Below are 72,089 nucleotides of genomic sequence, written 5' to 3'. Positions count from 1 at the left end.
CATGGAAATGCGTACACATTATATCAAAATAAAAATTCAATGGTGGGAAATGTCTAAAAAAAATAAAATTTATAAAAGATATACAAAAGAAGATATTAATATTTTAAAAATGCTGTTGAAAAAGACTGCTCAATAAACTGGTAAGTAAAACTCAAAATATTGTTTTCAGGAATCGGAGTACGTTGAATAAATTGAATCAAATGCAATGAAAGTGTGTTGCCAAAAGTAGTTGTTAAATTAGTGCAAACTTGGTAAGTAGCATTATTGATATTTCTTGTTAATAATTACATTTATTTACGTTCCTTTTATCAGTTTAGAGCCGAAATTAATTTTTTTTAATTATATTAATAATAAATTTCATATGTCTATTTGCAGCAAAAGGTTCGCCTTGGTGTAAATTGTGTGTCCAACCACAAGAAAAATAACTAAACATGAGACCGTTGTAGATGATGACGACTTATCGGATGATTTCACAGTGATGGTAAGTGAATACAACACTTATTTGTATACAACATAATAAAAATATAAGCTTAAAACTTGGTGAAAATTTTACTCGGTTTCTACTTTTAAGGAATTTACGAGAAATTAAACATCTTTTTTGAACATTTTTAACAAAATTTGTAAAATGCTTTTTTATTATATTTTTTTAAAACATTAATCAAACTTAACATGTTTTATAACAACAATTAAAAAAATACAAATAATACAAGTACAACAAAATAATTTGTGAGGCATTATTACAAAATTAACTGCAAATTCAATAAAAATATTGCTAACAACAGCTAATTACTGACTACATGTACGAATATTTTTCTGTATTCAAGCAAGACATTTGTTAAAAATATAGCTAGAAATTCGGCCCAGCCTGTATCGTTGAATAATTAAAGAAAATATATATAGACACTAACATAAATTATGTTTAAATAAGAAATGTTTTGTTACAAACCACTAATAATTTGCTGCATGCAAAAATATTTCAGTTGATAAAACGGAAAAAAATGTTAAAACATAGTTGAAAAATATTGTCCAGCCTGTTTTTTACAGAATATTCAACAATATTTCAGCTGAAAACAAAAAAAAATAGTTAATTTTCTGAAAAAAAAATTCTAGCAGTCGACTGCTAGAATTTTTTTTCGGTCATTTAACCAACAAAAATGGCAATTCTAACTATTTTTTTAGTTAATTTTACCTACTGGTGGTCAGCAATTTCGAGTTAACAAAATCAACAATCGATTGTTGAAAAAAAGCTGTGTAAAAAATTAACCCATACTTTTAGTTAAATTAACCAAGAATTTCTTAGATTTGCCCTGGCCGGTCTCTCCGTGTAGCTTTATCTCAACCAAATATTTTTTTGAATTTATTATTCTTGCTACATTTAATTCCCAAGATTGTCTTAAATATTCTACACCAAGATAGATGCAAAATAAATACATGTTCCCTTAAGCCCAGAATATATTTTCAAGATTTTCTCATAATTTATTACCACGTACATTTAAATTTTAACTAAAAATCTGTTATTGAATTGCTGTGAAAATAAAATTTACAATATTAACATTGATTGAAAATTCATATTCAAAAAGTTGGAAATTACGTTTCCAACTTTTTTTCAGAAGGAGGTCAGAAAATTTCACGAATGTTTCATTTTTAAAATTGAAAATCGGCCCATTAGTTACTGAGATTTCAACATTCGAAAATGGAGGGTTGTTTGGGTGAGACTTAGAAATCTTAAATTTTCCTGTTTCTTTTTCTTTAAGCCGCTTTATCTCAGTAACTAGAGGTCCAATATTCAATGTTTTTTAGATGAAATTGTAGACAATTTTCTGAACCTATCGAAAAAAAAATATTTTCAGGAATGGACAATCATGACCACTATTTTTAAAAATCGATAAACTGCAAATAATTCGCTGATATCAAACTTTTGGTGGCTATATCTTGAAAACGAGACCCTATTTTCAAAATTCTGTAAAGTACTTTTTGAAAATTAAGACAAAATAATTTATGCATGAAATTTTTTTTATCCAAAAATCCATATTTTTCCAAAATTTATGTGTCGGCGGGAGAGTTTTTGACTCAAAAGTTGCGGGTTTTTGTCCGCTAAAACATATAAAAAAATCTCAAAAATGAAAAAAAAAAACTTATTTTTTGAAATTGTGTTTTAATGAAAAAAAAATATATTTTTTAATGCGTGTAAAAAAAGCAAACCACTTTAACTTCGAGTGCCTATTTTTTCTGAATAAATACCTACAACTTTGCCGAAGACACGAAATTGATTCAAAAGTTACAGAGTTCTTGAATATTAAGATACCATTTGTGTAAGGACAGCTGCCAAAATTGTATGGAGACTTGTATGGGTGAACCAATGACACAAAATTCAGGGCAGTAAAGGTTCATTAGTTCGTGTTTTGTTTTCATATTTTTTCATTTTGTTCAAAAAACTAATTTAAAAAAGTCAGCTTTGACATTCTGTGAGTTATCTTTAAACAGTAATATTTTCCAACAAACTTGGTTATCCTATTGGAATGATCCCATGTTCTGTGCAAAAAAAAGATGCACCTCTACGTTACACCTGGTATAACACATTCCACTCTATCACACTTGCAGCAGTAGCAGAGGTGCATCACTCCAAACATGGAAGCTCCCCGTTTGGCATTTCGAATCCTCAGTAGAACGATTTTTCTAAGCTGCACATTTTCCTAACAAGCTGGGCAAAAAAAATCTACTCCAACGAATCCGATCAGAATCTACGGCGTTATCCCTTACACACCCGGATCAATGGCAATTTATTCCACCCAAATGGGAAAGATTTGCCGGCGCAAGCTGCTACTGCAACTGCAAACATTCAGGCGCATACGCATGACTTGGTCAATCACCTGGATGAATTTTATGCTCAAGAGGCGTTATGTTTTCTTGCTTGCGCATCGTTTGAACACTTTCCCCTTAACTAGAAATTTTGAATTAGGGGGAGGCGCTTGTCTCCGATCCAACAGGAAAAGATAATCTGCCACCAAATTTATGAGCCCAATTTGGAAAATCAACAGTTGCAGCTTGTGCTTCTGTGCCGTTGCAATATTTGCATATTTTTAGTTTAAACAGTTGGGAAATGAGATCTGAGTTGTCAAATATCATTCGAGAAGCATGTGTCGTCCGGCAAGTGATACACACAAATGCTTTATACAGCTTGTTGTTGAGGAGAGATCAAACAAAAATAAACATAACCTATAAACAGACTTTGTTGCGAGTTTTGTCCCGGGAAAGGATTTGTCCGTCCCGTTTTCGAGAACCGGCTTCTTCCGAAAACAGGCTAGGGGACGCTCAGCAACTTAGGAAAAAAAACACACACACACAACAGATCTAAGCCCCTAGGAGAGATATATTTGCTTGGATAAAATCCTATCGGAATAAACAAGTAAACAAAAAGTGAAAAGTCTATTTATCTGCTAAATGGGACTGGGACAATCGTTGACGCACGCAAACTCACGTAAATGTCCCAACTAGGAATAGAAGAGCGGCAGCATACACATCAGCAACACAGTCCCGGTGGTGCAGTTTTATGTAAATGTTTATGCTAATCAGGCGGGATCTTTTCCCTCCGTTTATGATGAGAGCTTTCGCCAAATAGCAAAGAACCTTATGGGTTTCGAGCGATTTGTGTTTGTGAGTTCAATTGAAAAATCCACCTTACTTTGAACTTCTTCGCATCGACTTATCTTCGTATGAGATGGAAATCTTGAATGATTACACCAAAGTGGCTTTGGGATCAAATGGGACGGGATAACGAGGAGGTAAGACGCTTTGGGTTTTGAATGTTATTTGTTTTCGAGGGAGAAGGGAAAAAGATATTTGTTGATAGTGGTGGATTAGTTTTTTTCGTTTGATGTATTGATTAAAATAATCAAAATTTAGGGTCAGTTTGCAATAGATTCTCTAAGCGCCATTTATGAACAAAGCCGATTTTAAATTGGGTTTCAAACATTCCCAAAACTGATTATCAAAAATGTTTCTAAATTTTCAATATTAATGCTGTCAACTCAAAAACAATAAAACAACAGGGAATGGTAATAGATTTTGTATCAAAAAATGTGTAATATAAGCCAGAAAATGGTTTCATCAGTTTCTGGTTTTTAGGTGAAATTATTCAAAAAAAAAAAATATTTAACCAACCAAATTGCCATCCATCCAAAATTCAACTTTTTTTGTGCATGTTAAAATTTAAATTTTAGCTTTTTAAATTTGTTTTTAAATTTTTATGTGCATCGACCAAATAGTCTATATAAAATGTGTATCACATGGTATACTTAATGAAATACTAAAGAGGACATTTATTTCATCATTCATCACACAAAATTGGAAAAAGTCCTTGCAAAAGATCTAGATAAATATAGAAAATGTTGTTTTGAGAGGAAATTTTCAGATCGAATTTGGTATCAGTGGCAAAATTTAAGATTTTGATCATGTCTTTTCAACCCATCCCGAGCATGGGTAAATAACAAGAGAAATGCGTAATAATACCTTTCTCTGGTATCAATACCAAATTTTGGTATTCCTGGACCCTTAAAAATTTGTCTTAAGGATTATGCAAGAGCAAAATGTGGTATCATACCAATTTAAGGTATTGTTTTGATATTGCAAAATTGCAGAATTTGTCAATGGTAGAACACCACATTTTGGTAATATTTTGGTATTAAAGTGTTTTACCAAATTCCTCTGAAACTATGGGAAAATTTTGACCAATTTTGACAAAATAATTAATTTTGCGCTAAAATGATGTCTCAAAGCGAATGCTTTCATTGAAAACCGGAAATTTCAAACTTGATTTTAAACATTTTTGATATACCCCCTACAGAAATGACTTGACATTGTGGAAAAATTTCTAAGTCAGGATGCCACATTTTGGTATTATTTTGTTATTGAAAGGTTTCATCAATTTTCTCTGAAACTATGGCTTTTTTTTTAATTTTTGACGAGATAATTAATTTTGCGCTAAAATGACTTGAAACCCAAAAATGTTAAAGCTGATTTAATTTTTTTTTTGTGATATACCCACTAATATTTTTTTCAAAAACGTTGAAATTTTTCTAAGTTGGGATAACCAAATACCGTAATCTGGGGTGAATCGGGACTACACTCTGAATAGGGACAGCAGTTTTTAGAGCACTTAAAGCTTTTATATTTGGAAATGGACGTACACATTATGTTGGCCTGAGTCTGTTCTAACCGAAACCAACCAGAAAAATCAAAATATTGTGCTCCAACATGGTTAAAAATGCTGTCCCAATTCGCCCCATGTGTCCCGATTGACCCCAGTTTACGGTACTTTGAAAAACGAGTCAATCAACAGATTATTGAATTTTGGTGAATTTCAATCCAGTTTCATTTTAATAAAACCGTAAACTGGGGTGAATCGAGACACACGGGGCGAATTGGGACAGCATTTTTAACCATGTTGGAGCACAATATTTTGATTTTTCTGGTTGGATTCGGTTAGAACAGACTCAGGCCAACAAAATGTGTACATCCATTTCCAAATTTAAAAGCTTTAAATGCTCTAAAAACTGCTGTCCCTATTCAGACTGTAGTCCCGATTCACCCCAGATTACGGTACTTATTTTTCAATCTTGTTATTTTTCAGAAGCTTCAAGAACTTCAAGTACAGCCGTTCATCAATGACAAATGCATTCGGTGTGGTGAAGAATATCACTAAAAACAACATGGAATCATCAGGTGAGTAGATTTGGTTGTTGCATAAGGATCATTTACGTTTTTTTCACTAACTGCAACTGCTGCACTAAAAATGATATGAAAATAGCAAATTTTGGTATTACTTGTGCAAATACCAGCAACCAAAATGTGCTCTTGGTTGCCCAGTAATAGATGGTAAAATTCCATGAAATCAAACCAATATCATGTTTGTGGAAGACCACAGGAATACCAAAATATGATTTTCCTAGGGCGCGGGAATACCTAAAATTAAAACCATGACAATACCAAGTTTTGGTATTCAAGCAATATTAAAAATCCAGAAGACCTCAACTTGGTATTGAAATGATTTTATTTTGTGGTATTATTTTACCTTTGGAATAACATGGTATGGTATTGTTGTGCCCTTCCACATACAAGCTTTTGGTATGATTTCATGGTATTTTACCACAAAAGCGTTTTCAACTGAAATCGAGTTAATAATAGCTCAATAGGAAGTGAGCAAGCAAGTTTCTATAAAAAGTTTAACAAAATAAGATGGTTTAAATAGTTGAAATCAGCAAATTGGATGGAGTTAAGAGCGAGTGCTTATCCTGCCAAACATACGAGAATTTCCCCTATTTGAAGTTGAAGTTTGAATGTGACGGAAAAAGTTCTGCCTGTGGCTTCCGTATTTCGATAGGTTTTGTCTAAGGAACAATTTTTCATGCAACGAAAAGATCCCAAAAATCGGTTAAAACACGAGATTTACGATTTACTGAAAAAAAAACTGTTTTCATAGAAAATCATAATCTAAAATTACACCGACAATCAAAGTTAGGTGTCCCACCAATAATAATTGTATTGAATCGAAATGTCGCCATTTTGTATTGGTAACATGGTAAAGTTTGAAAAAAATAACTTTATGCCTGAGTTTTTTGCTAATTTCTCTAAAAAACCAGACAAAATTTGCTAGCTAAACCAATACTCTCATAATGAAAGAATTTTTGTCTGAACAATTTAGCATTTGAGTAATTTCTTTTGTCCCTTTTATTTCCATTTTAGAAAAATATTTATAACTTAAATTGCTGCTTCAGCTTCAGCACCGTATGTCAGATGTGTATTTTTCCATACCTTTAGCACTGTTTTATCACAGCATTTGACATACAAAATCATGAATTTTCATTGATTTGACTATGTGACGTAAGCGCCATTTAGAAGAAAAGACTTGAAACTAACCGCATTTTGTAAAATCATCACTTTTTTTTTTTTTTTTTGTTAAAAGTTATTTTCAGCAACATTATAATACCTTCAATTCCATGTCAAGACCACTCATGTATTTAATCGCCTCACTGAATTTTCCAACTTAATTCGAAATCTCAACTATTTTGAGATGTTTTTTGCCTTTCTTACTAAAGAAAGGTATAGGTTTTACTTTAAGGCTGGACGTCATTTTCATCTTCGTAAATATGTCGATTCAGCATGAATTTTTATCGGAAAAATCGTCAAAAAATCACACTGCATCGATTTTCGACGCTCTATCGATTCACCTTGACAGAACTCGTCTATCTCCAACCCTCGAATTTTGAGAAAATAAATTCCGTGGAGTTCGAGTGATGTCCGTGTGTGGTAAAATTTTTGCCAAATTTTGTGTCGCGTAGTCCTCGGCTCCCCTATTTTCGATTTTGATTGTTCCAAGTGCGTTTGAAAGCGGGTGTGCTGAACAAGGGTCATTTTGAGACCGAATTTCGAAATATCCATCTGTTTTCGGATGCGGCCAGACTTTTCAACAAAATACACAGTTTTCAAATGAAAATATGGTCAAAATTTTTCATTTTCATATCTTTTATTTATCTCAAAAATTGCAAAAATTCAAGCTCTACAACCTCCCAAATTTTCATCCAGATCCATAATCTGGTTCTGGAGTTAGAGCCGTTTGATTAACCTACCAAACGAAAAAAAATCCCTAAAAAAAGGTAAAAGCCCACCTGGTGACCTTCGCCAACACTTTTTATTTCCGATTTTATCCGAATTTTTTTTCTACATTTTACAAATTTTACAAAATTCAAAAGATATTTGAATAAACCCAAACTGCTAAAATTGATTTTAAAAGCAGGGGAATGCATTATAAATTGAGTTCAGCTGATTGCACTTGCAATTCCATCGAAATATTTAAGTCTTCTAAAACAAATTTTTTGCCCCCTGATATTTCGAACCGATTTTGAAGGAAGGAGGTGACATTTTTTTTTAATATATGTACCAGCCTAAAATGCGAATAAGTTCCATATGATTTAAACAATGAGATTTTCACCCATGATTTTCGGATGTTTTAGCATGTTAGATGCTTTATATTTATTACATAAATTTTAATATTTGACATTTTTAAATTCTGTAGACTTCGTATTCTGATTTTCCTCACTTTTCATTGACTTTGAGCGCTAATATTTTACCCAGAAACTAATTATAAATGTTCGAACAACCCCTTAACATTTAAGGCAAATTGGAGAGGTCCAAACCTCCTCTCTTTTAATGGGGTATGCCCGGTGCTTGGGCTCTCGCTTAAAGCTATCATGTTATAGGAATCAAGCACTTATGAATTGGTGGTCTTGAGTAAATTGTTCTATTGATTATTTTATAATTTATTATTATTTAATGATTTTTCAAAAAATGAATTGAAGAATTTATCAAAAAAAAAAACATTTACGCTAAGACAAAATATGAAGGTCTACTCACCAAGGTTCTTTTGCTGTAAGGCTAAAATAATGTGTGAACTGACTACGGTTATAAACGCAATCAACCTGTTTTTTTTTTTTGAGAAAAATGATTTTGAATTAAAAAAAAATTCAAACAACTTTCAGATGTTAAAACATTATCAATAAAATTAAAATTGCAAATTTTTAAATTCATAGTATTTCAATCAATTCAACTCAAATATAATTCATGTCGATTTAAAATATGGCCATAAATTGTTTTATTCGAAATATTATTTATACAAAGCAGTTTATTTTGTTTACAAGATTTTGAGGCATCATTATCACACATAATAACGATTGACTCCCAATTGAAGTTAATAAGGACGTAAACAATTATGCGTACAATGGCAGAAAAGGGTGTAAAAATATCAATTGCGTTTTTCTCTTTCCATCGATATTAAGAAAAATCACCAAGGCTTTCCACTAAACCCGGTTAGTGTATTCATAGAAAAACATCTATGCAACTATCAATGCCTTACCGGCGCTCTCCTCGTCTCGTACGCTGGCTGAGTAGATTGCGGAAACGCTTTGATAGGATGAAAAATGAAGGATATTTATTTGTAAGTGTGTGCCATCGAATGCAAAACTTCTAGGAGGTTTTAGGGTGAAGTATGATGTAATCAAGTGTTTTATTTTTTTATTTTTGTTATATTGTTAAATTGTTTTATATTGATTCCGGAAGTTTTTTAAGCAAATTATTTACAACATAGTTTGATTCTGTTAATATCAGATTACTGCAGGATTGTGTCCGTGAGTTTGACAATTTTGGGATAAGAAATCAACAACTTGTTTGCGGTATATTCTTAAGCAATATACTTTAAGTCAAAGTTTGCACCGCTAACCCTACCTAATACACTCCTCGACGCAGCCCAACGAGCAAGCTTCCTTCCACTGCAGCGGTTCCATTTCCTGGCGCCCGACACCGGAAATACACGCTGAAGGGTAAACACTCGATTTGGGTCCCGGGACGAGACCCAAGATATTGTAAGTGGAGCGCGGCAGCAGAACCCGGGTAGTCGTCTGACGAGGACATGCAAACAGCGGAGAAGAAGCTTCAAGGCTTTCGTGGTAATAAGCAGTTCTTCAAGCTCAAATGTGCGGAGGTTCTGAATGTCCATCAAAGTAAGTGGAATGTGTTCTCGAGGAGATTGTATTGCCGGTTGAAAAGGCTTTTGTCTTGTTTTAGTGCTCTGGAACGTCTTAATACAAACTACTAGCAGGACGCTGAAAGCTGGAAACGTTGCAAATTTAATTCTTTTGCCAGGAAATAACCACCTTCAATTTCAGTCCAGGCAATAACCAACCAAGAGTAAACAGAATTGCAATTACTGTTTTTTTTTTCTCATCGTGGTCAAACCAATTACAGCTTTTTTTATCCCCACACTGCTCTAAATAGAAATAAACTTTCAGCCAGGCGAGTAATTAAAAATTAAAAACCATAAATCGAACCGATAAATAATAAATCAAACACACGCAACAATTGCCCGTTTGCACCTCATTAGGCACCTGGCAACAGAAAATAAAACAAAAAAATCTGCACGCCAATTCGAATGAGTTAAAATTTAAGTGGGGTGCTCGATTGGGCAGAAATTGAAAACACTTGAACTGCAACCGCCATTGAGAACTCAAACGGTCGATTGGATGGTAATCGATAGTGTAATAGGCACAATATGATGGTAATGACGGTTTTATTGCAAATTTGCTTCAATTGGACAGAAATATATAATCGGGAGGGGTTTAATCGGAGTGGAAAAAAGACTGAATTTGAAAGCCGAACGATGTTTTTTTATACTGGCAATATTTGAAAATGTTTCATTTTATCCAACAACTCAACTTGAATATCACTTTTTAAAGTGCAAAACATTCCCCTCACAGCATTTAACCCCTTTCAGCACCAGTAACTTTCAATTTTAATCATCAGATTTCAATCTTCACGCATTTTCATCCAATTAATTGCAATCAGTTGGTCGTGCGAAAGATGACTCCGTCGCTCATTAGACAAAACTCAACCATCCCAACCCAACGTCATCGTCCTCGTCATCGGGACGACGCTCTCGACTCCGTCACCTAATTTACTATTCAAATACACCAAACTTCGTCACGCTTTAAAATGTTTGAAATCAATTTCTGGAACGCAAACTGGCGGAAAATCCCCCTTTATTTCTTTAATGAGACCAAGTGTCGGATGTCACGTACGTAAATCAAATTATCCTGGCACGTTTCTCGGAGGACATTAGGACACAACGTTACACGGTATTAACGGGATGTCACGGCCGAGTGAAGTCGAAGCTGGTTTAGTCTGGTACAAATTGAGGCAGAAGGGTTAAACCGGTTTTTGGGGGCAAAACTAACAGCGGATTAAACGGTCATCGTTGATTATCGTTTGGGACTGGTTTTCATGTGAGAGATATTTGAAAAAATATTATTTTTACTTTAAAAAGATGTTATCAATCACATTTAATCTTCAAGAAATCAATCAACCAAACGAATTCAAATCAATTCAAATCGCTCCAAATCATACGTCGACTACAGGTGCCGGGAGTACCCATTCAGACGAGAAAGTGACAGGGTGTTTGAGTGCACTGAAGCAGCTGGTGTGAACTGGCAACCTTGTCACTTAGTGCCGGGTGACGGAGTCTCTGTATTCCATTTCGAAGCATTGGAAATTGGTTGCTGGAGTGCAAATGTTCAAATCGAGTATTCGAGCATCAATTTTGTGCAAACGCACTATTACTGCGAAGTTGGTTCGAGCAAGGTGGGTTGAAAATTGCATCTGCTTGAGAAAATGAAAATTTATTTGCATTTTTTCAAAAAATGTTATAAAATATTTTTTTAAATATTTCAACAGGTTGAGTTTAAACGTTCCAATTTTTTTTTGTGATTTCGTTATGCAAAATTACATTTGTTCAAGATCTTCAAATAATCAAGTCTGGACTGTACTAAAAATTTATGAAAAGAAAAAAAAATACAGTCGATTTCCATTTTAAATTTAAACAAAAAGTATATATGTTACACAAATTTTGCTCAATTGCTTTTTTATGTAAATCCACCCAGGTACAGTTTATTTTTGGCTGAATATTTTTATCAAATTAACTCGTCTTTGTAACTTGTATTGTTGGACCATTTATTTGTGTTTAAGAACAGAGGAAAAATGAAATTTTATGATATAAAAACAACTATTTAGTTATGGGTCATTTGAAATGATTTTTTTGGATATTTAAACTTTTTTTTGGTCATATGCATAAATTTTACCCAAAATTGGGAAGCAAAAAAATAACTCAAGAAAGGCTGTTAGCTGTAAGAAATTCTTTTAATAGAGCATTAATTAATAGCTATTTAAAATCTTCAAATGAGAAAAATAATTGACACTTTAAAAAAATCACTCTTTAAATTGACAATTTTTGGTAAAATAAAAACATAAATAAATAATTCAAAAGATACAAAAAACCACAGTCCGCCAAATTTTGTATCTAACTTTAAAAATATCTTTGTGGCGTTCTAATGTCATGTACGAATGATAATAAGGCAAAGGCAAATTTTATTTCTTTTTTTTGTCCCCTCCTTCAAAATTTATCTAAAAAATAAAGAAGCAAAAAATAATTATTGACAAAATTGTCATTTTAATTAAACAAAACTTGTAAAATTAACTGTAAATTTTTCAAAATAGATTGAATAAAGCATATTTACCTATTTAAAAAAAAATTACGACTTCTTTATCTATTTACACTTATTTTTATTTTTTGAATTACAGATGAAAAAGTCAAAAAATATTTTTTATGAATTCATTGAAATTTTGCAAATTAAGATTCTGGCATAACTATACATATACATCGATTCCACGTCAAACAGGAATTGTCGAAAAAGTGCTCAACATAATAAGACCCATATTTATTTTTTATTTGGCGCCTAGGGTGTTCTACCCAAAATAGGATGGTCCAAAAAATTACGTTTTTCATCGATTTTCGCAAAATCCACATTTTTCAAAAAAAATCATATCTCCGGAACTGAACCAAATTGATAGCACCACAATTCAATAACAAAGTTGGGTATCAATATCTTCGTAGTTTAAATAGGGGAAATATACCCATTTTACTCACTCTAAGCCGTTCGCCCAATTATCATCACTTTTGCCGTTTTCCGCTATTGAATCAAAGTTTTCAGATGTATCAACAATGGGGAAATGATTGCTCACTTATATTTGAGCATTTCTTTACTTTAGAACAGTCAAAAACACCTTATGAAAGCTGTAATTCATGATCAAAGTGCTGATAGGCCGATAATAGAAACAGGCTAAAAAAGGGTAAAATTCCCCTACGCAACCTTCTCTCCCTATTTCGGGTCTTATTATTTTAACCAAAGAAATCCCATGCCATATTTGACCCAAATCAAAGCGCTTTTGATTTGGACATTTCCTGTTTGACGTGAAATCGCTGATAACTGTGAATGTGTGATAACATTTTTTTTTTAATCAGCCTTGAAATAAGAAATTTCTTTACCAGAGCCGAAGGACAAAAACATTAAATATAATTTGAACCAGCTTAAAATGGTTGCTGAAATTTGTGATCAAATCATTCTTAGAGAAATAAGGGAATGTTTTGGAAAATGTTTTAATAAAATGATAAATTTTATCAACGTTCAAACTTTAAAAATCTCGCAAGCCAATATATTTTTTGAACTATTAACTCTAAAAAGTGACAATTTTGAATAATCTGTATGTGGATAAGAATTTAGCAGAAAAAGCAGAAGATATACATTGGAACTTGACATTATCTTATATAAGAAGATGAGAAAAAGTTCACAATAAATTTGAATGACCTCTTTGCAATTGAACTGAAAAATCATTAAAAAGCTTGCAATCAAATTTTAGAAATTATTTGTATGTTGAATTGAAAAAAAAAGCTAAAATTTATTTACTCCACGCTTTTAATATTTGGTCTGGGAATCATAATAAAAAAAAACAGTATAACTTTAGATGTTACTTTGAAAAAATTGCCTTTTAACAAATAGTCAAAGAATAACATTATTCTCCAATCGTTTGATTATTCAAAATTTTTATTACCTAATTCACGTTATGTGGATAATAGCACATTCGCAAAGATCATCAACAAATTTGAAACTATTAAAACTTATCTTGTTTCATTTTAAGCCAACCTCGCGCCAATCGAGATGGACTTAAAAATCATCCATGTTTCTTCACCTTATCACCTCCCATAGAAATCTATCCATCCATCCATCCAGCATCCATTTCCAATCCCCGGATTCCAGGCCACCAGATAATGCAAAACCATCCCAGGCATGGGTCAGACAGAACAGGATTCAGATTGAAAAATATTCGAATGCACAAAATCAATTTAATTCTATTCGAAATGATTTAATAATCGAATTATTCAAATGTATTCAAATTCCGGCCAGTTCCATTTTGAGTTGCATTTTGTGAGGATAGAAAGTACTTTGCAGTAACCGCACAGTGCTGGCCTGCCCCGGTGAATGGGGATGATCCAGGAAAGGAATCCACTTTGGATGGTCCTGGCCGAGCGGGAACAAAACCGGCCAGGAGCCCCGGTGCAGCCGAATGAAGTGGAAACTTTCGGAATGAACACGATAAAACAATTTCTATTCATGGAATACTTCACAGTATCGCTCTCTCGCAGGAAGAAGGTGGAAAATCGACCGACCGATTGCCGAGGCGCTTAGCAGAAAGTGGGAAAGTATCAATGGTTAGGTAGAGTTGTGCAAATATTTTGATTTGATTGTTTTCTAGTAATTCGTACATATTTCACCTAGGATATTTTGATACTATTTTGTATTTATTTAAGTGAAAATAGTTTTTTCGGTCAATTTTTAAAAACATCCCCACCATCCGGGATGATCCCGTTCCCCCGCAAAAGCCCACATTCGGTTGGGATTTGTTCCGGCCAGGCGAGGTACCCCATCTGGAGAGGGACAGGGTGAGAGGTCATTTGGAATTCCTAAATGCGATCAGGGTGAAACATTTAGCAGGTCCGACAAACGGTGCAGAGATTATCGGTGCAGGTGCAGGATCCGGAACCAAAGCTCGCACCTGAGCCGGAATCTCGCCGAGCAGCTCTCGGTAATCGGTTTCGATCAGGGTGAGAAGAGGGCATAGTGCCCATGCCTCGGATCGGGCGCCAGTAATGTTAGTTATTCCAATCAAGTTGGAGTCGTTTGAGAGGCGAAAGTGTGTGTGCAAGTCGAAGCTCATAATCAAATTTGGGGAATGCAATTGTAAACCGGACCGGGATATGGTTTGAGTTGAAAGCTTCCGAAAAGTAAAGATGGGTTTTTGATTGGTTCGACAATCACGTGAGTGAAGTGGTTCAGTGGCAGCAAACAAAGAGAAAAGGAAGTAATTTTGAGTAAAGTTTACCTGATATGATTTTTTGGAGAATGCTTTATCCAACCTCTGTTGCAAGAACTGTAAAATGCAGTTGTGCAACCAAGTCAAGAAAATTTATAAAACGAAATATTTCGCTCTGGGCAATTCTCTGAGTATTTGGTCATTCGATTGTGTATTTTTTAATCCGACTGAAATATTTATGATGCTTTCGATATGCCCAAAGAAGCCATTTTTCATCATTAGTTTGTCCATATAATTTACCATACAAATTTGCCAGCTGTCCATACAAAAATCATGTATGAAAATTCAAAATGCTGTATCTTTTGAAGGAATTTTTCGATCGATTTGGTGATTTTTAATTTAACTTTTTGTCACTAAAACTTGATTTGCAAAAAACCGCTATATGTATTTTTTTTTAATTTTTGGATTTGGGAAATCAAATGCCAACTTTTCAGAAATTTTCAGGTTGTGCAAAAAATCTTTGAATGAATAATGAATTTTTGAAACAATACTGATTTATTTCAAAACTTCGAAATATTGGTCGCAACAATTTTTCAACTTCATTTTTCGATGTTAGTACTTTAGAGCAGTTCTCTACGGAATCGGTCTTTTTCTTTAATTTTAATTTTTGTATTTTTTGATCCGGCTGAAACTTTTTAAGTGCTTTCGGTATGCCCAAAGAAGCCATTTTGCATCATAAGTTCCTTCATATAATTTTCCATACAAAGTTTGCAGCTGTCTATACAAAAATGATATGTGAAAATTGAAAAATCTGCACAGTAAAAAAAAACATGGTAAAATTACATCTAAAAAGGGGTACATCTTTTATGTCAGAAAAAAGCTTTAATTTTACCTCTAATAATGTGTGAATTTACATCTGGCAGACGCTAGGAAAAAATATCTGTAATCCCATAAAATATCAAACCGGCGATAGTTACATCTAGCTTACTAAGTCCGCGCCCCAACCCGCACGGCCAACTCGCCGCTGTGATAACTGAACGATCAAAGCCGATGTAACTCTATGTACCGTATATGCAGTAAATACAGTATACAATGTACGGAGCACATTGAGTTACATCGGCTTTGATCTTCCAGTTTTCACAGCGGCGAGTTGGCCGTGCGGATTGGGGCGCGGACTTAGTAAGTCAGATATATCTATAGCCAGTTTGATATTTTTTTAGGATTACAGATATTTTTTCCTAGCGTCTGCCAGATGTAAATTTACACATTATTAGAGGTAAAATTAAAGCTTTTTTCTGACATAAAAGATGTACCCCTTTTTTGATGCAATTTTACCATGTTTTTTTTTACTGTGGTATCCTTTGAAGGAATTTTTTGATCGATTTGGTATGGATATGGACTACACTGAAAAAAATGATACACGGTCAAATTTTTTGGTGATTTTTAATTTCACTTTTTGTGGCTAAAACTTGATTTGCAAAAAAACACTATTTTTATTTTTTATTTTCCGTTATGTTTTAGAGGGCATCAAATGACAACTTTTCAGAAATTTCCAGAATGGGCAAAAAATCATTAACCGAGTTATGATTTTTGGATTCAATACAGATTTGTATGTATGTATGTATGTATGTATGTATTTGAACCCCCGTCTTGGCAGGACTTGGCCATGACCACAGTATATTTCAACTGAGACGGTTCGGTTAGTAACCACCATATATCTCAAGAACCTTTGAAGCGAAATACCTTTCTATGGCTAACGATTTCTTCTGAAATTGTACAGACAAAGATCGGTAATGCAGATGACTCGGGCCAGGCAATCCACGACTCCCTCGTCCAGTTCATGAGTATATGAGATGGCCCTGGGCTGTTTTGAGACGGTGTTAGTAGTTATATAATGGTTTGATATATTATACCTTGTGACATTATTTCGCCACTACGGATCAATTCAGTTCTAGAGCATTAACTCCATGATGGCCGACTGGTTAGCGTCCCAGACCATCAATCCAAAGGTGTGAGTTCGAATCCCACCTGGTTCTTAAAGGGTTTTTGTTCATATTCAAAATTCAATTCCTGATTCCAAATTTCAAGGGAACCGACCGGGATTTGATCACTGAACCTTCTACTTTCGAGGCAAAAGCCGCAACCATTAAGCCACGGAGCCGGTTTTTTTTTTGAATCAATACAGATTTTTAAAAAAAATCGAAATATTGGTCGCAAAAATTGTTCAACTTCATTTTTCGATGTAAAATCGAATTTGCAAAAAAGTACTTTAGTGAAATTTTGATAGAGTGCACCGTTTTTCAGATAAGCAATTTTCAGATAACTTTTTTTCAAAATAGTCGCAGTTATTCATTTTTTTTTAAATTAGTGCCCATGTTTGACCACCTTTGAAAAAAATATTTTTGAAAGGCTGGGAAAATTCTCTATATTTTGCATTTTTGAACTTTGTTGATACGACCTTAAGGTTTAATATCTTACAGTAATTGCTGCAAAGATTTAAAAACAGGAAAATTGATGTTTTCTAAGTCTCACCCAAACAACCCAACATTCGTGAAATTTTCAAAAACAATATTCTTATTTTTTTTTAAATCAAGACTAACACTTCAAAAGGGCGTAATTTTCAATGTTTGGCCCTTTTCATTTGAAACAAAAAATTTCATTTTAAAATTTCGTGTTTTTTCTAACTTTGTAGGGTTATTTTTTAAGAGATACAATTAAAAAAAATTGATTGGCTTGCTCATAAACATCACGAGTTATCGCGACTTAATTTTCTTTTTTTTTTTAAGTTACTTTTTGCGTTTCTCTTTGTTTCGTCGTCCGTGTCTGTCGCGGGTGACGATGAACGGCCATGATCGACGACGACCAACGTTTCCAAAACTTTTTTTCGTAAAATTGCGATAACTCGTCATGATGATAAGCAAAACCCTTATGTTTATATATCAAAATTTTTTTAATTGTCTGTTCTACAACTTTGTAGAACATTAATACACTCTTAAAAAATAAACCTGCAACGTTAGAAAAAACACGAAATTTTAAAATGAAAAATTTTGTTCTAATTGAAAAAATAACTCTTCTGGGTTAAGTATATTAAATTTCCCTTAAAATGACATGTTCCAACAAAAAAAATACATTCGAGTAACTCTTTGACACCAAATTTCTATCTCATCACCGTTTCAGGCTGCAAATTATTGAAAAATACCTCTTGTTTCGCATGTTCAAAAATGAAAGGGTTCGTACCGCCCATCCGTCACGGATTATTTGATCTGATAAAAAAATACAAAAAAAAATAGAATGACCAAAATCTGAGAGAATTGCTTTACTTACAAATTTACTACAATCCAAGTTTCCAGCCAACAACAACATAACCCCCACGCCTAGATTTGTTTAGATTCAATCCTTCCAGCTTTTTGAAGTCAGCAAACAAACTGAAGTCAAAGCGACTGCTGGCGGCTGCATCCTTCAAGCTGTGGCGTTTTCAGCAAATAATGATTCTTTCCCTGTTGGGAAAACCCACCCCTCAAAGCTAATCGCTCCAAAGACGATTCCGCACTTGACATTTCTTCCTTTAATCAACTCCCCCTCTACAACCAGCTGACGATGTCCCTTCTTGAAATTTTAAAATTTTCTCGTAATCTGGCAATTTAAAGCACGTGTTTACCACCCCGCTTGACGACAAATTTTAATTTAAATCAAATTCTAATTATTTTACTCTCGCTCGTTATTTAATTATTTCCCACCCAAGTTGCGAGACTTTTCCCCCGCGTTGGAAAAACAATCAACGCGGGCGAAAAACCACAATCGGCTTGACTTTGGTGGCCCCCTTCTAACTAAGACTTGAGAAGGACACTTGAAGTGAAAGTAGGTATTTTAAAGCGTTTTATTGCGAACGCCACTTGTCCTTGTGGTCAGCTTAGAAGTTTGACTTCGAGAAGGAGGAAAAAAATAGTGCCACGTGTCCATCAATCAACCCAGCCGTAATTGCAATCAATGAATATCGATGAGACACGTGGTGAAGCCATATTTGATTCAAGCTGTAATTAGATTATTCTGGTGGTTGCGTCCAACGAAGCGTGCGTCCTTAATATTTCTTCCTCGTTTTCCAAGCTCCGACAAAAAGGGAAATAATTGAAATACCTCCCCAGGTTAGAAATTGAGGCCACACATTCCGACGAGCTACCTCGGCTTCTTTGAAGGTATTCCTGTTTCTTTGTGATCTGGAATGACACCATCCCCCACCCCTGAGATAAGATCGGTGTGACGAGATGAGAGTGAAGAATGTGAGTGCAAGAGGCTTTTATTGCACTTTGATATTAATTTTATTGGATTTATGCCTACTCCCCACACTCCCTCTTGAAAGTTCTTAGGGGAAAACCACCAAGTGCTTGTATGCTTGCTTACGAACGTTGCAGGGCATGATTCTTCGGTATTTTAGTTTGAGGGGTGATAAAAAAATGTTCCGCAATCTCACGTGAGCTGGGTGGTTATGAGCGGGAACTATGCGTTTGAAGGTGATATGCATTCGCATTCCGGAAAATCTCGGTCGCAATCTGAAGTAAATCACTTTCCACAAATCTTCATGTTTTATTGGACGGATATAAAATCGCTGAACACTCCAACAACTTAGCCTTCAAAATGGTGGGATGTTAATCTGAGGACAATTTGTGTAAGAACAAAGATTTAATGATTCAAAAAAATAATTAGGGGAAGGTGGGGCAAGACGACCATATGGGGCAAGAGGAACAATCGCTCGTAAGGCCGTAATTTTTACAATTTTGATTATTTCCAGTATGAGGAATTGTTGCTAGCAATGCAATTAGCTGATTCTACTACCACATAACGCGAAACGTCCGATAAACGCCACGGGGCATAAGATTGATTGAAGTTTTTTTCTAAACCTTTGTTTCCTTATAATATTTGGGATAGATACACATAATAAGGCTTAGGGTTTAGTTTAAGGCTATTTTATCAAATTTATTTTTAGTTGATCAGTAGTGTCCCTACCAATGGACTTGCACGTATTATTAAAGTATGATTTATGTTTTGGTTTATTTTTGTAGAGAGCTTTTAATAAATCTGTGTTTTGGTGGGGCAAAATGTACCATATGGATTTTTATGTATGGAACAAACATACGATTGCTGCAAGCAACTATTTTATTGTGAAAAAAAACTACATAAAAAATCTTATAAAAACTGATAATCAATTGTTTAAAAAAATTGTCCTTACTCGATATTATAATATAATGAAAATTTTATCTATTTATTCATCCAAAGCAATCGTTTTTCGTAAAAAACCGGTCGATTTTTCGCAAAATATTATTTTTTAATCTTAAAATGATAAGAAACTCCTATTCTGATGATTATGCTAGTGATATAGTTAAAATTGTTAGTAAATTAGAATGTTTTTTATGCATTGGTCCTCTTGCCCCTACGGGTTGTTGTGTCTTGCCCCACTAGTTGAGTAGAACGTACGAAAAATCAAAAAAATTAAAATCATTTTTTTACATAAAAAAACAGAATTTTTTAAAAACTATTTCTATCAAAGCCTCAGTCAAGGACTGGAATAAGATGATTCTTAAAAATCCGACAGATTTTTAAATGTTTTTAATGGGTTATAACGAGCATTTCCTTAGCTTGTTACACTTGCCCCACTTTCCCCTATTGCAGTTGAACGTCGTAAAAATCACTCACTCTCGAAAAACATTGAACAACATTTAAAATGGAAGATTTGTCACACTAAAAAGCAACTCATTTTGTAAAATTTCTTTAAACTGCAGAGAAATTTTTAATCTGAATCCTTAAGGTAGATTATGTAACGTTTTTTATTAAAGTTCTTGCTTACTTCATTGTAAAATAAGCCGAATTAAATCAGTAATATAAAGTAAAATCTTAAAATGCAAAAATTTTATTCATAGAAAGCAATCATAAAATTAAATGATTGATGAAAAGAAAATTTCAAATTTATTCTACGTATGATTCGATAAAATTAGAAGAACCTATTATTTTTTATAATTCCAATTAAAGTTGTTAATTTAAGGTATTTGTTTTAAGCTAAATGACTGTTTAGAAATATAAGTCGAAAATTTTATTTTTGCTCTTTGAAAATTTTTTATTCCATTTAATTTTTAATAGACTTTTCCAGCGCAATTTTGTTTGAAAAATGAAAACAAAATGTAATAAATAGGTATTTGCATGAACAACTGAAAATCACAAAAGTAGAGCAGCGCATTTGTTTATTTTCTTTTTAAATAATTGAAGACAGAGCGTTAATCTTATTATCAACACAGAAGTCAAACAAAATATTGCATTGTGAAATTCAGGAAATCGCACGTAAATTTCTGTTAAAATTATAAATTTTGATTGAGACTTTTAAGTAATTTCTGCACATTTCTAATTTTTATCAAATAATGTATTAACTTTATGATTTGAAGAATTTGAATATGATAGTATTATTCTTTTTTATAAGTCAACATTGTTTAGTTACGGCCAAAAAAATATCAAGATCATTTTTTTGAAATATTATGTCAAACAGAGTTTGAAGCGTCAGAGTAGATCAGAAAACATAAAGAAACAGATCGACTTAGACCTTCTTTCAAAAATATTGTTTTATTTGACATTTAATTTTAATGTCTTCAGAAGCCACTAGTATCATTTTCCACAATTCAAGCCATAATTCTAGCAAAACAATACAAAAAGGCCGTTTATGTAAACAAAGAGTGTTTCTTTTTCAAGCCAGATGTTAACACCCTCTAGCGTGGTTCAAATTTGGAGCCGTTTATTGGACGGTTTCCAACTTTTAAATTATTCTTCTAAACAAAAATCTATGTTGTCAAAGCTTAATCCCATTTATGTTTTTTTTCTTCTTAGAACTTTTATGTTTTGACTTTTTTTAAATATCAAGGTTGTTAATCGCTAAAATTATCATATATAATATTATCGTCTGACGATAATCTATCGTTTTCAATATCGTTATTTCGATAATTTTAATTCAACCTAATTCAACCATATCATGTAAAATTTTCAATGCTTTCACTAAACATATTTTTTTTATCTGATAAGTTTCAAAGTTTCAAAGCCGGTGACCGTGGTGTAGGGGTAAGCGTGATTGCCTCTCACCCAGTCGGCCTGGGTTCGATCCCAGACGGTCCTGGTGGCATTTTTCGAGACGAGATTTGTCTAATCACGCTTTCCGTCGGAAGGGAAGTAAATGTTGGTCCCGGACTAACCTAAAAAAGGTTAGGTCGTTAGCTCAGTCCAGGTGTAGGAGTCGTCTCCCTGGGTCCTGTCTCGGTGGAGTCGCTGGTAGGCAGTTGGACTAACAATCCAAAGGTCGTCAGTTCGAATCCCGGGGTGGATGGAAGCTAAGGTGTAAAAAGAGGTTTGCAATTGCCTCAACAATCAAGCCTTCGAACACCTAGTTTCGAGTAGGAATCTCGCAATCGAGAACGCCAAGGCAATGCTGTAGAGCGAATAATTAGATTTTTTTTTCAAGGTTTAAATAAGTGCTCAAAATTGTTCTCAAAACCCCGTAATTTTCCAAAAAAAAAATCAAATTTTCTTAATTTGCTATATGGGTATCAAACGAAGCGAAATTTTGTATGTTTCTTTCACTTTATTAAAGTATTTTTGTAAAATACTACAATTTTAACAAAATACCGTATTTTTTCGAAAAAACACAAATTTTCCTAATTTGCAATAAAGGTATTAAACGAAGAGAAATTGTGTATGTTTCTTTAATTTCATTTTTTGCAAAATTCTAAAAATTTCACAAAATACCGTATTTTTTCAAAAACACATAAATTTTGTGCAATATGATAATAAAATTCCCAAATATGAGCTTGATTGGACGTAACAGGAGCTGGCGCTCCGCCCTTCAATTTTAAATGGGATTTAACCCGTAAAAAAATTTTTTTTCAAAAATGTCAATTTTTGAGGCATTTTGGCCACTGAAGCGTTTACCAAAAACATCACTGGCGTGTAGGCCAGATCCTTGCGCATCTTTTGGTATATATAACATTGAAGTTTGGAGCACCCTGGAGCTCGGTACAGACCTTCAAAGTTTGGCATTTTTTTCGAAAAATCGGTCCCAGCAAAATCAAATGGCGTCTCGGGCGTCGCGAGACGCGACGCATATCTTTTTTGCCGGGGCCGGTTTTTCGAAAAAATGCCAAACTTTGAAGGTCTGTACCGAGCTCCAGGGTACTCCAAACTTCAATGTTATATATACCAAAAGATGCGCAAGGATCTGGCCTACACGCCAGTGATGTTTTTGGTAAACGCTTCAGTGGCCAAAATGCCTCAAAAATTGACATTTTTGAAAAAATCTTTTTTTACGGGTTAATCCCATTTAAAATTGAAGGGCGGAGCGCCAGCTCCTGTTACGTCCAATCAAGCTCATATTTGGGATTTGGGCTCAGTATGCCCACCGGAACAAACCCCTGAATGCCCGCCAAAAAGTCATTTTTGTTACATCCTAATGTTTACATATCATACAAATTTTTGTGTCGTTTGATACCCATATGGCATTTTTTTGAAAATTTGAGTAGTTTCAGTATTTTGGGATTTTTTTTTGTATTTTCCAAAAAAGCTATATAAATGTGTAAACAACAAACCAAATTTCACTTCGTTTGATACCCTTATTTCACAATTTGAAAATTTGAGTATTTTCTAAAAACACGGTAATTTGTGAAAAGAGCGAGTTGTGGCGCTATAACTACAGCAAAGAGTGTCGTGGAAATACAATGTCCCATCCCAGAAGGTCACGTTTGATACCCATGATGCATATGAGTAATTCTCGCTGAAAGTGGACCACTATTTACACAAGGTGCTCAAAAATCAAAAGCAATGTACTTTTCCAATAGCCCCCACCAAGTTATGAAAGAAACCATGTTTGGTTGGTTGAATTTGTCCTCACCTCGGCGCCACGAAGCTAAAACATTTTTTTTAATTGGTAATTTTTTGACTTAGGCGCGTCTACAAAATTGCTAATAACTTTGCAAAACTTCAACGAACCCTTGATGTTTAGGGGTGTTTTGGAAAGGAAATGAGCAGAGCTTTCGAATGCACTTGTCAGAAAAATACCGTTCCATACATTTTTTAGCCATAAAACAACAATGTATTTTTAAAAGTCATTTTTGAAGGCCGGCGCCCCGCTTTATCGAAAAACTGACAAATCCATTCGAAAGCTGAGACGATTTCACATAAAGGACCAATAAATCTAAGGTGTATGTTCCTCCTATCTTTTTTAATCTTATTTTGATTCTGAGAGCGCAGCGCTCCGTTCGTATTTCGGGCGCCCAAAATGTTGCATTAGCTTGCCCCAATTTAAGGTTTTGTCAAACAATATAGGTGCTCACTTTTTAAATGATAGTTTATTATCCAAGGATCAAGATGCACTATCGATAATTGACCAATATTTAAGGTTTTGGGTTCTGCCAGGCAATTTAATGTCGAAAAGTTGTTTTTGTTTACTTTTTTTGTTGTTAAATGCTTATTTACAATTGGGTGGACATTTTTACAGTAAAACTAATGAATGTAGCATGTAGGAAATTTCACCACGAACATTTTTCTCGAGGAGAAAACGTAATTTCGATACTCCAACGCAAAGATATTTGAGTTTTAGTGAGAAAAAAAGTGCCAATTTTACAAATTTCCCAGAATTAACAAGCACGGCCTATTATTTACATGCGGCATATGTTTTGGAAGCCAAAGTATGGTTTCTTATAGTTATTTAGGTCGCTGAATTCGGATCTGCAATCAAATTTCAGATAAACAGTGAACAGTGATATTTGAGCCACGCCTAAATGTTATTTGCATGTAGTGAAAATGGTTGGGAGCGATTTTTCTATTCCTTGCAAAGTTATGGAAATCGTCATTAATTAATGACTGACGTATACAATCGTTCCACAAAATCATAAAAAAAATCCTTAAAAATCTAAAGTTTTCATTTATTTTTAAGTTTACATTGAAACCAGCCAAATCACAAAACGAGGTTTTCTGACATTCTCAAAACAATCAGAACTTGAAAAAAAACATTCTTCATAAAAAAATCCGTGAGTAAAATATCAATTAAAGGTGAGCAAAAGATGAAATATGACCGAATTCACTAGCGATTAAAATTACAGCATATTACCGCAAATAACTTTTGGGTGTGGCTCGAAATTTCACTGTTTATCTGAAATTTGATTGCAGATCCGAACTCAGCTACCTAAATAACTGTAAGAAACCATACTTTGGCTTCCAAAACATATGCCGCATGTAAATAATAGGCCGTGCTTGTTAATTCTGGGAAATTTGTAAAATTGGCACTTTTTTTCTCACTAAAACTCAAATATCTTTGCGTTGGAGTATCGAAATTACGTTTTCTCCTCGAGAAAAATGTTCGTGGTGAAATTTCCTACATGCTACATTCATTAGTTTTACTGTAAAAATGTCCACCCAATTGTAAATAAGCATTTAACAACAAAAAAAGTAAACAAAAACAACTTTTCGACATTAAATTGCCTGGCAGAACCCAAAACCTTAAATATTGGTCAATTATCGATAGTGCATCTTGATCCTTGGATAATAAACTATCAGCGCCGTACCTAGGGGTTGGCGCGGTTGGCGACCGCCAAGGGCGCTAGCCCTTGGGGGGCGCCAAAATCGATGATTGTACAAATTTGTTATGTCAGCTATAACATCCTTTTACCGAGCCACGTAGCCCAGTGGTAACGCTTCCGCCTCGTAAGCGGTAGATCGGGGTTCAAATCCCGGCTCGGACCAACACAACTGGTGATCTTTTCCCTTCTGGAATCGATTGCTTAGTAAAGGGAAGGTAGTGTATCGTCACAAACTGGACCTTATCACGACACCTTAGGGAGGCGACCTATGGAATGTTAACATTAACCTTAATATGTTAACATTAAGTTGAGAATGAAACTGCCACTGAATCCGCTTTGTAAATGCCGGCCCCGATACTCTTCAAGGGTGTTCCCCTCAGGAACTGGGAAAGATTTACTTTACTATAACATCCTCATTAGATATTTGAAACAGAAAGGGCGCCGAATAATAAAACAGAATTACAAATAACTAGATAATTTGGTTTAAAATATAAAAAAAAATATTTAGGGGCGTCAATTGTATGAATATTTCTACTGAAGTGTTTTGAAAATTCATACTTAATGCTCAAGTGGCAGAAAGTTAAAGGAGTTCTAGAAGAACTTCTCAAAATAAATACACGTTAATGTTTGGACCGTTGTACACTCAACCCCCGGTGGTTGGTCACTTTTTCGTTTGACACTTTTTTAGTTTGTACCCCATTGGTTGGTCAAAGTCAAACTAAAAAAGTGTCAAACCATCGGGGTTTGAGTGTACAATGAAGTTAAAGTAATACCTTTCAGACTAAAAAATGTCCAACTATATGTTATTTTCACGTTAATTTGGCTGTAAATCACAATCAGCCAAATTGTGGAAATGTATGGTCATATTTTTAGCTTCTTTGAAATAATATTTATTTTAAAATTAAAATATATACCTTTCTTTTGAAATTTGTACACTCTTGAGGTGGCCTTTGAAATATTTTCAGCTCAATTTCCTCTTTTATGCACGAAGTTGATTAGAATTTGCAAACTCTTTTTCAAAATACTAGAGTTTTGAAATTGGAAAACTGCTGTAAATTTTCTCCAATAAGACCAACATTATTTGTTCAAGAAAAAAAAAGTTTTTCAGAGCACATCACTTTTTCAGTTTAGCTTAACCGGTGTTGTTTACTTTTTAAATCGTCTAAAAAGCTTTGGTAATGAAAAACAATTCAAAAAAAATCAGTTAAAAACAAAAAAAATATTTTATCAAGGTTTGAAAACATTTATATAGCTTGCGCAAAAAATGTTTTTCTAGAATATGAAATTTAATTTTACGAATTAAAAATAAACAAATAAATACTGATGAAAATAAAAATCAATGCAAATCATAATTTAAAAAAAATGAAATATTGCTTATTGTGAGATAAAATCACGTTTCTCCTTCGCTGTGACTGATTGGAGATTATAGCCGCCTGACTTCCGCAGTGTAAAAATCAGCAAATTGAACTGAAATTCTACGTTGATTTGGCTGTCAACTTGATTTGTTTTGAATATTTCCCAAAAAGTGAGCTGAAAACTCAAGGCAACCTTTGACAACAGCCAAAAATTTGTTCTGCGGTTGTCATGCGGCTGTCATGCGATCATTATCTTGCGGTCGTATCACCGCGCGTGAACTATAATTATTGACACCCGCGATAATATATCACTCAAAATGAATAAAAATTTCTTATCTGAGCAATTCCATGTCAAATAGGGAATCGGTTGTACCCGACCCTCTCCGAATTCAATGAAACTTTGTAGACATGTTATCCTACGCTCATATAAGCCATTTTTGTGTATATGGAGCCAGTTACACTCGATAACGACATTTGAGAAGGGCGTGAGTGTTTTAAATATTTTTGTATTTCGTAATTTAAATATTGCTGTATCTCGAAGCCGTTGCATCGTATCAAAAAGTGGTCAAAGACAAAATTGTAGGAAATTTGACGGGCTTTCCGAAAAAAATACACTGAAAGAAAAAAACACTCCACTTTTATGAGATTTTTTGATTTTAAGTTTAAAAGTCAAATTTGAAGGTGAGCCCACGATTTTTTTTTCGCTCAAAATTTTTGTGAAAATAGCCTACGATGTTACAAAAAGACTCACGAAAAATGCAGGATGGAGCAAACCACCGAAAACATCAAAATTTTCAAAAACCGAACACAAGAGTCGATTCTCCAGACAATTTTACATAAAGTCTCCATATTGACCATTGTCCTAAGTCCAATCCTTGTGAAGTTACAGCGGTTTTAAAAATAAAAATGTTGAAAAAATAGGTTTTTTGATGGTTTTTGGCAATTTCTATATGACAGACTTGATTTTTTAGTCTCGAAAATATTTTTACAGGAAAGCTCGTCCAATTTCCCATAAGTTTCCCATAAGGCAAACAGAAATAAGCTTATTTACTATCCAAGTTACTATACTACACTGAAAAAATATTATGTTTTCAGTTATGAGCAACGTAATTAACTTATATCTGTAAGCTCATACATCCAATTGAAATGGTAAAAATATTTTCGAGACTGACAAATCAAGTCTGTCACAGCGATGAAATAATCATCATCAAAAGAAAATCATTGGACGTTCATCAAGAGAAAAAATACGAAAGGAGCATGGCTCTCCTCTCTCGCGCACGAAAGATCAGTAAAAGAAATCTAAAAAAATCATCATCTTGATTATTCAGTGGAACATCTTATTCACTACTACACTTGCAATTGTAACGTCACACGTCGAAAAACTACCTGTCACATTTTGTAGATGGGCAATGTGTGTAAACAAAGTGAAATAAATATTTTGAAGTGGTGCTGACAAGGAAATTCTCAAAAAATCATCAACATATTGATTTTCTTGAAGAATTTCGGTAGCGATTTTCCTTGGCATGATTTGCCTCCTCTCTCTTTCGCGGGTGAAGAAAGTTCGCTAGCGAAATTGATTTTTTTGCGATTATTTGACTTTTAAACTTAAAAATCCAAAAATCTCATAAAAGTGGAGGGTTTTTTTTTTCTTTCAGTGTATTTTTTTCGGAAAGCCCGTCAAATTTCCTACAATTTTGTCTTTGACCACTTTTTGATACGTTGCAACGGCTTCGAGATACAGCAATATTTAAATTACGAAATACAAAAATATTGAAAACACTTACGCCCTTCTCAAATGTCGTTATCGAGTGTTGGCTCCATATACACAAAAATGGCTTATATGAGCGTAGGATAACATGTCTACAAAGTTTCATTGAAACCGGAGAGGGTCGAGAAAAAAAACCTAAAAAATTCCTGTTTTGGGCTGGAATTGCTCATCTTTATTTCTTTTACTTTTTTTTCCTTACAAAAAAAATGCCGTCAAAGTTAGACATTTTGGAAACTTATGATTGCAAAACAACTGGACAGGCTGTAGTGGCAAAATAAAAGAAGAAACCTCCAATGTTATTACATATTTGGAAAGATAATTGATTTTCCTACAAAGAAATATCATGAACCATATAGTACCTGTGCTTCCCCTGAAATGAAAATGTAGCGTGACGGGACAACATCGTAAAACTGGACTTTTAAAAGGCACGCTACAACAATCGCTACAGTTTTGCCAGTTTGATTTTTAAAAACTTTTGCTCTTCTACACATTATCACAAATTGAAAAAAGAATCTATTGCTCTTTGAACGAATTGGTTGAAATTTGAGTTTTTGCCAGCCATTTCTGTGCGTGACGGGACAACGAAAGGAGCAGATTGATGAAAAAACAACTCCTCTCCTATTCAATGGCTTGCAGACCATATTTGGTCATTTTTTTTGGCTTTTGAGATAAGAAAACGCATTTAAAGCACATTGCAATTATAAATAAAATCTTTCATATCAAAAGTCACATTGAAAATTGAAAAAAGTGACATTTTGATGTAGTTTCGCTAAGAATCGGTCATTAATATTTGATATCAAATTATGCAGGCTTAAAATGTAAAATTAGCTAACAAGTTATAGCAAAATTTATCATGATTGAGCATTTTATTCTGTGCATTAATCTGAAAAATAAATTTAAAAAAAACAAAGACTTGCTATCATTATCGATTTTATGAAATCTGAGAAAATATTCAGCCAACTTAACTCCAATACTTAATTTTCAATTCAACCTGTCTCATATTATTTGAAAAATAAAACATAATAACTCCAATTGCAATTATAAAATCAAAACTCATATTGAAGCAATCATTGAAAATTAATATCAATTTATCAAAATGCTTGTAAATTTGGGAGGGGCGCCAAATTGATGCTTCGCCAAGGGCGCCGTGGACCCAAGGTACGGCTCTGTAAACTATCATTTAAAAAGTGAGCACCTATATTGTTTGACAAAACCTTAAATTGGGGCAAGCTAATGCAACATTTTGGGCGCCCGAAATACGAACGGAGCGCTGCGCTCTCAGAATCAAAATTAGATTAAAAAAGATAGGAGGAACATACACCTTAGATTTATTGGTCCTTTATGTGAAATCGTCTCAGCTTTCGAATGGATTTGTCAGTTTTTCGATAAAGCGGGGCGCCGGCCTTCAAAAATGACTTTTAAAAATACATTGTTGTTTTATGGCTAAAAAATGTTTGGAACGGTATTTTTCTGACAAGTGCATTTGAAAGCTCTGCTCATTTCCTTTCCAAAACACCCCTAAACATCAAGGGTTCGTTGAAGTTGTGCAAAGTTATTAGCAATTTTGTAGACGCGCCTAAGTCAAAAAAATACCAATTAAAAAAAATGTTTTAGCTTCGTGGCGCCAAGGTGAGGACAAATTCAACCAACCAAACATGGTTTCTTTCATAACTTGGTGGGGGCTATTGGAAAAGTACATTGCTTTTGATTTTTGAGCACCTTGTGTAAATAGTGGTCCACTTTCAGCGAGAATTACTCACTTATTTTACTTTGAAGCTTACTAGATTTTCAAAAAATATATTCTAGGTGAAAGCATTGAAAATTTAACATGATATGGTTGAATTAAGTCGATTTTAGAAGGATTTAAAAAATGAGCAACCGTCCATTATCGGCGATAAGAACGATAATAATAGATTCCTATTCGATTCCTTCCGCAACAAAAATTATTCGCTAAAAAAATTATCTTTTTGCAGTACTGTACATTAAAATTTTACTAAAATTCAAAATATAAAAAAAAACTAAACACGCTTAATTTTATAATCAAGATGTTAAAAAAATTGTGCTCAAAAAAAGCTCTATTATTTAAAGCGAACAATTTTTATGCCTTGTTTTAATTAAGTTTAAGTTGATTTAACTTCGCTTTCCATTAAGCTTTGATTTTTTTTGTTGCACGAAAGACATATTTATTTTTCACCTATAAATTAAACTGACATTCCCGTCCCTTAAAATCGAGATCTACCAACTGACATGGCGGGCGCCGTTGGTGGCCAATGACTGTTACCTATTCGCAACTGATCTCGCAGCAATCATGGTGTTTTATCTTTTCAGCGCATTCATACATGCTGTTGATAAGGGAAACACCATTAGATCGTCGAAGCCTATGATCAGTAGTGCTAAAAGGATATTACGGTTCTGTTCAGCAACGGAGGGGCATCCATGAGTGGTCTCTCATGCTCATGCTCATGCTTTAAATTAAATCTGTTTATTTATTAAATAATCTTATAAGTCACGAAATAAATATTTCTAAAAGGCTTTGCATCGATGCATTTTTTTCAAATTTGACCTTGGATTTCTTTTTTGGGTGGATTTTCAATACATTATAATAAATATTTTTTGCAAAAAATCATAATTTAGTTTTTAAAATCAAAATAAAAATAGCTGGCATAATCAAATTTTTCTAAGTATTAACCATTGGATAAGAATGCAAATGAATAAAAATATTCAAAAAAAATTTAAAATAATATTTAACATAAATGACAAACGTTTGAAAATATCCAACAATCGGTCACCACTTAATATCACCCTTTTCCACTAAAAAAAAAAACTTGTCATCATCCCGGAAGCCAACCTGTGCGAGATTATAGGTTTTCCACACATCATTCTACGCGCTAGTTCCGCATGCCTGTCCAATGGAAGCTGCACCACATCGTTGTACGTGTATTTTTTTCCCTGCGTGCAAATATTTCCGTTACTTCCGTCAGCGCGCGCAATATTGTGGGCAAAAATGCATCATCCCCCACCTGCGATGTTGAGGCTTCAAAAGTTGAAAAATGGGGAGCAAAAATGTCCACTAATATGATTTTGTCATGCAATATGTGGCGCGTGGAGAAACTTGGCACTAGGCGCAAAAATGAGTGTAATTTGATTAGATTGGTTTTGAAAAGGATTTTTTTCTTGCTTTTCGTGGAATTTCCATTTTTGTAGCCGCCACGAAGCCTAGACTGGGACTTGGTTATTAGAGCGCAATGCTATTAGGCTCGATTGAGAAGTTTCCGTTGCACCACGTTCGTTCGCTCATGATGCACGCAACAATTTTTGCCCGGGTATGAGGTAGAAAATCAGCCTTTGATTTATGAGTTGTTGATCATGCAACAGACTGTCAAATTGGTGGCATTTTGTAAGGAATTTTTGGAGTCACACAGCAATTGCTCATATCTCACCTCGATTTTCACAAATTTCCACGACATTTAACTTTCAGCTAATCTCCTTCCTGTAACCAAACTACACTTGACCGCTCAATTCACCTGATCTGTAAGTTGTTTTTCCCGGTCTGAGTCAACACCAAACATGCTCACATTCCGTGACACAACACAACTCCAGGTTGTTGTCCTACCATCGGGATGGCCCCGCGTCCCAGGCCAAACTCATTGACCAACAAACATCGCTGAACTGTGTGCGGTGTTCAAACGCTAATTAACCATGAGAATGTAACTTTCTCCATGGTAATGTCACTGGCACCAACTTTTACCTCAACTCTTGTATGTTTACAGCTGTGTGTCTCTCTCTGTTGAATTAATAATTTAAACTTTGAACTGTTGTGCTGTTTAGTGTAATTTTTGAACTGCTTGTTTGACTTGCTGAACTCCGGAGCATTGCTGCTGGGTAGCAGTTGTCGTCGCTTGGTCGGTTGGTGGTAAATACACGTGTCCCACCGTGTTGGCTCTCAGGACATGTTCACAGACACACATGCAGCAACGTGGTGGGTGAAGGGTACGTGTGTTTAATTTTCTACTTTGGATGCACCTTTATCACGATACGGTGAGACGTGGGGGCTTGCCTGGCGACACACTACATACTATTTAGTTTGGTCGTGTTTATCTAGTTACGGCCCGAGGGACACCCAGTGCCCGGGAAATGGATTTCCCGGAAAACCGGGGTGAGGATTTACACAGTCCGTGTACGTCTGCACGCTTGGCGTAATCCTGTACTATGTTCGGGCGACTTAATTAGGAAAGTAGTTTTGCGTTGGAAATTCGAATCGAATTTTGCTTGTTCACTTATAAAATATGGAACAACAAAATTAGTTATTTTCAAATCTAGCTAATCAATACTGAAAAACCATTGATAAATAAATGTTACAAGGATTTAATTCTTGATAAAGAGTGAACCCTTTTAAGATTATCAAAACAACTTTTCTCAAAACTTTTGCTTTCTTCCACTTACCATTAAACCAAAAAAATAAAGTTTCCCATACCTGAAACGAACCCAAACTCACAGCCAACTTCCATTATCGTCCCTTTTCCGTCCCAAAAGGGTAATTCCTTTACCGGGAAAAGTTATCGATAATTTGGAAACAAAGATTGTCGCGAATAAAGCGCGCCCTTTCTCGACCGACGATGAACTACCTCAGCGTCTTTATTTACATAATTAATTTTGTCATTCTTCACCCACGAGTTGGCCAGCAAAAAAACGAAGAAAAAGGACCAAAATTAACTCCAGCATCCCCCAAAAAGCTGGGCCTCGAAAATATATGAAAATTCAATTAAAAGGACTCCCGAACCTAGGGGAACAAAGGACTTGCAAAAAAAAAACCATGAGAAAGAAAACTCAGGAACTCAAGCTGGGACAACCCACAAGGAAGTGAAAGCACCGATGAGTAGGCGTAATGACCACCAAAGCTGAACTCTTCGGGCAAGAAAGTGGAATAGGGAACCGGGAGATGGCGAATTTGAACAAGAGAAAAGTTTTGTTTTCCACTCCCAAGAGTCCTCCGGGCGAGACTTACGCCAGCAGGAGGGTGGGGGAGGCTTTTCCGAAGGGGGTGCTCAAAATTATGCTAACAAGTGAATTCCATTTTAGTTGGCCCACAATGGGAATGGAAATGTGGGGATTGATTCACTTGTGTTATATGAATCTATCTTATGAATTCAACATATTACATTTTTTTGATTTGTGAGGAGTTTGAAACACAAGAAAAAACAATTAAATGCAAATTATAATCGTTTCTAGGATTTGAAACAGAAACAATCGTTAAAAACTATGCCAAAATTTCAAGAAGATTCAATATTTGGCAGCACTGTTATGATTTATGTGGACATTATTGTGGAACTTCACAATAAATAAAATCCATATAAATTTTATGTAAATCTATATCAATTTTATGTAACGAAAATATAAAATTCAAGATTTGCTCGAAATTCATTAGAAATTAATATTTCAGAAAAAAAAATAAGATTTTGCTGTCACCTTTATCAATTTTGCAAAAAAACACGAATTAAAAAAAATCACATCTTCTAGGGAACTTGTTTATTCAAATTCTTCCATGTGCACATTTTCTCTAAAACAATAATTGATTTTTCGATAAGAAAAAAGATTTTTGAAAATACTCTTAAAACTTTGAAAAGTATTTTTAAGCAATAAATTGAAATTTGCAATTATCAATCTGCAACATCAAAAAAAAAATAATCGTGAATTTCAATTTCTGATAATCTACTCAACAATATAGTTGATAGGGGAACAGCATCTAATTCCAGCGTGCCTCTAATGTTGGCAGGTCAGAACTTAGACATTCAATTAAAGCTAATTAAAAGCGTTTTCATCTGAAATCGAATGATAAATAGCTCAATAAGAAGTGAGCAAGCAAGTTTCTATCAAAAGTTATGCAAAATTAGTTGTTTAAATAGTGAAAATCAGCAAATTGGATGGAGTTAGGAGCGAGTGCTTAACCTGCCAAACATACGAGAATTTCCCCTATATACATATACAAAAAGCATTCATGTCCCTTCTCACATCTCCCTCTCCACCACTCCTTCTTAAAACATAGAGAGCAAAAAAAATATGCAAAAAATTTAAATTGCAAACATTGTGAAACGTGTGTGAAATTTTTCCAACTTTTATAAAAATATATTTTCAGATTTTCGGTATCGCAACTAACATTTCAAAAAGGGCCAAGATATATGATTTAAACCCATTTAGAGGGAGATTCGTGATTTAAAAAATACGAAAATATTTGTTTCATGGAGGTGACGAAATTTCACACAAGTCTGACTTTTTAACATTGCAAATCTGATGGATGTTTACAAGATATCATCGAACTATTATTTTTTCATTTACATTCTTTGCCAGGCTATGTCTCATCAACCAAAGATCAGATCAACAATTTCCAAGATATCAAATCGCAGTGATTTATGAAGCTTGAAAAAGGATGGACACTTTTTTTAAATAAAAAAAAACTTGTTTGATAATTTGACATAAAAATACAGCCATTCCCCACGAAAAAAAAAATGATTCGAAAAAAAAGTTCTTCGATCAGTTGCGTCTTTCAATTACAGAAATTTTGGTACCCAAATAAGAATAGGTCATCGTTAAAATTTTCAAGAAGTCGCAGTTTTAGTGAAAAAAGTAGAGTTTTTCCAGTTTTCGTCATTTTCTCTTTTTTGAGTTATCATGCAACCTCTTCAAATATCAGGCTAGATTTCAGACTATTCAATTCAATTCAATTCGGTTTTATTGGTGAATAATCAAGATACAATGAGTTATTTTGAAGTGCATAACAGAGTTTTGGAGTTCCTTACAGCTGTGTGTTGCATCATAATCCATTCAGGAACAATTATTTCTTTAACTAAGGCACTAGCAAGAGTAAGAAAAAACTATAAAAAAAACTTACAGAAATTGCAAAGGAAAGGGGATAGAGGAAGAGAAAGCTTATATCTAGATCACAGTTTACTTATCCTTTATAGATGTGCTTGATCATCAGCTCCCCAAGGGCCAGGAATTGCTCCGCCTTGTTACGGCAGGTCCGAAACCGCGTCATCATCTCCCCTGCGAGAGCAAAGAACTCTGGCAGGGTAAAGAGATCTTCCCCGGTAACTTCTTGCTGGGCCGCATTGCCGCTACCGGCAGCGACCACGCTGGCGAACGATCGCCCCCATCCAGGAGGGATCGCTGGGTTGTCCGCTGGAACCGTACGCTGGCCATCTGCAGGAACGGCTGCACTCGTACTTCGTTGAGGAGGGTGGGACGCTGCTGCTTTCTTCTTCCTCTTTTCCTGCTCCTCGAGGTAGGCCTTGCGCGCGACGCATCCGCGGTAATTGCCGGTATGGTTGCCGTCACAGTTCGCGCACTTTACGCGCGGCTTGGTTTGTTCTGCCTTGTCCCCCAAGTCCGCCTTTCGTGGCAGTGCACACGCCTCCGAGAGGTGTGACTCACCGCACTTCACGCAGCGGGGCCGGAGGTTGCAGTTCCGCGAGCCGTGGCCGAATTTCTGGCAACGGTGGCATTGCGCTACGTCCGTCGGGTTCTTGGTGTAAAACCGCCAGTTTACCCAAAAGCCGTCCAACGTTTTAGTCCGCCGCAGGTCTTGGATCTTGACGGTGCCGCGGTCGAAGTACAACAGGTACAGGGTATGCGTACCCGTGACTGTTGTCTTTCGCGAGAGCACTTTTATCTCCCGTGGCTTTATTCCGGCGTTCGATAGGTGTCGCTTCAGGTCGGCGATCGGACGGTCTTGGTAACCCTGCAGGACGACCTTAACAGGGGGCTTCTCGGGGTTGAATGTGTAGAAGTTGAAGTTGCTACGCTTCAACTCTTCAAACACCAGGTCGAAATTCTTTTTATTCAGTGTGATCACTTGCACTGCCGACTTACCGATTTTCAGACAATATCCGAGGCCTTCCAGCACCTCGTCAACATCGTCCGCCAACGTGTCCAAAACAAAAATTGGTGGTGGTCTACGTTCCTTTGGAGGATTGTTCTTTTTTGACGTCGGCACTTTTTTCCGTGCACGACCATCATCGTCGTCGTCGTCGTCGGTAGTGCTGCTACCGTCGGTGTTGTTGTTTTCTTCGTCGTCGCTCAGCATCTGGAACTCGTTCCTGATGGGGATGTTGGCGGATGTTGATGTGCCACTGGTCGTGGCACCGGAAGTACCGGAACGGGTTCGCACTGGTGATCTTGGGACATATCCGGGATGTAGTAACTTTTTGTCGATGCCTTCAGCGCTGACGCTCCCCTGCGCGATGGCGGCCGACACGGCGTTGGTTTGTTTACCTTTTTGCACACGGCCGGTAGACGAACTTCGCGGGTTTTTCGAGGCCGCACTCGAACTGCCACGGCCACGGCCGGCCTTTGGCATGCTGGAGAAGCAAACTCGCGGGTAACCACAAACAATTACGGCGAAAAAAATCGAAAAAACGATGGAGCACTGAGCACTAGCTGCATGCTCTCGTGCGTACACGGAGGGAGCTGAGATTTCAGACTAATTTTCCTAATAATCCTATCAAATGTCTTTTCATTTGCGTCTAAGATAGCTAAAATCGGTTGGAATGGTTTTTTTTTGAAAAAAGGTGGTTTTTGAGAAAATCGACGAAAATTTTTATTTTTCGGACCACCCTAATACGACGCAGGTCACCCTAATGGCCATTTCGGTCAAATTTGAGACCGATCGGAGAACTTTTGTTTTCGAATCATGTTGTTTTCGTGGAGAATAGCTGAATAGCTATAATTTAAAAAACGGGTTCCTTATCGAATTTTTATAATACACGGAAAAAAGTGTGCGAGAAATCGTGAATTTCGATTCATGAAATCGTGAATAATTTTGTGCATGATTTCGTGATACCTTTCATGATTTCGTGAATTTTATTCATGAAATCGTGCATAAAAATGCATGAGTTTATGAATTTTATTCATGGCTAAATTATTTTTACGAATAATCATGAATTTTCCTTCATGAAATCATGCATATCACTATTCACGATTTCATGACCGATTTTCATGAAGTCATGATTAAACTCCATGATTTCGTGAAAAAATATTCACGATTTTACGATTATTTATGCATGCATAAAATTAACGTCGTAAAATTTTATTCGCGAATTTATGAATCATGCTTTTCATGATTTCATGAAAATTTCCACGATTTCATGAAAAAAAGCATGAATTCGTGCAAAACATTCATGGGTTTATGAATTTTTATTCATGTTTATGACGAGTGAACTTGATCAGTTTCGCTAGAACTGTCAAGTTTGTTTGTTGCTTGCCATCTCAACCGCGTGTTTATTTGTGACTTATCGCGTCTTGTTGTGTTTGGCAGTGATTTTTGGACCCGGGAATTTGAGCTGCTGTCCACCGGAACCGGGAAAAGATCTGCGACCGTTCCGTTGGAAATGGCTCTTCGATACACTATAAATGGTGGATCAAGTAACGTTTTTTTTGTGAAATTCTAGAGAACTGCCTACGTAAGTTAACATATGCTATCATTTTATTTTATTGAAAAAAAAACCTTGCCTTGAAAAATTAAGTATTATTGATAACGTAAAGCATGATTTTTGAATTTATACCAAACTTTTTGTCAATCTTTTGAGAAAATTTATGCCGTACAAAAATAATGAAATCTGTATGACCAAATCTCATCCCCAGATTTAATGTCACCCCTGATGACAGTTGCCAAAATATACAAGAATTTCAGCAAATGTGAAATTCAAACGGAGGAAATTTGTTTTAAATATCATAGTGTAGAATGCAACTATTTGTTAATCTGGGAGTATATCGCAATCCAATTCTTTAAACTATAAATAAAAATAGTAACTTACCCTTGCAAAAGCCTGCTGTACTATATTGGGCCAAATTCGTCCACTTGGTTCGAAAAACTTCCTCCCCCAAAGAAGCAACATAAAAAATATGCCCCCACTGAGCACCCTGGGGGCCCCCCCTCCACAAAGGGATATGCAAGTTTTGTGAATGAGTGGCCCCTGCCTCAAAGAAAGGACACGTCAAGAAAGGATTCAACGGGCACGGCCTTTCTCCATTAACCCCGAACTTTCCCCGAGGCCAACAACCAGCCGAAACTTGTGACAGTGAAGAGTGCTGGAAGTAAACAGAAGGAATAAAAATATATTAAATGTAATTCCCTGCGTCAGGACATGAGTGGAGTTCAAGCAACTCATATTCGTTACTTACCACCGAACTTGATTGCCAGATGCTCTCAAATTGTGAACAAATCGCTCAATGCGGAGACATACACTTGGGAGAAGAAAGCAATATTGAGACTTTTTTTTGAAGCGTTTCATTCAATTCAAGGGTCATGAATGATAACAAGCCACTTGATGATGGTCATTTCGGGCTTGCTTCAGAACTTGAATGTGTGGTTTATTTGCAGAACTGGCAAGGGTGAATATATTATGAAAATGAACTTTCTTGTTTCCTGTTTTGTGAATTGTAATTGTGGGTTTGATTTTGAACCATCTAAAATGAAGGTTGATATTTGAAAAGTTCAAAAAAGTTTTTGTAAATTTCATCGTTTTTTTTTGCGATCTCACATCTCAGTCTTTTTCAAAGAGCTTTAAAGTGTTTGATAAATAGCAAAACATACGTTACAAAATGTTCCTAATTGAGTGTTTTTTTTTTTGTAATTTCGTTGTGAAATAACTTACTTTTTCTATCATGCTACTTTTCTCCAAGTCTTCTCTCTACCAAAATGACAGAATCAAAAAGTTATACTTTTCGATTTCTATACTGAATTGCGTTCTGAAAAGATGATCTTTTCATCACACGTATTGAAAACAATTTCTTTTCGAAATAGTTTTATTTAACTTGTGAATTGACGAAAAACATGGATATTTTACTAAAGTGAGTTTTTTTCTTCAGATTTCGAGAAAATGTTGAAAGCAACTCGTTGCAAAGCTTTATTTTTCAGCACTAATCATAATTATCGTTTGTCTCGAACTGGAACAAATCAACTTTAAAAACTATATCGAGTTAAGTGGAAAAGCATTTCTCGACAAATTAAGTCTACATTTCCGCCAATAATCTGTCCCAGATTGAAGCGTTTTAACTTTTTGCTTGAAACAATATTTTGTCAATTTCTCCTCCCCCTTCCCGAGGTCCAGACGTGGGTGATGAGAAGCTTTTCCATCAACCACCGAGCAGCATTCCCGGGTTCGGAAGGGTTGACTGGTGTGGTGGTGGCTTAAATCGAATTAAATTCTATGGCTTCACCCTGACGAAAGGTCCACGCTGAAATTGAAGCTGACAGAAGACTTTGGAAATTGGAGGAAAATCGATGGATTCCCAGAAATCAGGTCATCGTTTGATCAAATTCGTTGTAAGTCTGACATTTTTAAGAATGAAGAATGAAGAATGAAGAATGAAGAATGAAGAATGAAGAATGAAGAATGAAGAATGAAGAATGAAGAATGAAGAATGAAGAATGAAGAATGAAGAATGAAGAATGAAGAATGAAGAATGAAGAATGAAGAATGAAGAATGAAGAATGAAGAATGAAGAATGAAGAATGAAGAATGAAGAATGAAGAATGAAGAATGAAGAATGAAGAATGAAGAATGAAGAATGAAGAATGAAGAATGAAGAATGAAGAATGAAGAATGAAGAATGAAGAATGAAGAATGAAGAATGAAGAATGAAGAATGAAGAATGAAGAATGAAGAATGAAGAATGAAGAATGAAGAATGAAGAATGAAGAATGAAGAATGAAGAATGAAGAATGAAGAATGAAGAATGAAGAATGAAGAATGAAGAATGAAGAATGAAGAATGAAGAATGAAGAATGAAGAATGAAGAATGAAGAATGAAGAATGAAGAATGAAGAATGAAGAATGAAGAATGAAGAATGAAGAATGAAGAATGAAGAATGAAGAATGAAGAATGAAGAATGAAGAATGAAGAATGAAGAATGAAGAATGAAGAATGAAGAATGAAGAATGAAGAATGAAGAATGAAGAATGAAGAATGAAGAATGAAGAATGAAGAATGAAGAATGAAGAATGAAGAATGAAGAATGAAGAATGAAGAATGAAGAATGAAGAATGAAGAATGAAGAATGAAGAATGAAGAATGAAGAATGAAGAATGAAGAATGAAGAATGAAGAATGAAGAATGAAGAATGAAGAATGAAGAATGAAGAATGAAGAATGAAGATTTGACAGAACTGTAAAAAGATGGATTTTTTTGTAAAGGGGTTGTTTGTTTGGATATCTTGGTAAGCATGTTTTGATGTTTACAACAAGTATGATTCTTTTTTGCACTTGAATAAATTGCATTAAATTCTTTTCTTAAGAATACATTAGCCATTGTTCACGAGATTCAATTTCTCCCAGTCGATTATTTCTTGATTCAATTTACGACCCTTTTCTTACCTTGATCATTCCAGGAACCTGATTCACTGATTTAAGTCATCCGACCATGAATTAGCACCATATCACCCCAGTTGTCAAGAGAGTAACCCTGGGGTCGCATTGTTTGGTGGGTAGTACAACCCCCTGACACTCCCAAGCACAAGAAGCACAAACAATCGAAGCGGCAGATTCCTGCCGAGCAGGGGTCGAACGTAAAAATATTATTGTACACAATTTTATTCCCACTTAATGTGATTAAATTCAAATGCAATCAAACGCGAACCTCGACCAACATCAGCAACGGCAACGTCAACAAACCGAGGGACTTTCCAGCGGTGATGGTTGGTTTGTACCTAGCTTTTCCATTCTTTTTTTTTGCTTTCTAGAAAGGAAAATAAAACCCTTCAAGGAAGAGGGACATCTCGGCAACTGTTTTCTTTTCCCCTTTTTATATCCTGAAGGTACAGTTTGAGGGGGTGACTTTGAAATCAGAACAGTAAAAGAGCTAATACGTTTCTGAAAAATACAATTTTAAATTATTCATTTTGTTTCACATTTTATTCCAAATTTTTATTTGAAATTTTGAAGATAATTTAATAAAAATCTTTCTTGTTTTCTGGAAATCATAGAGATCTAATTAAACTCACTCCACCTCACTGTAATCGAACAACATCATCCTTGCCGTCTTATCCGTTGCTGCTCCTCGGAGCGGAGGGTCATTCCCGGACTCAACGCGGATTTCTTAGCACCGAGCTCGAAATTCGCCTCTACCTTTCTAGCTTGAATAGCTCGAACCGTTGCCATCGGTTGTCACTTGAGGGGCATTTTGCACGTGGTCTCCACGGTTCACCGATGATGGGGTGTTTCCCCTCACGTATTTTTTTTCTTTCGAAGAATATTGTGAAAGCAAAGAAAACCCTAAATCGGCAAGCTAAAGGGCTATTTTACATGATTTGATTACTTTCCATTTCGCGTTATCTACATCGCTACGATTTGCACGATTTTCCCGGCGGTTTTTCTTCCTTTTTTTCGGGGAAAGAAAATGTGTAAACTTTTTTTCCCCTTGTTATTGTTGCCAGCCGTCAGTCAGTCAGTGTGAGCGGGGGTGTGATGAGTGGCCCTCGACTTGTTATTGTGTGGAAAACGAAGCGCACCGGCATAATTATAAATTGAGTTTGACTTAACCAAATTAGGGCCATCCAGGGGAAAATGTTTGCGAAAATGTGCCCTCGAGCTTGATGCGCTGGAAGGAGGGGAAAACTGTTGGGAAACCCGTGGATTCATATCTAGAATGTTGTGGGTTGTGATGATCAGGGAGAGCATAGTATAAAAGATAATTTAGTTCGAAGTTTCATTTTGAAACATTGATTTCGAAAAAGATCTTAAATCGTGATTAAAAATTGCACCATGCGAAAAATGTGAAAGGGCACATTTACCTAAACAAGTCTTATCGATCGAAACTTGATCCCAAAATCCCCCACTCGAAATCAGATATCCAAAAAAAAAGCACCACCCACTTCAACCTTAAGAACACCCAAATCGCAACGCAATAATCATTATAATGACTGTAATTACCGCAAATGCCGAGTTGCCTAGCCAGCATTCTGACGTAATATCCCCGCCAGGGCAGTCCTATCATTCTCGGTTGACCAGACCCCCGCCCCCCTTCCCCGCGTGGTCTAACGTGTGCTCCACCTTTGGTCATTTGCTCCGGTCAAGGACGGTTCCGGCCAAATCTCCACCTAATCCCCCTTTGTCCATCACTTTTGATTATAATATTTCCCGTATTTTCCGAGGGCTTTTTTCTTCCTCGAATTTCCCTCTCAGCTGGATTCGAATTGTGGTTCTGGTTGGGCAAGCGTTTTGCGTATTACGACGGAGATAATCACATCCTGGGGTTGGGCCCACAACCAGCTAGTTATGTGAGTTTTTAGGTTTAGGGTAAAGGGATCATTTTTGGGTTTGGATTAGTAACACTAGTAATTCTGAAGACATTTTTTCTATCTACAACAAAATGGGAATAAGACACATTAGTAGTACAAACCCGGCAGATAAGCTTTAGGTTTAGAGAATAGATGCCCTTTTACCCATTTTTAAGGCTAGAGGCTGTTGAATCCTTCACCACAACGGGAGACAGCCAGCTTAATTTTGTTGATTTAGAACAGAAACCTCTTGTCAGAAATAGGTTGAACAAGTCTCTGTCAACATTGATCTCAAAATAAATAAAATTATAATTCAAAGTTATGCTTTAATAATTTTAAATTACAATAAAATTTAAACAAATATTTGCAGTCGTTGACCATAACTCACCGAACAACTTAACATAGCCTAATAATTTAAATTTATTTTAAGAAGATTTAAAAAAAGTGCAATAATTGAATTTGACAAGGTTGTTAGGATAGATCCAAATTAATTTATCGTGGATTACAGTGTTAAAAAATTAGAATTCAATGTTTACAATGTTCAAATGAATTCAAATTTGAATATGAATTTATATATTTTTAATTAAGTAAATTTCTACATTACAATAATCAAAACAGAAAAATCAAACTTAAACTCAATTTTTGCCAAATCCCAAAGAACGATTTCATATCGCCTTCCCAGCCCCACCATCCAACGGTCTTGTGGTCAAATTCAGGCCTGATGAAGATGGAAAAATATTTTCTGGCATTTTTGACATCACTCAAGCAGGAGATGATCTGCATGCAACGCTCGGATGTCTGTCAGGATTTCGTAATTAAATAGTTGCCTCCTCCGGAGAGTGACTTGGAGCAGGATGGGGGGCTTTGGGTAAGGGATTAGATCTAACAGCTCACTAGATTGCTGTACAATGGCGGAAAATATAGGTTTGGAAAAGTTTTCGAGTGTTTTTGATTATTGCCTGGAGGCAGGAAAATTTTTGGCCACTTGACACTTGGATTTAATTAAAATTGACACTAGTGATTCAAATCAGTAATTTCAGAATTCCGATCCACTTAGAAGTTGTTTAGCTGGAATAAAAAGTCACGAATATGTTATTCGCTGTCAGTTATAAATTAATATTAATTTGGATCGATTACTTGTACAACTATCAACATTGGTTCAAGAATGTATTAGTGAATGATTCAATTTATTAATCATATCATCACTAAATTTAATCCTGACCTGATTTGAAATCCCCATACAATCAAATCTGTTTCAAAACCTGTAATCCACAACATTCCCCAAATTGGGTCCCCCCTTCCTTGATGCTCTCAGAGTTGTGGTACAATTGCAATAACAACCGAACGAAACCGCACAGATTCAAAAGTCCCCTGGACAGACCCGAAGCCACGATTGGGCCACAAAAGTAAAGTTATGCAATTAGCTAAATGAAAACTCTACTTTTCCCCTGTTCTCCCACCCCCCGAAAACCACCCAAACGATGGCAATGAAAAGAGCTCTCTTTCTAATTTATAGTTATGATGTTGCAACGTGCACGAGCACACACAATTATCATGACAAAGAGACGAAAGTTTTATTCCACACTAACACCAAGATGGATGGCAATGGTGACGAAGATCGACGCCTGTTCGAGAGGGGGTTTAAGGAGGTGGTGGGAAAGGGGATCATCCCCAAACCGTATCCCATTCTGCCAGGAAGGTAAATCTATACGAGAAGTGCACTAACGATGAAAGTTGAAAATTTAGCAGTTACGAGTTTTGCGAATTATTTTTCAGGTTGACAATTGTTCTTAAATGGGAATAGTTTCAGGTATCTAACTTAAAATTTTGATCATTTACCTTTAGAGCAATTCCAGCTCAAATCAGGAATTTTTCTGGTACTTTTATATGGCTTATATAGGCCTAGGATAACATGTCTACAAAGTTTCATTGAAATCGGAGAGGGTTGGGTACAAAAGCCCCAGAAAAATTTCTGAATTGAGCTGGAACTGCTCTTTATTTTTCCAATATTGAGCGAAATTTTAAATTTTAAAAAATATATAATTGTAAGAAGTTGGACTATTCGCCAATATGATTGTGACATAAACTCTCCTATTTGGAATTTAGGCTCAGTATAACCATTCGACTGGGTCGTCGTTATATGGATAAATTAATAAATGATCAAATCGAACCAGAACTAGGTTTTTTTTTGAAGCCTTTTGGGCCTCAAAACAACTCCCTAAAATTTGGGAGCGATTGGTTGCGTCCACATTTTGCGCATTACATTTCAATTTTAGGAAATTTGTTCGGCCGAAGCCGAAGTTTTGACCCAGTTTCGTGCTAATTTGCCCAGTGTGCGCAACCCCACCCCTGCATGGTTGACAGCTAGGCGCTGCCAACCTGACAGAACAAAAACCAACGGCGCGACAACTTGAGTTCGCGCGAAAACGAAGACAGCGAAACGGCGCGCAAAGAACAGTCGCAAGGAGGATCGCGAAGGAAGAACATCTAACTCTGTAAATAAGATCAGAAAAGAGAAAGTTTTCGTAGTTTTAGTGAAATTTCACCGTGTTTTAATTGTCCGGAAAGGCATCCCGAAATCCGCGAGTTTTACAGTCCGCTCGATCGCGACCCACCGCAACAAAATTAGTATGGGAAAACTCTCTTTTTTTATATTTTGACTTTTATCATTTTTATTTTCCACTAATTTTTTCAAACCTACACAATTGCGTTAAAATTGAGAAAATTCTTTTAAACTTTCCCGAAAAAAAGTTGTGCTGTCTTGCACCTGTAAAAAGATACAGCGTTATCAAAACCGGTCTAAAACATGTTTTTGCTCGGAAATCCAGTCGAACCCAATCCTGCAAAAATGTTATTAAAATAAAAGTCTAACATTATTGTAAATTAGGCTGGTACAAATATTTAAAAAAAAATCAAAATTTCAATCGAAATTCAAGTGCAATCAGCTGAAATCTATTTAAAATGCATTCCCCTGTGTTTAGAATGCTTTGATTATTTTTTAATTTTCGATTTACGGTACCGCAAAAAGTTATTTTTTGCAAACATTTTTGTTTTCGTCAAATTTTACATTTTTTGAAAACTAATGATTGCAAAACAACTGAACTACATCTTAAAACATATTTTTCATTCGAATGTTGAGACTATGGTCTTAGTATTTTCCATTGTTTGCATTTTTTTGTAAAATAAATCTGGTTCTGGTTAATGTGAACTGTTCATCAAATATAGATTGATTTGTAAAAAAATACATGCCTTAGTTGAAACCCCTGAAAACTGGCTGAGGAGCAGTTCTTCATAAATTCGAACAAATCCTGATTTAAATTTTTGTTTTATTTTTATATTTTTTAAAACTTTGTCCGCACCACAAAAAATCAAAAAATATTTTTCAGATGTAGAATTGAATTAAAATTTCAAATTACTGTTGTAATATTTTGGCAAAGTGCTCCGTTTTTTAGTTGTAGCCATTTTTAGGTTAATCTTCTACAACTAAACCCCGCTTTAAAACGGGCTTCGATTTAAAAAAAATCGCCAAAAATCAACCAGTTTTTTATTCTTTAAAAAGCATTGGAAAGAAGACCATTAAAATTTTAGAAAATTCAAGGGTTAGAATTTTGACTTGTTTTGTGTGACTTTGCCAATGTTTAAAAAAATGTCAGTTTTAGGGGTCAGCTTTGGCTTTGTTTTCAACGTACATTTTCTATATTTTAGGTAAAAAGAAGTATGCAGTAATTTTTGCAGTGTCCCAGCCAACGCATTTTTGTACAATTTAAATGTAATGATAGGAGGTGGGAGAACTGCCCGAATACTACCAAAAACAAACATGAACTAAACAAGATAAATTTATACAAATTAAAATATTCGAAATGAAACAAGAAAAACATAAAACAAGAGAAGGTAAGTTTTTCGTACAGAAAAAGTTGCTCAAAATGACCGAGAAAAATACAAATTTTTGAAAAAAAATTAAGCATTAGAGCGTTTAATTAATCAACAAAATTGTATTTTTTTTTTATTTTCATAAGTAGTGTCCATTCTAAACAATTTAAAAAAAAACATCGAAAAGCTGAGAAAATTACCTACGGTTTGATTTTTTTGAAACTTGTTTATCGACCTTCAGATGCTGATATATGGGTCATTCCAGGTCAACTGAGTACACTTTTGGACTCGACCTTCACCGATTTGGACCAAACTTGGAGGGAACGTTTATCTATCGATAGTTAACAGAAATCCCAAGTTTGGTACTGATTGGACCATTCCTCTATTTTTGGCACCGCCCTCTTTTTTGGCGATTTTCTAAAAAACTTTTTTTTCTTTTAATCATAACTTTGCAACTATTTGAGCAAAATACTTTCTACAGGTTGCATTTTATAGAAAATTGTCCAAGGAATTCGATAAAAATAAAATGTTAACCCTTAAATGCCCACTTATATTATATTTTAACGTTTTAAGTATAAAGTTTTGATCAGTTTTGACCAATTGATTATATATTTTTTTTTATCGCCATCGTGTTCCCCGGATAATTTTACATAATAATCAATATAGACTTCAAACTAAAATGAACTATTGGCGAGATACAGTGATTTTACTGAAAAAAGTTTGATTTTGCACTGCACTCTGTCCTATGAATTCAAATCCGAAATAAGTTTCTCACATATAAAAACCGAATTATGCGAGATTCATTCCTTTTTGTTGAAAAGTACACCATGAACTTCCGAGTGCTGCGCAAAATCAAACTTTTTTCAGTAAAATCGCTGTATCTCGTCAATAGTTCATTTTAGTTTGAAGTCTACATTGATTATAATGTAAAATTGTCCGGGGAACACGATGGTGAGAAAATAAAACAAATAAAAATATATACTTGGTAAATAATGAAAGTTACCAAATGAAAATATCAGCAACCAAAAGACGGATCAACAATATACAATTTTTTTGAGATTTTCAAATATAATTTCAGAGATGGATAACGATGAACATTTATATGTGAAGTTCTTACATTTTGCAATAGAAAATAAAATGTTTTCTTGACTAATATTTATAAATTTTATTTTATATTTTTTAGATCAATTCAAAATTTTTTTCTTGACCTGTTGCTGTTTTTAAATTATTATTTTTTTTTTAATTTTGAAATTTTTAAAAATGTTATAATCAAACATATCCTATTAGTCACTTCTTTCCCCTTTAATAAAAAAAGTTTCACTTTCCCGTTTCCCGCGCAAATTTAAAGTCCTGAAAAATCCCTTCTCGAGATACAGATTTTTCCATTTTACATTTTTCATAAACAGAGCTATAAAACAGCTATGCGGTTGATGCCTTCTCAATCACTCAATATTTAACCTTAATGGCTTAAAGTATCTTCGACTGGGGCAAATCGGGACTCACACGAAGACATTCCATCACTCTCCATAGTCAAAATTAAACGCCGGAGACCCACGTTCGATTTAAAGTTATTTTCGAGTAGAACCATAGTCTTTCCTCAGTCGAGAAGTACAAAAACAAACAATCTTGAGAAAAATTTTATGTTTCCATTAATGAATTTTTTTTTTAGAAAAACTCCTATTCAGAATGATGCACGTTTTGACTATTTGCTTAATTTTTTTTTCTAAAAATAGTTCAAAAAGTGAATTAATCACTGCATTCGTATTTGAAGTGGTCACTGTTAAAGTTGTCCCATGTCCCGTCTCCTTGCATCATGCTTCAAGTTTCAACTACTTTCCGATTCCTGTGTGCACATCCAAATTTGTTCTTCAAATCACCTTCTTCCTTCCCCCCTACAGAGTCCACTTTTACATAACCTTATCCTGTGTCCCCGTTCCGGTCGGTTTCTGGTGCAGAAACTCTCCAAAACCAGGCGACCGTAACCCAGTTTTTGTGTGGCACCATGTGTGTGTGTGCGCGCCATTTCTGGTAATTTTAATTTCATTTTCACCTGCTTGGCTTTTGTGGGACGATTCGGATTGGTTGCTCCAGAACCAAACTAAACAGAATTAAAAAAGAGATGCACGACTTTGTGCAGTGCAATGGCTTTTGAAAGTTTTCTTGGGTGGAATATTTTCCCCGAAAATGAATGCACCTCGGCAACTATGCCACCCGCTCGCCTCGGTATGATCTTAATTAAGATGATTTATTTTGCTACTTGCGGTTTTCTGCAAGGAAGCTTATGCAAGCATCCCCTTTTTTGTGGGCGGGTGGCTTAAAAGTGCTTTTCCATTCATCTTCGCAGAGTTTGGAGAGAAGAAATATGCAGATGCTGGCTGGCTGGCTTTTGGGCGCTGCTACACCGGAAAAATCTTTATAATTCTTAGCTAGGTATGAATTATGCAGACTATTGGGGGAAGATCTTCCTGGAAGGAAATGCAATTATTAGATTGCGAGGAGAAAACCCTGGATTTGAATTCACCAAGGTCGTCGAAAATGCCGCTGTGGAAATGATTGTAAATTTAAAGAAATTTAAGAAGAGTAAGGCCAAGGTAGGTGGTTACTTTTCGATACAAGTGCTGAAAAGTTCAACTTTTCAAAACTGAATTCAGTTCGTTTGTTTAAAATTCTTCACACTGCAAACATCAGAGCAACTTTTTTCAGTTAAGCCTCAAGGTTTAAGTTGCTTTCTTTCCAAAACCTCTTCAAAATATTCTAACTACAAAATGAAACTTTTCTGCAGGACTGTTGGCAAGCCAACGAGTCATGGCTTACCAGCTTCTTCACGACACAAATATGACAAATGTTTCCGAGGGGTGGGCACGCCTTTCTAGAAAATAAAATGAGCAAATCGTTCCCCACCCGAGTCCTCGTACGACTGCTCTGCGTACGTGATTTCTGCCTTATTTGGCCAATTATTTTTGATGGTACAGTTTCATGCATGTCGTACTAGCCATACTGCAGAATCCCCCCAAACGGCGAATGATGTGGTCGATTTTTGCTTAGATCGACACTTTTGCCTCGTAAGTTTTGTTTGGTGCCCGGAATGGGGGTTAGCAGGGACCAATCGATACTGCACCGATCCTGGTAGGAAAGGGTTTGGGAGGGAGAGGTCACATGCGTAACTTGCATGAAACGTTGCAACATGTTGACGCCAAAACGATGACAGCGATAATATTGGCATGATTAGGAGATGTCCTGGCCGCAGGTTTGACTTTCGTGCGGTGGATAGATTGGGCCTGGAGATAAATATTTTTATCTTGCAATTTCTGGAGTGGGATAATTTGTGATGAAACACATTTTTATCGAAGGTGAACTTTAATATTTAAAAAAAAAACATGTCGAAATAAGATTCTAAATAACCAAAAATACAAAATAATATGGAAAATAAGTCACAAATCATTTGTAATTCAACCAGATCTCGTCAACCATTACGAATAACTTGCTACAATGTTGCAGTTTCATTCATGATTTCCTCCCTTTCCAGGAACTAACTGATGTTACAAAAACGTGCTACAAGTGCCCTGCAACAAACTGTCAAACAACCAATGCTAGCGTAACACCAGAAATGAACTCGTTTCCCCCTGTGTAACGCCATCAGACGCGCGCTGCAAAAGCATGTTGCGTGACATTGAAGCAACAGTGTTGCATCGGTTGGTGTGCGTCTCGGGAGAGGTTACACTGCGTTATGTTGCAAGTAGGTTCGTAGCTGTCACAAAGCACTTGTTGCACGAACATGTTACCAAACATTTGGGTTAACCTCTTTTTACGCTTTTACGCGGTGGCGTTACGCTTTTTATTTCGTCGAATACTCCTCAATCATGCAACATTTTTTGCAATCTTCAAAAAGCGTTTTGCGGGTTTGAACAAAACCTACTACAGATAAACCTCTTTTTACGCGGTGCGTTACGTTTTTCTAATTTGTCGATTTCTCTGGAACGACGCAACATGTTTACAATCTTTTAAAAGCAATTTGTAGGTTTTGTTCAGATCTACAAAACGCTTTTTGAAGCTTGCAAAAATATTGTATGGTTTAAGAGAAATCGACGAAATAAAAAGCGTAACGCCACCGCGTAAAAAGAGGTTTCTCTGTAATTGCTTTAAAAAGATTGCAAAAATGTTGCGTCGTACCAGAGATATCGACAAATTAAAAAAAAAAACGTAACGCATCGCGTCAAAAGAGGTTTATCTGTAATCAAATCAATGATATTTTGTTTCTGGATATTTAATTTGTATACATAAAAATTAAAGATTGCTGAAATCAGAGAAATTTTATGATATTGCTAAGAAAAGCTTTTGAATGATGAATTCTATATACAACGATTCGATCTTAAACAGGAAGTCTCTTAATCAAAAGTTCTCCGACTTGGCTAAAATTTGGCATGGGAGTTCTTTGGCCAAAATAATAAGACTCGTTTTTTAAGAAGGTTTTTGCCTTCCTCGCCTTACTGAGGAAAGGCTATAAAATCACTCGGAAAATAAACTTATTAATTGGACCTCGTAGACACACCTTGACGTATACATATCGACTCAGAATCATGTTCTGTGCAAATTTCTGTGTGGATGTATGTAGGTGGGTGGACAAAAAAATTGTCACTCGATTATCTCCGGACTGGATGAACGGATTTTGACTGATTTGACTCATTCAATCCGTCTTGGGGTCCCATAGGTCTCTATTTAAGATCAGCAAGTTTAGTTAAGTACTTCAAAAGTTATGCTAAAAAACGATTTTGGCGTATGTTCGGAAGATTGTAAAAATGGTGTTTTTTGTAAGAAAACCCACCATGTTATACATTTTAAGGATATTAAAAAGACCTTTCCTATGAGCCCAAAACATTGAAGATCTGACAACCCAATAAAGAGTTATTAGCATTTAAGTGTTATTTATACACTTTTTGGAGGCCGGATCTCAGATATTTCAATGCAAATGATGTCCTGGTCCATCATGCGACCTGTCGTTAGTTAGATAATCAAAAGACATTTCAAATGAGTTTGAAACATTGAAGATTTAACAACCCTACCAAAAGTTATCAGCACTTAAGTGTTATTTATACACTTTTTGGAGGCAGGATCTCAGATATTTCAATAAAAATGATTTCCGGGTCCATCATGCGACCCATCGTTAGTAAGATAATCGAAAGACCTTTCAAATGAGCCTAGTACATCAAGGATCTGACAACCCTTTCAAAAGTTATTAGTACTTAAATGTAATTTATACACTTTTTGGAGGCCGGATCTCAGATATTTCAACGAAAATGATGTCCGGGTCCCTTATGCAACCCGTCGTTAGATGGATAATTGAAAGACTTTCCAAATGAGCCTTGAACATCGAGGATCTGACAACCCTATTGAAAGTTATTAGCACTTAAGTGTTATTTATACACTTTATGGAGGCCGGATTTCAGAAATTGTGATAGAAATATTGTCTGAATCTTCCATGCAAACTATAGTTGTATGGGGTTTTTCTCAGACCTTGCTGATGATCCAGAAATATTGAAGGTCTGCGAACCCTATCAAAAGAAATGAGTAATAAAGTTGATTTGTTGAATATGTTAAGGGGGAATGTTGCTATTTTTACTGAATGTATTGGGGTAATTCTCCGCCAACTCACACAGCAGTTGCCCCGACCCCTCTTCGATTTGCGTGAAACTTTGTCCTAAGGGGTAACTTTTGTCCCTGATCACGAATCCGAGGTCCGTTTTTTGATATCTCGTGACGGAGGGGCGGTACGACCCCTTCCATTTTTGAACATGCGAAAAAAGAGGTGTTTTTCAATAATTTGCAGCCTGAAACGGTGATGAGATAGAAATTTGGTGTCAAAGGGACTTTTATGTAAAATTAGACGCCCGATTTGATGGCGTACTCAGAATTCCGAAAAAACGTATTTTTCATCGAAAAAAACACTAAAAAAGTTTTAAAAATTCTCCCATTTTTCGTTACTCGACTGTAAAAAATTTTGGAACATGTCATTTTATGGGAAATTTAATGTACTTTTCGAATCTACATTGTCCCAGAAGGGTCATTTTTTCATTTAGAACAAAATTTTTCATTTTAAAATTTCGTGTTTTTTCTAACTTTGCAGGGTTATTTTTTAGAGTGTAACAATGTTCTACAAAGTTGTAGAACAGACAATTACAAAAATTTTGATATATAGACATAAGGGGTTTGCTTATAAACATCACGAGTTATCGCGATTTTACGAAAAAAAGTTTTGAAAAAGTTGGTCGTCATCGATCATGGCCGTTCATGGTCACCCGCGACAGACACGGACGACGAAACAAAGAGAAACGCAAAAAGTAACTTTTTCAAAACTTTTTTTCGTAAAATCGCGATAACTCGTGATGTTTATAAGCAAACCCCTTATGTCTATATAACAAAATTTTTGTAATTGTCTGCTCTACAACTTTGTAGAACATTGTTACACTCTAAAAAATAACCCTGCAAAGTTAGAAAAAACACGAAATTTTAAAATGAAAAATTTTGTTCTAAATGAAAAAATGACCCTTCTGGGACAATGTAGATTCGAAAAGTACATTAAATTTCCCATAAAATGACATGTTCCAAAAATTTTTACAGTCGAGTAACGAAAAATGGGAGAATTTTTAAAACTTTTTTAGTGTTTTTTTCGATGAAAAATACGTTTTTTCGGAATTCTGAGTACGCCATCAAATCGGGCGTCTAATTTTACATAAAAGTCCCTTTGACACCAAATTTCTATCTCATCACCGTTTCAGGCTGCAAATTATTGAAAAACACCTCTTTTTTCGCATGTTCAAAAATGGAAGGGGTCGTACCGCCCCTCCGTCACGAGATATCAAAAAACGGACCTCGGATTCGTGATCAGGGACAAAAGTTACCCCTTAGGACAAAGTTTCACGCAAATCGAAGAGGAGTCGGGGCAACTTTTCCCGATTTCGTGTGAGTTGGTAGAGAATTACCCATTGACTTTATGAATGTGAGAAAGGCACCAACCACCTAAAGGTGGATTAAATAACGTTTTGTTTGAAGAGGTTCGAAAAAGCTAGCATAATATTTGAAAAGGTCCTGTGAATTTGAAAGACTCGGGATCAAAAATCTCATATCTGAAAATATGTTTCTCTGATTTCTTGTAGTATTTTACATAAAAATATTGAAAAACGTAACTTTTGGTACTCGAAATAGTATAAATCATCGCTTTAAATTTCATGTTATCGCAGTTTTAGTGAAACGGTGCGTTTCCCCGTTTTAGCGCACGGTGCGTCGAAAAACCCAGTTTTTATTTCCAAATATCATATCTCGGAATCCTGTATGAACTCCTCCCATTTTTGAGTAAGTTACGTAAAATTACAGGTTCTTTGGTCCAGACACCTCAAAACGGCATTTTAATGTTTCATACGACCTTTTCAAATGATATGCTAGGCTAGATTATTGAAACATTCAACTATTTTAATTTTAAAGGCTAACAAATGTTATGTTTGTTTCCTAATGATTATGAAGTTAACAAAAGCTTCGGAGCTATCCTGATTACTTTCTTGAGTGCTTTTTAATTAAAACCTTAACCATTTTGTTCACTACAATTTCTAAACCAAAAACCAAAAAGCTTACAGCAAACCCAAACAGCCACGCCAACCAAGCTGGTAGAAGATCAACAAAGTTCAGAGAAACTCGTGCATTAGGAGACTGATTTGCCACTGAGATATTGACAACCTTTTTCTTATTTAGCTTCGACAAAAAGTCATAAATCCCACTCTCGACAAATCCTGACAGCGTTACTCTGAAATGTTCCATAAAGGGGCCTCGCTTTTGAAGCATAAACATGACCGGATAAACGCCCAAAGATTGCTCCATAATGCTGTAACGCTGCAGTCTTTGAACCGGATCATAATACATCGGGAGCACAACTTTTGCCCACTCCCTGTCCAGAACGTAAGCGTGAACCATGTCCATGTTGAAGATTTCCTCACTGCCGTTGATCACCAAATTTTCAAGTTGCGGGTTGTTCTTGGTGCCCGGGTGTCGCAGGAAATCCGCTTTGATTTTGACGCCCGAACTTCGTAGTTCTGCAAGGGTTTTGAGCTCTTTGGTCGCCGGTCTACTGATCATCATCGAAAGCAGTTTGATCTCGTAAGCTTGAGTTATGAAGAACATCAGGACGATCAGGGAAAGCAATAGGATCTTTTCCCACTGGTTGGCTTTGTGCAGATCGTACTTTTCAAAACCACAAACAACCGTCAAAATTGGCTCGTTTCGGAAAACATTTGGTAGAATCAGGTGAACAACTTCCACGATTATTAGGAGTATCGCCAAAAAGATCCAGAGTTGCCAGCTGAATGGCAATGTGAATATTTCCACAATGTTGAGTGCCGATCTTGGTGCCAATAAAGCAATATCACTTTGTAGATTGCTGTACAGACAACTGAAAAGTCTCGAAGTCACACCTCCGATAAATCAACTATGTTGAAGTAGCAAGAGTGAACAGACTGACTAGCTGTCGTGTTCATTAGGGATGCTGCCTTTACAATCCACTGGACAAAAACATTTTCGTTGGTCAGAAATTCTCTGGAGGAGTAAAGTATTGGTTCTCCAAACATGTTTGGCTTGGAAAAAAATCTGAATAAATCATTTGCACTGGGAATGTTTTCAAACTCATGTTTCACATTAATGCTTGAGATGACCACCGTCTGTTTAAACGCATCAAGATAAACTGTATTATAATAGGATAAATAAACCAGTCCATACTGATAGTTTCCACAATCCTCTTTCAATGTGCACAAAACAATCACTTTAGTGCAAGGTGCAAACTGTCGCAAAACTTGAACCGTCGATTTTGTAATTGTATCTCCTTGAATGATGAGGAGCATTGGCTTCTCCTCATTCTGCTTCGAAAAAATTGCCTTCGAAATTACTGTTTTCATCACGAACTCCAATTGTGGAGCGATCATGACCTTTTGCAGAGTCTCTTCAAATTGGTTACCTCCATAGAAAACACAATTTGGAATGCCTGTTTCAGTTTTGGCTAAAAAATCGATAATTTCCACAATATAATCCACCATATCTACTGAAGCCAAAGAAGCGAATATACACGAGGTTAAGGAACAAAATAACACCCATCTTGCCAGATTCATGGTTGAAATGGCAGTATTTGAATGTTCTGTAAAATGAAGAATCAATCCTTTTTTGATAGCAATCTAAGCTGGGTAATTCTCTACCAACTCAAACGAAATCGGGAAAAGTTGCCCGGACCCCTCTTCGATTTGCGTGAAACTTTGTCCTAAGGGGTAACTTTTGTCCCTGATCATGAATCCGAGGTCCGTTTTTTGATATCTCGTGACAGAGGGGCGGTACGACCCCTTTCATTCTTAAACATGCGGAAAAAGAGGTGTTCTTCAATAATTTGCAGCCTGAAACGGTGATGAGATATAAATTTGGTGTCAAAGGGACTTTTATGTAAAATTAGACGTTCGATTTGATGGCGTACTCAGAATTCCGAAAAAACGTATTTTTCATCGATAAAAACACTAAAAAAGTTTTAAAAATTCTCCCATTTTCCGTTACTTGACTGTATTTTTTTGGAACATGTCATTTTATGGGAAATTTAATGTACTTTTCGAATCTACATTGACCCAGAAGGGTCATTTTTTCATTTAGAACAAAATTTTTTATTTTAAAATTTCGTGTTTTTTCAAACTTTGCAGGATTATTTTTTAGAGTGTAACAATGTTCTACAAAGTTGTAGAGCAGACAATTACAAAAATTTTGATATGTATAGACATATGGGGTTTGCTTATAAACATCACGAGTTATTGCGATTTTACGAAAAAAAGTTTTGAAAAAGTTACTTTTTGCGTTTCTCTTTGTTTCGTCGTCCGTGTCTGTCGCGGGTGACAATGAACGGCCATGATCGATGACGACCAACTTTTTCAAAACTTTTTTTCGTAAAATCGCGATAACTCGTGATGTTTATAAGCAAACCCCTTATGTCTATATATTAACATTTTTGTAATTGTCTGCTCTACAACTTTGTAGAACATTGTTTTACTCTAAAAAATAACCCTGCAAAGTTAGAAAAAACACGAAATTTTAAAATGAAAAATTTTGTTCTAAATGAAAAAATTACCCTTCTGGGTCAATGTAGATTCGAAAAGTACATTAAATTTCCCATCAAATGACATGTTCCAAAATTTTTTACAGTCAAGTAACGGAAAATTAAAGAATAAAATAAAAATAGTTTTTTTTTTCGATGAAAAATACGTTTTTTTTTTTTTAATTCTGAGTACGCCATCAAATCGGGCGTTAATTTTACATAAAAGTCCCTGTTCTTCGAATTTAAGCGGACTGTATTTTTTCGGTTCGGCGGAAGAGAAAAACGCGTGCTTTCGCCTCCGTTTCGGTTTGACAACTTGACAGCTCTATTTCAAGAAAGTGTATACATGAAGGTTAAAACAAATCATAAAATCAAGGCAATTTACATTATAGGTGAAAACAATCAATAACGCCGAACATCCTCCCCCATTGTTGAATCAGTTCAACAATCTTCAACCCTATCGCTAACGTTGAGTTGAAACTCCACAGAACGAGCGCGCCGCCGTTGATCCACGTTTTCTAAACGGCAGTTCACCGCCGACTACCCAGCCAAACTCAGTCTCTCTGAGTGAAGGTAGACCGTCTGCCAGCGCTATTCTGCCAGCCTTCAATAGGTCCCAAAACACCCCGGCTCCCAGCAGCATGTCTACCGGACCCGTCTGGTAGAAGGTTGGATCGGCAAGCTCGATGTTGGACGGCAGTTTCCAGTCAGCGACGTCGATATTTCTTGGTGGCGCATCGTGGATGATTTTTGGAGTGACCATCAGCTCCAGCTTCCGTGAGAACGACGTGACACGGGACTTGATCGTTGCTTGCACCAAATGGTTGATTCTCGTACATCCCCCGTTCAAACCACTGACCTCGCAGTCTGTGCGTTCTTTCTTGACCGCCAACTGGTTGGCGAATCTTTCCGTAACGAAGTTGTTCTCCGAGCAGGAATCAATCAGGACCCGACACTGATGCGGTGCGCCGTCTCCACCGTAGACCTGAACTACGGCTGTCGACAGTAGGGCCGACTTCTTGGTTTCAGTGCTGCAAGCGAGACCCTGTCCCGACCGCCAACGCTGTTCGTCGTTCGATTTCGGCGTGTTCACCGCCGTCATTTTAGGAGTAGTCCCCGGCTTACGCGTCGCGTTCTTGTGCAGTAGAATGTGATGCAGCTTGCCACAGCTTTGACAAGTGTTCGTTGAGGTGCACTCTCCAGCGCGGTGACCCTTCTTCAGGCAATTGAAGCACCTACCATGCTTGCACAACTGGTTGTACCTCTCGTTGACGCTCATCTTGTTAAACTGCTCGCAATCATCGAACTCGTGCTGCTGGTAGCACACGGGGCACATAGTTCCGCTCTCGACCACCAAAGCGACCGATCGTTGTGGCTTGACGCTGGGCTCGCCGCACGACTCCACTCTTTCGAGGACCCGGCATCTCTCTTTCAGAAACGCGATGGTGGCTGCGTACGTGGGTAGCTCTCCGACCTTCTGTTGAGCCTCCCATGCTCTTCTCGTGTCGATGTCCATCCTGGAAGCCAGCAAGTTCACGAGCATCTGCTCCCCCAATCCGTTGACCGGGAGCTGCAGCGACTTCAAGCCCTCGATGTTCTTCGCGCAGGTGTCGATAAGCTTTCGAAGCTCGACGGCATTATCGCTGGCGATCTTAGGCAGAGCAAAGATGTTTGCAATGTGATGATCGATGACCACACGTTTGTCTCCGTAAATTTCCTCCAGGATGGCCCACGCCGCGTCATAGTCATTGTTGTTGACTATATCCTGGTCGATCACTCCGGCGGCCTTTCCCACCAGCGCGTCTCGCAGGTGGTACAGCTTGATCGCCGGCGCCTCGTTGGTGTAACGGGCCATGATGGTTTGAAACATGGACTTAAACGAGTACCACGTCGCATACGTACCGTCGAACTTCGGGAGTGGCACACTCAATGGCGGGAGATAGTTCGGCAGAGCGACATTCGCGGCAGGAACCGAAACCAGGGCAGCATTCACTACAGGTTTGGACACTTCGTCCAACAAATCGTTGAGCTCGACGACCAACAGATTGTGCAGCAGCTCGAACTCCTCATACTTGTTCTCATGTTCCTCCTTCTGTTTCTCCGAGAGACCCAGCGCGTAGATTTCGTTCTGGAACGTGTTGAATTCAGTGTAGCAGGTCTTCACGGTTTCCAGGTGCAGCTTGAGGAAATTCACTTTACGCAAGTTTGGGTTTAGTTCCCCTACACGTTGCGTAATGGCGGTCTTCACGCGCGTGAGCTTTCCCTTCACTGCCCCTCTCTGCTGAATGAGCGCCTTCAGCTTTTCCTCCATCTTGCAAGCAGCTTCTTCTTGATGCTGACCAACAAGCTTTTCTTCTTCTTCTGCAGGCTTCGCCTACTCACACAGACCCACACACACACCGCCGTCGGATCTTCAGCCGGCGTCCGGATCTCTTCAGCGGCTCCACAGCCACTTCCAGGTCACTGCAACGGCCCTCCAGCTGCTGCTTCCACTTCAAATGTTTCACACACGAGTCCCACGGTCGGTGTTCACTCCTTGACTTCCAACGAAATCGTTCTAAATTGGCACGACCCAGCTGTCCGAAATCTCCGGATCGCACTCTTTTTTCACTCGGTTTCTTCCGAAAACCGTCGAACGTCACTTTCCGGACTGCTCTCCAGCCGCCCAACAAGTCACTTCCGGAATCAAGCACTTTTTTCACGCGTGAGTGCTACGCCCCGCGCTCCACACTTCTATTCACGGACACTTCGATCGCGAATGTTCAAGTCGGATTCCCGCACCGGTAAATCCGTCACTGCTCCACTTCCGGCCGCTACTCCAGCGATCCGGCCATGAAGGACCAAAATGTTCTTCGAATTTAAGCGGACTGTATTTTTTCGGTTCGGCGGAAGAGAAAAACGCGTGCTTTCGCCTCCGTTTCGGTTTGACAACTTGACAGCTCTATTTCAAGAAAGTGTATACATGAAGGTTAAAACAAATCATAAAATCAAGGCAATTTACATTATAGGTGAAAACAATCAATAACGCCGAACAGTCCCTTTGACACCAAATTTCTATCTCATCACCGTTTCAGGCAGCAAATTATTGAAAAACACCTCTTTTTTCGCATGTTCAAAAATGGAAGGAGTCGTACCGCCCCTCCGTCACGAGATCTCAAAAAACGGACCTCGGATTCGTGATTAGGGACAAAAGTTACCCCTTAGGACAAAGTTGCACGCAAATCGAAGAGGGGTCGGGGCAACTGCTGTGTGAGTTGGCGGAGAATTACCCAGCTATATATTTAAAAAGCTACCATACCACATCATCAAAATAAGTGTACTGAACAGAAAAAGTGGGTGGTATATAAAGTACAGTGTATGAATTAAGCGTAAGTTAAAGCACTTTCAAATATAGAGTTAATATTCAATTTTTTAATCTGGCAAACATGCGTCATGGCTTCGAACCTTATGTTTAAAATCAAATATGCAAAAAATGTGCTTCTTTTTTACAAATTTTCAAATAAGGTGAACCTTGACATTATATTGTAAACCAACTAATTACATTTTAATTTTTTTATATTCCATGCAGAAGATTTGCTATTGACACAAATGAATAAAGTTATTTTTTCTTTCTTTACTATTTTTGTTCATATTTTTACGCAAAAGTAAGAAAATATGCTATGATTTAGTCTCATAAAGTTTGAAAATTCACATTTAACTTGAAATAAACAACAGCAATTCATAACTTGCACACAATCCTTCGTCAAAATTTTCACCTAATTTTCCAATGTAAATCAACTGAAGCCCAAGTCCTGTGGGCAACATTTGTCTCGTTTCCAAGAGCAGTTGGCCAAATCAGGAACGCTGTTCCGGCTCACCGGACGGCCCACAGATGGTGGCAAAGTTTTCCAAGACTGGCCCCTCCACTGGGAATAAAAATCGGCAAAACAAAGAAAGAAAAAGGTGGAACCATCCGCACAATCGAAAAGCTCGCCGAAAAACTTTTTGGATTGGGTCACGGCCCGTTTTGGAAAGCGATTTTTTTTTCTTCAATTTCTTGCCGTTTTCCGCTCATAAAGTGATTCGCTTGAGCTGTGTTTCCGGGGTTTGCTGAATTTGACTTTCCGGCCATGCGGGCAGCAGATGTGAACTTGTTTAATGATGGGTCAGTTTTAAAAGTGAAAGTTTGTTTATCGGCGATTTAAGACTTTTTTAGGGTCCAACATGATAGTGACAACGTTGTTAAGATATTTCAAAAACTTAAATTCGAATAAATTATGGAAAATTTACACTCACAGCCATCACATAAATATCATACTTCGAAAAGCATATTTAATCACATCAGCCCGAGTAATTTACATTATTACTAATTAGTTACTGCCGACGTGTCTGTTGTTGGTCAACTGCCAACAAACAAATCAATCTGCTGATAAATCCAATCGAATTTTGCGCTCGTTGACATAATTTTACTGACAGGCACCCACCCTTCCCCGCAGGGGAAAATTGAAGCACAAAAAGCTCCCCACTGACAAAACAAAGCCTCCCGGTAACAAAAAAGTACTTCAACCCGATAATCCCCGGCCTCCCCGTGGCTAATCCTAATTCAATCAAACTGCTAATCACCCATTATTACAATCCAAAAGCCCCGGCTGTCCGGCACTTGAGGGAGCGCGCCCATTTTCAAACTGCATTATTGTCAACAACCCGTGGAAAATTGCTCCAGTGAGGTGGGAGAGGTGGCGGCAATCGAAAATTGAAAATCACTTTCCAAATGACACATAAAGTTATTCAATTTCAGCAGCCATTCCAACCTTCCCCCCAAAACAGTCATAATTGCACGTATCGATGTGAGAAGCACTACTGACTGTTTGGCCAAATTGGAGAGTGGGTGGCCCCCAACTTCCATGGGTGGGGGTCGATGCGCGGAGAGCTTGCACGATTTTCCCCTAATTAGCATGCACCCGACATTGACAGTCAATTTATGGCTCATTAGAGTTTTCCAGAGAATGCCACAGCGCCGCCCGTCGAATGCCGATTGTTGTTGCGTCAATTGAGAGGGCGCAACTGCATTTTCGCTCAAAATGATGGCGGTGTTGTTGTCTGGTGACGTAATATCAATTAAATGCGTAACCTTAACTAAATTATTAGAATTTTTGTTATAATTCTGCCATTGTCAATATTACCATGTCATCCATAAAGATGTTATTCTTTTAGAAACTGTTCAAGTTAAATATTAACTCTTTCTTAATCTGAATTTTGGGCTTATTTTAAAAAGATGATAAGTCCTTGAAATTAATTTTCACAATTTTAAAAAGCAAATACAAACTTATTATAATTTTTTCTGCAATTTGAAGCCTTATTGTAAAAAAGAAAAAGCAAAACGATCACAAATGCATTACAAAAATCATTGCTAGACTTTCACACTAAAAAACACAAAATTTCATGGATTGTGAAAAATGATAAATAAAATCTTATGTTAAACAGCTGGGAAGGTTGTTAATCGATAGAATCGATCGTCGATAATTTTATCATCTAACGATAACGATAATGGTTATCGTTCTCGTAGGGACGATAACGATAATCTATCGTTATCGTTATTTCGATAATTCTATCGGTGATAACGGACGATGATTGATTTTAAAATATTTCTTGAATGTTAAAATTTCAATGCGTTCACTTAAAATATATTTTTTGATAATGTAGTATGTTTTAAATCATAAATACTAAAATGTTCACAAAATACCGTATTTTTTCGAAAATACTAAAATTTTTATAATTCGTAATATGGGTATCATGCATTTATACTGTTTTGGAGTTTTTTTTGAATAGAATACTAAAATTTTCACAAAATACCGTATTTTTCGAAAATGCTAAAATTTTTATAATTCGCAACATGTATATCAAAGGAGTCGACAGTTAGCATGCATTTTCACGGTTTTAGATTTTTAATGAAATACACAAATGTTTCGAAATTTTGCTTGTATTTTCACTCTTTAAGAGTTTTTTTAATAAAATACGGTATTTTGTGAAAATTTTAGTATTTCATTCAATAAACTCTAAAACAATAAATATGCATGCAAAATTTCGAATCGTTTGATACCCATACTGCGAATTCTAAAAAATAGTATTTTGGAAAAATATGGTATTTTGTGAAAATTGTTGTATTTCATTCAATAAACTCTAAAGCAGTGAAAATTCATGCAAAATTTCAAATCGTTTGATACCCATATTGCGAATTATAAAAAAATGAGTATTTTCGAGAAAATACGGTATTTTGTGAAAATATGAGTATTTCATTCAAAAAACTCTATAACCGTTCAAATGCAAGCACAATTGAGAATCGTTTGATACCCATATTGCGAATTATAAAAATTTTATTAGTATCGAAAAATACGGTATTATGTGAAAATTTGAGTATTTCATTCAAAAAACTCTAGAACAGTAAAAATGCATGCAAAATTTCGAATTGTTTGATACCCATATTGCGAATGATAAAAATTTGAGTATTTTCGAGACAATACGGAAAATCTGTGATTCCAAAACTCAAATTGCATAGCTAAAAACTACCAAATTTGATTTAAAACGCTAAATTAGACAATTTTGAAGTGGGGAGACAAAAACATCATTCAAAATTTGCCTTAGCCTAACTGCAATCATACTATCTCATTTTGGGATGATCCCGAAACCAAAATATATTTTTTATTTGAATTTTATTTCACTTCAAACATTTCATAATTTCCTATAAAATTTCGAAAAAAAATAATGATTTAATGATCCTGATTCTGTTGTCACAAGTCTAATTAACCATCTTATGCCCAATTTTTTGTGCATTTTGAGTAACTTTTGTTATTCGCAAAACATTACTTATCTAGTTTTATATTTGTCTTGTTCTAAATTTAGTATTTTTATGTGAAATTATTTTGTTTTGCTTATGTTTGTTTTTGATAGTTTTTGGCTTATTCTACCAACTCCTATCACCTATCCTATCACCTTTTGCCTTTTTAGTTTCTTCCATGTTTTTACAGTTACTGTTTCAATGTGTTGCTTGTTTTTTACATTTTCTACTACTCTGGTATTTTACACAAATTACTGCATTCATATTTTCACATAATATACAGGAAATGTTAGTGAAAACATGGCATTTTTCAAAATAACAAATTACAAATTAAATAAAATTTGCAATGGCCTACACACAAAAAAATATTTCCGAATGTTACATCATTTATGATGTAACATTTTGCACGTCATTAAACATTTAAATTTAAATTCAATTTGATGTAAATTTGCAATTTGTTACGTAAAAACATGATTTTACGTGTGATTCAACCGTTTACGTCGAATCTCAAGTTTACATCAACTGAGTTTACATGTGATTCATTTTTTCCGTGTCGAGTGAATTCACATATTTTGTAAACTAAACTGTGTAAACTTATTATTTCTTGCCAACTAAAATCATGGAAATTACATTACTTGAATAAGTATTAGTATATATCCAAATTTGGATTTTGCAGGACGAATAAGTTCAATTCTTTTGATAGTTTTCGGCAAATTTCAGCTTGAGGTAAAAATGGGAGATATTCAAACAAAAATAAACGTTAGTGTAACAAGAGCATCACAACAACGAAACTCACAAACACAGCGGCAAACAACCGATTGTGGGCGCTCGTGACGCGGCAAATAATATGTTAATGATGTCTAATTTTAAGTGGGTGCCACCAAGAGGACAATTGCTCTCACGTGGATTGTCCACCTGGCACAAAGATGTGCCTATGTGTGTGTGTGTGGTGATTGTATTTGCACGTGAGTCAATTGATGGGACAATTTAGCACCGAACTGATTCAATAATCACTCGAGTCTATTGGTGTCAGTTGAATTTGGCATCACTTCGCTGCACTGTCATCGGCAATCATTGGCCTATCATCACCGGCTTCATGACTACATTATCGTTCACATTATGCCGTCGAAACTGGTGGAGTTGCAATCGGTGTCAAGATATTGCAGCACTTAAATGAAAATATAAAGATTGGATAGCATAACTTGTTTAAATACTCACTTGCATCTTAATACTCAATAGAAATTTGATATTTTCGACTTAACGAATTTTACATTTCTCTTCTTTCAATTTCATTCCAGAGCAACAATGTATTAGCCTGTAAAAGATGACTTCAAATACGAACCCAAGCGTGCTCACAGAGAATCCAAACAACCAGGCTAACCAAGCCGGAGCAAGATCGGAGAAGTTTAGGGAAATGCGTGCATCAGGAAATTTGCCAACCAGTGCGATGTTTTCCACCACGAACGTCTTTTCCAAATTAGATAAATAATCATGGATTCCATTTTCGACAACGAAGTACATCATTGAGCGAACATCGTTTGCGGACGGGATGACGGGATAAACACCCAGGGATTGATCAATTACGGTGTAGCGATGAAGTCGTTGAACTGGATCATAATACATAGGGAGAATGATCTTTGCCCAATCTCTGCTCATGATGGTGGCATCTACCATGTTTAATTCAAAGATCGATTCGGAGCCGTTTATCAGCATGTTTTCCAGCAAGGGATTATTTTCGATAGTGGGATATTGAAGAAAGTCTACCTTGATTTTCACACTAGAACGAAGCAAGTCTTCGAGCGTTTCAATTTCACTGGTCGCAGGTCTGCTGATCATCATCGAGAGAAGTTTGATCTCGTAGGCTTGAGTTATGAAGAACATGAAGACGATCAAGGAGAAAAGTATAATCTTTTCCCAATGGTTTGATTTGTGTAGATCGTACTTTTCATATCCACAAACAGCCGTCAGAACGGGTTCATTCCTGAATATTTTAGGTAAAGTGAGGTGAAAACCCTCAACAGTAGCCAAAATGAGCGCCAGTAAAACCCAAACTTGCCAGTTGAACGGTAGAGTGAATATTTCCACAATGTTGAGAGCAGATCTTGGTACTAAAATGGCACTATCAGTCTGAAGGTTGGTAAGCAGCCAGTTGAAAAATCTGGAATCAATTGCACCTGATGTGTAGTATCCATATAAATCAATGTCGACTTTGTTATCTTTAAAATGTTTGTGGTAACACCAATCCGATAAATCGATTTTTCCATAAGTGAGCAGTTCTCTACGGAATCGGTCTTTTTTCTTTAATTTTAATTTTTGTATTTTTTAATCCGGCTGAATCTTTTTTGGTGCCTTTTAAATTTTTGAAAATATTTTTTTCGAAAAGATCGGAAAATTTCACGAATATTTCATGTTTTAACATTGTAAATCGGACCTATAGTTGCTGAGATATCGACATTAGAAAATGGTGGGTTGTTTGGGTGAGACTTAGAAAACATCAATTTTCCTGTTTTTTAGCCTTTGCATAGCAATATCTCAGCAACTATGGGTCGCATCAACAAAGTTCAATAAAGCTAAATATAGAGAATTTTCTCAGCTTTTCAAAAATATTTTTTTCAAAGGTGGGCAAACATGGGCACTAATTTTTAAAAAATGAAAAACTGCGACTATTTTCAAAAAAGTTACCTAAAAATGGCTATAACTTGAAAACGGTGCACTTTATCAAAAATTCACTAAAGTACTTTTTGATTGCAAATTCGATTTTACATCGAAAAATGAAGTTGAAAAATTTTTGCGATCGATACTTCGATTTTTTGAAAAAATCAGTATTGATTCAAAAAATCATAACTCGGTCAAAGATTTTTTTCCCATTCTCGAAATTTCTGAAAAGTTGGCATTTTATGTCCTCTAAAACATATCAAAAAAAAAAAAAAAAAAAATAGTGTTTTTTTTTTGCAAATCAAGTTTTAGTGACAAAAAGTTAAATAAAAAATCACCAAATTTTTTTTTACCGTGTATCATTTTTTTTCAGTGTAGTCCATATCCATACCTACAACTTTGTCCAAGACACCAACTCGATCAAAAAATTTCTTCAAAAGATACAGATTTTTGAATTTTCACATATCATTTTTGTATGGACAGCTGCCAAATTTGCATGGAAAATTATATGGACAAACTAATGATGCAAATTGGCTTCTTTGGGCATACCGAAGGCACCAAAAAAGTTTCAGCCGGATTAAAAATTACAAAAAAAAAGAATGACCGAAAACTCAGAGAATTGCTCAAGTGCATGAGTGAATGGACCTTTGTGCTGTCGTATTCAAACGGGATGCTGCATTTTCAATCCACTGAATTAAAACATGGGTAATTCTCTACCAACTCGCACGAAATCGGGAAAAGTTGCCCCGACCCCTCTTCGATTTGCGTGAAACTTTGTCCTAAGGGGTAACTTTTGTCCCTGATCACGAATCCGAGGTCCGTTTTTTGATATCTCGTGACGGAGGGGCGGTACGACCCCTTCCATTTTTGAACATGCGAAAAAAGAGGTGTTTTTGAATCATTTGCAGCCTGAAACGGTGATAAGATAGAAATTTGGTGTGAAAGGGACTTTCATGTAAAATTAGATGACCGATTTGATGGCGTACTCAGAATTCCGAAAAAAACGTATTTTTCATCGAAAAAATTCTCCCATTTTCCGTTACTCGACTGTAAAAATTTTTGGAACATACCATTTTATGGGAAATTTAATGTACTTTTCGAATCTACATTGACCCAGAAAGGTCATTTTTTCATTCAGGACAAAAAATTTCATTTTAAAATTTCGTGTTTTTTCTAACTTTGCAGGGTTATTTTTTAGAGTGTAACAAAGATCTACAAAAATGTAGAGCAGACAATTACAAAAATTTTGATATACAGACATATGGGGTTTGCTTATAAACATCACGAGTTATCGCGATTTTACGAAAAAAAGTTTTGAAAAAGTTACTTTTTGTGTTTCTCTTTGTTTCGTCGTCCGTGTCTGTCGCGGAGACCATGAACGGCCATGATCGATGACAACCAACTTTTTCAAAACTTATTTTCGTAAAATCGCGATAACTCGTGATGATTATAAGCAAACCCCTTATGTCTATATATCAAAATTTTTGTAATTTTCTGCTCTACAACTTTGTACAACATTGTTACACTCTAAAAAATAACCCTGCAAAGTTAGAAGAAACACGAAATTTTATAATAAAAAAATGGTTCTAAATGAAAATGTAGATTCGAAAAGTACATAAAATTTCCCATAAAATGACATGTTTCAAAAAATTTTACAGTCAAGTAACGGAAAATGGGAGAATTTTTAAAACTTTTTTAGTGTTTTTTTTTTCGATGAAAAATACGTTTTTTCGGAATTCTGAGTATGCCATCAAATCGGGCGTCTAATTTTACATAAAAGTTTTTTTTACACCAAATTTCTATCTCATCACCGTTTCAGGCTGCAAATTATTGAAAAACACCTCTTTTTTCGCATGTTCAAAATGGAAGGGGTCGTACCGCCCCTCCGTCACGAGATATCAAAAAACGGACCTCGGATTCGTGATCAGGGACAAAAGTTACCCCTTAGGACAAAGTTTCACGCAAATCGAAGAGGGGTCGGGGCAACTGCTGTGTGAGTTGACGGAGAATTACTCATATAATTTTCCATACAAATTTGGCAGCAGTCCATACATAAATGATGTATGAAAATTCAAAAATCTGTATCTTTTGAAGGAATTTTTTGATCGATTTGGTGTCTTTGGCAAATTTGTAGGTATAGATAAGGGCTTCAATGAAAAAAAATGTAACACGGTAAATTTTTTTTGGGGATTTTTTTTCACTCTTTCACACTAAAACATGATATGCAAAAAAAAACACTTTTTTTAATTTCTGATATGTTCTAGAGGACATGAAATGCCAGCTTTTCAGACATTTCCAAAATGTGCAAAAAATCTTTGATTGAGCTATGAATTCTTTAATAAATACTTATTTAAAAAAAAAATCTAAATTCTTGTTGCAAACGATTTGGTGTCTTCGGCACGACACTTAGTTGTTGAGATATTGCCATGCAAAGATTTAAAAACAGGAAAATTGATGTTGTCTAAGTCTCACCCAACCAATCTACCATTTATAATGTCGATATCTGAGCAACTAATGGTCCGATTTTTAATGTTAAAATATGAAACATTCGTGAAATTTTTCGATCTTTTCGAAAAAAATATTTTATTTTATTTTTTTTAATCAAGACTAACATTTCAAAAGAGTCAAGCATTCAATATTACGCCCTTTTGAAAACAAATTTAAGTGCAGATTTTAACTACTCACTGGAATACGTAGACACAGAGGTTGTGTTTTGTTCATCAAGATAAACTACACTAAGATACGATAGATATCGATAAAGACCACAAGTTTTCTTTGATGAACACATGACAATCACATTTGTGCTAGGCGAAAACTGGTAACGGTAAATTTCATATCCGAAATTTTGTGAAAATATATGAGTGAGTGTTTTAAAACAAAACATCTAATATTTGATAAAGATTTGGAAATCATAAACTCTAAGATATTTTTTCAAAGTATTTACAGTTATGTTAAGGTAGAATTCTTCTAAGTTATTTTAATTATTCCTTTACATTTTCCAAATCACCTCGCTGTCTTATACAAGGTTGAAATTAAAAAAAAACTGGCGTCTAAGTACAAAAACATACTCTCACATGTGATCCACTGAATATGTGAAACTACCGACTTTTCATCAATTCAACCCTCCCGAAAAGATGAACGCAACGTCACAGAGTGGATGATCCCGAGCAAAGAATACTTTTGATTGACACCGACAAGACAGCTTTCAATTAGAGGCCATGAAAAAGAGTGCACCTCCCTCCCCTACCCAACGCGGAGATTAATCTATAAAAATAATCCAGAAAAACACTCAACCCTCGTTTCCAAACGCCTCCCCGCACCCCTTAAAAATGTAGCAAATCCCTAACCCTAAACAAACACACTCGAACGGTTGCAAGTGTCGTCTCACCCTCACCACAAACGCAAAACGTGATGGAAATCACGATGACAGTGATTATTTCGTGTAATGATGAAAATGACACTTTCTTTCTGTTTTCCCCCAGTTTTGAGGGAAGAAAAATTTCCCAACAGTTTTCCGGCTGGATCTGTCGAAGGTTTTAATTTTCCGAATCCTTTTCTGGAAATGGTAGACACTGTGCAAAATTTAATAGTAAAAATAAATTTTTTTTAAAAAACATTTTAAATAGAAAAAAAAATACTAAAATTGATGGTTATTTTACAAAATAAAAAACAATTAATTTGATTTTTTTTCTTCATCATTTTAATACAGTCCTCTCCAATCCAGCGACGTTCTGCTTTGTCACCTCTAACCTCGAAGAAGTTTGGCGGAAAAAAGAGTCGTCCATCATGAAGGTTGTCAGACACAATGACAGTGATTCCGGGAGTGGGGGAGGACGAACTTTCGGCAAGATTGACACAATGCTCTGCGTGTCGCGTGCCAAGTCTGTAGATTTTTGCTTTCAGGGAAATTAAACCTTAAATGGAAGTTGAAAGGACCGAAGAGAGTATTGAGAGGGGATTTTTGTCATATGTTTTGTTTTCATGATGCTTTGACAGTGGGTTTTAGAAAAATGAGAAGTGATCAGAAAAGGGTACTATTGATGGGTTTTGAATGGGATCAGATTGCTAGAATAATTTAATTATTTTAAATCATATTTCATCATAAAGATCGAATTTTGCATGATTTCATCTTATTACTTATTGCATTGTGCATGTCATTTCATAATTTATGTTTCTTCAAATAAGTGGAAGCAATTTTGTATATGTTAAATAAAAACAAACAACACCCTCCACATTTTCGCTCTCCTGAACCGGAAAGTGATTGAAGTTTCGTTTCCCAGCTTTTAAAAAGTTTTCGATAAGAATAATCTCACTCTTGGTGGTGAAATCATGGTCTGAGCGAGCTGCTCCACTCTCCTGCACTCCACTTGCCACCCCCAAAACTCCGTTTACACTTTGCAGATTTATGATAAACTTTTATCCGCACCCTTTTCTTTTCGAAAGTAGCTTTCCACCGCGGTGTCGAAACAACATAATTATTCGCAAAAATTTCCCCCAGCTGCTCGCCACATATTTGCTCGCGGAACAACATCGTCAACACGAAAAAAAGAGTAGAAAAAGTGCACTTTGGGCAAACTTTTGGATGCGAAAAATTTCTTTGGAAAAGTGCTGCCACCACCACCACTTTCGCCGGGGGGAACATGGTTAAATGCGGCGGAATTTGATTTAACCGGAAGAAAATTATTCCACGAAAAAAGCGCATGCCGGAAAATTTCGCTTAGTTTGGCGGGAAATAAAAGGTGGAAAGTGGAGTGAACCGGCAAACTGCGGGATTAAGTAAACAACACTTAAGAAGTAAATCAAACTTCTCAACTCGAATCACCCAACCGGTTGCGATTTGGTTCAGTGAGCATTACTGGCACAAGTTGGTATGAATTTGTGATATCAAAGTTTGGCTCAGTGGAAACCAATTTGGATTTGAACATTTTTCTTTGTTTTTTTTTTATCTTTTAAGTTGTATTACAAATTATAATGGATTGGAACAATTGATTGAAAGAATAAATCATTAAACTAACTAATAAAAAAAATTGGTATGTTGGCAATTTTGTTGGTGGAAATTACCTCTTTTTTGAGTAATTTATCCTAAAAAATGTGTAAAAATGTGAACCTGATAAAAATTCACCAGTTCTTGATGTAATGTTAGAATTTTTTGACGCAAAATCTGTAATTGTTTCCTGATGAAAACTTCCACTTTTTTTCTGTGTAGCTTTAATGAATTGTTTTTTTAATGAAAATTATGAATTAAATACGAACAATAAATACAGTCTTGAAACTTTTTAATATTTAGTTATCTACATTGATGAAAGTAATTCAAGCTCTAACAACTTTTAAATTTTTTTTTTTATCAAAATATAGTCATGAAAATAAAGAGAATATTTAAATTCTCTTTAAAAAAACGATAAAATTTAAAAGGAAATTTGTAAAGAATATTCCAAAAAAATAGAATAAAATATTTTCAGAAATGGCCATACATGGACACCTTTCAAAAAATCGTAAATACACTTTGCATTTTCTAAAATTATCCCTCACATGACCATAACATTTAATCGATGCAATTTATCGAAAAATACATAGTAGTTTTCAATGGAAAATATAAATTTGCCCTTAAAAATATTTTTTAAATAAAAAATAAATAACATGTTTTAGAAAAATAACGTTTTTTTCTAAAATACATAGCTTGCGATAAATTTACTTTTTTGTTCCTCTTAAATATATAAAAAAAAGTAAGTAAATATATGAAAAAGTAAGGCTTTTGAAATATTACTCCATGTGAAAACTTAATTCTTTTTAAAGATTTTAAATTCTTTTACCAACTACTTTGCTGAAGACCCCTTCTCGGGAAAAAGTTATTCAAATATTTCGTAAGGCCGTTGCAAATATTTTTCAAAGTTTATGTCGCCAAAAAAA

At 35.7% G+C, this 72,089-nt stretch overlaps 1 protein-coding gene across 1 annotated transcript; it reads right to left on the bottom strand.

Annotated features, from left to right (window-relative positions):
- Positions 1 to 44,315: 44,315 nt before the first annotated feature.
- On the bottom strand, positions 44,316 to 59,024 carry LOC120423482 (uncharacterized). The gene is made up of 3 exons (XM_052707060.1): positions 57,258 to 59,024; positions 54,403 to 54,870; positions 44,316 to 44,366 (listed from the first exon to the last, which is right to left on the bottom strand). The coding sequence occupies exons 1-3, from the start codon at positions 59,022 to 59,024 to the stop codon at positions 44,316 to 44,318; spliced, it is 2,286 nt and encodes a 761-aa protein (XP_052563020.1).
- Between the last annotated feature and the right edge of the window lie 13,065 nt (positions 59,025 to 72,089).

The sequence above is a fragment of the Culex pipiens genome, chromosome 2 (assembly GCF_016801865.2).
Source record: "Culex pipiens pallens isolate TS chromosome 2, TS_CPP_V2, whole genome shotgun sequence".
Classification (NCBI taxonomy): domain Eukaryota; kingdom Metazoa; phylum Arthropoda; class Insecta; order Diptera; family Culicidae; genus Culex; species Culex pipiens.
This window is presented reverse-complemented; position numbering and strand designations above follow the sequence as displayed.

Bases quoted from the DNA above. Each gene is read 5' to 3' on its own strand.
- LOC120423482 (XM_052707060.1), bottom strand. From the start codon at position 59,024: ATGGAGGAAAAGCTGAAGGCGCTCATTCAGCAGAGAGGGGCAGTGAAG. The intron at 54,871-57,257 runs GTAGTCGGCGGT...TTCCGAAACGAG, and splicing joins GAGAGACTGAGTTTGGCTGG to CCAATTTTGACGGTTGTTTG. The intron at 44,367-54,402 runs GTAACGCTGTCA...CCTCTCGAACAG, and splicing joins CCTTTATGGAACATTTCAGA to GCGTCGATCTTCGTCACCAT.